At 48.1% G+C, this 71,149-nt stretch overlaps 3 long non-coding RNA genes across 12 annotated transcripts in view; 1 reads left to right on the top strand and 2 right to left on the bottom strand.

Annotated features, from left to right (window-relative positions):
- Positions 1–2,998, bottom strand: part of LOC110139758 (uncharacterized) — a 6,824-nt gene extending 3,826 nt beyond the window's left edge. For both annotated transcript variants that reach the window (XR_002314574.2, XR_002314573.2), the window contains exons 1-2: positions 2,713–2,998; positions 2,198–2,402 (exon numbers count right to left, since the gene is read on the bottom strand). This is a non-coding gene — a long non-coding RNA (uncharacterized lncRNA). The remainder of the gene's footprint in view (positions 1–2,197; positions 2,403–2,712) is intronic.
- Positions 2,999–20,223: 17,225 nt separating this feature from the next.
- LOC139037175 (uncharacterized) lies at positions 20,224–67,694 on the top strand. Of its 9 annotated transcripts, XR_011490017.1 has the most exons (7): positions 20,224–20,324; positions 49,555–49,694; positions 51,472–51,740; positions 53,767–53,827; positions 54,333–54,501; positions 59,562–59,703; positions 60,141–60,688. It is a non-coding gene; the product is annotated as an uncharacterized lncRNA (long non-coding RNA). The 9 variants fall into 9 exon arrangements; XR_011490018.1 differs by lacking the exons at positions 59,562–59,703; positions 60,141–60,688 and adding an exon at positions 66,306–67,694; XR_011490015.1 differs by lacking the exon at positions 59,562–59,703 and having other exon boundaries at positions 60,141–60,686.
- Positions 30,787–35,739, bottom strand: LOC110139769 (uncharacterized). Its single transcript, XR_011489809.1, has 4 exons — positions 35,578–35,739; positions 33,496–33,640; positions 32,857–33,117; positions 30,787–30,914 (listed from the first exon to the last, which is right to left on the bottom strand). It is a non-coding gene; the product is annotated as an uncharacterized lncRNA (long non-coding RNA).
- Positions 67,695–71,149: the final 3,455 nt, after the last annotated feature.

Genomic DNA, 71,149 nt, shown 5'->3' with positions numbered 1-71,149 from the left:
GAAGGTGATGAGAAGAAAGCATCATTAAGAAAGCATTTAGGTAGATATCTGGTCGAACTGCCTATATTAAGGTCCCAAAAGAGACTGAGGAATTATTAAATTAGCCATGACCTTTGGTTTCTTCTTCTGTGAAGTCTGGATAAGATTACCTATCTTGAAGGCATTTGTGAAGATGAGATTTTTCTTTCTTTTTTTATTAAATTTATTCACAAATATGGATCTATATTTGAATTGGCCATTCTAGTCCACTGGTTGTCAGTCATTCCTGTGTCTAAACCATACTACATTATTATAGCTTCCCAGTTTTACTTGTTTATTTACGGCTGTGCTGGGTCTTTGTTGCTGCACGTGGGTTTCCTCTAGTTGTGGCAGTCGGGGGCTACTCTCTAGTTGTGGTGCACAGATTTCTCACTATGGTGGTTTCTTTTGTTGCAGAGCACCAGCTCTAGGTGAGTGGGCTTCAGCAGCTAGGGCACATGGGCTTACTTGCTTCTCGGTATGTGGGATCTTCTTGGACCAGGGATTGAACCTGTGTCATCTGCATTGGTAGGCAGATTCTTAACCCCTGGACTGTCAGGGAAGTCCCCTATGATGATGAGTTTTGTTTTTTAATGAAGGGTTTTTTTAAAAAGATAATGTATGTGAAGGCACCTAACACAGTGGTTGGTACAAAATACAACTAATATTTGTTACTTGAATCTGGATCTGAATCCTAGAGAAAGGAGGAAGGTTTCTCAAAGAAAATGGCCTCTAAGCTGGACCAGGTCAACTGCTAAGAACATTTTGGCCAATAAGATGTTATCTTCCAGTGACCTCCCTCATGGACAGTCTATCTTGCAAATGGTTCTTCTGACATTGACTTTAAAAACAAAATGATTACCCTGAGCTCCTTTTGGAAACATAAAGAACATAGTGCAAAGAGATCACAGCCCTCCTTGGATTCCATGACTTGCCCATGCTCAGAGCCAGGAGGTCTCTGGGACCCTTGGCATTGAGCCCTTGACATAAGCTATGGTTTCTGGGTAGGCAGGAGAAAATAAAAGCCCAGTATTTTGTCAATAAGTGTCTCAACTCTGTATTGCTAAGTGTATTCTTCCCAATTCCCCGTTCCTTTCTTACATTAAAAGGTGAAAGGGCAGAGATTCTCCATCTCCTCTGAGGACAAAATAGCAGAGAATAGGCTAACACTATGAATGTGAGGATATAAGGTAGGCATTGGCAAGAACTTCTAAATAGAAAGGAAAGGATTAAAATTGGCATGGATAGCCAGGACTGGCCCTAGATTGTTTTTCAAGCACCTTTAAGAAAGGGAGGGGCTACCAACTACTGTCTACCTAAGGCATCATAAGATCACCTTGTAAGTTTTCTTCCAGATTCCCCAGAGACTAGCCGCAGGGAAGCAGCTGTCACACGAAGCTTAAGAAGCTGCTGAGTGTGGTCAGGGTCAGAAGCAGTCCCTTAAAAGGGGACGTTTCATCTCTGCTGCCATTGGTAAAGGAAGGCACCGGGCTGGCAGATTCATTTGACAAGCGGGGTCAGGAAAATGGCAGCTGTTGATCCCAGGTGGCCAGAAAGCCTCCCAGCAAAGGTAAACAGAAGTGGAGATAGATCAGGGGTGAGAGGTCACTCCATTAGGAGGTTGATGAGGCCAGTTATCTTCTGGGGTGTCTGGAGGGAGGGATGCTGGTGCGATTGGCCTCAGGGGTGAGGGGGTGAAGGACCAGAGCAGGAGGAGGGAGGAAGGAGACATCAGCAGCCCAGACACTATTTCTGCTCGAAGCACAGATAGTGCTAGCTTTGGGCAGGTATGCCTTGTGCTGCAATTGTGCCAAATGGAGTTGAGTGGTTGGCTAAAAAAAAAAAACTCCACTTACTCATTTGCATGTTGTTTTGCATCTCATTTGCATACTATTCACTTAATGTCATGTGCACACAACTTCCTAGCTCTTGCTTCTTCCCCTCCCCAACCCCTACGAAGTGCCTTCATCTCCTTCCTTTCTGTTTTTCTTTCTTTCTGCTCCTGTTTTTCTTTCCAATTTGTACTCTTCTTCCTTCAGAGTAGTAAATAAAACACAGGCTTTGGAACTAGGTAGACCTAGCCTCTAACACGGCATCCTCAATATAGCTATCTTTTGAGCTTCAGCAAATCTATAGTCTCTCCTATTCTCATCTGTAAAATGGGAACAATAATACTTACATTTCAGAGTTGTTGTGAAGAATGAATTAAAGTCAGCAAAAAAGGACCTGGCCTTATGGCAGAAACTTGATTCTTTCCTGATGCCCTTCACATCGAGTAAGAAAATTTTTGAGTCTCTGGGGTCCCTACTTGGTGTTTTCCTTGGAATTTATGAATAAGCTGGTTCCTTCTTCAGGTTCTCCTCTTTCTTGGTCATGTGTCCAACCTGCATTTAGAGCCAGGCAAGGAGAAGAGAAACAGTGTCAGCACCAGTGCTTCTTCTGATATTTTCCAGCCTCCCCTAACTGAGGACTTTTCTTATTTGTCTTTCCCAACACCCAAAGCCTGAGGATGCCCAGGTTGCTAATCCTGGGGCAGGGTTGCTTCCTCTGCAGCCGCTCTCCAAGCCTCATATCAGCCTGATCCCCAAAGCCGGAGGGCACATCCCCAAATCCCCGGCTCTACTGGTGTCCCTGATTAGGCCACCTGTCCCAGCCTGCCAAAGATGCCTGGGTCAGCTTCTGAGAACCTCTCACCTCTTTATCCAAACAGCATCCTGGCTTCTCTCCAGGCATTAGATTCTGAGTTTATATTTTGAGTGATACATAGTGAAGAGAAAATGATTCAATCTCCCCTCTGCGTCCTGAGGAGTTACTTCTGTGAAACTCCCTCCATCTCCTCATTACTTTCAATTCTGTTTCTCCTTTTTCTCCAAAGAGAGGGTGAAGGGGTCTATTGTAAAATAATAAGAAGAGCTAACACTGGAGCAGCATTTACTATGTGCCCAGTGCTGTTCTAAGCGATGGATATTGTCTCATTTAATCCCCATGACAACCCTACGGAATCACATCATTGTTACCTCCATTCTACAGATGAGATGAAGTTAACTTGTTCTGTAAGGGAGGGTGGAGCCAGGATTCTATTAATAGAATAGCTCCAAAGTCCATTCTCTTGACTATCACAGTGGATCAACATATGGGGGATATGTGTAGGACAGAAAGCAATTCTTGATCCTTCTGCAAAATTTGGAATCAGAAAGAATAGACTTTTGTCATAGTAAGTGGGATTAGGTGAGCCACCAGGTAGAACTACCTATTTCAAAGAATTGACAGTAGGGCCAACAGCATCATATGTGTGGGCTACCTGGTACCAGATGGTGGCTCTCTTGGAGTCTGTGAAAACTTTGTGTCTGTAAGCATGGGGAAGGGCTGGGATCTACTGAGCGAGCTGTTGGGTTTGGGGAGAAGATTAAGGACTGCTGAAAGGTGACCAGAGAGTCAATTGGTCAGCCAATCAATGGGTTAATCAATATCCATTGAGTATTCAGTAGAAGGTGCTTTAGTAAAAACTTGCTTAGAGTCACTTCTGTGCAAGGCCCAGTGCTAGGCACAGAGGGTGGATGGGCCAGGTCACTCAGTGGGTCCTTTCTGGGTTCAAAGGGCTATAAAGCCTCACTGTTTTGGGCACAGAGGGAGGACTCCAGTGCCTTTGACTCCTCATCCTCTGGTTTATGCCATCACGTGGTCCAGATCGGTGTCCACATCTACTCAGGATGGAGAGTCCCTGGGCTGGGCAGCCCACATGCTCTGCACTCACTCCCAATCTGCTCCCAGAACTCCTCCCCAGTGCGTTTGTTCTGAGCCACGTCCCTGATTAGCTGCCCTGGGAAGACTTCTTCCTCTGAGGGCAACTCTGAACCCCATCCAGTCGGTTCCTAGGAGGAGGGAGTGTCAGTTCTTTCTGATCCTATCTTCTGATCATAAGTTTGCAGGGGAGTCACTCATGCACTTGGTCATTGAGTCACATATTCTACAAACAGTTATTAATAGTCTCGTATGTGACAAGCCCTGCGCTGGAGCCCAGGGATGTAGGGATCAAAGAGTTCTGTCTGTTCCTGCTCCCCGGGGCTTACTGTTAGCCAGGGAGACAGACAACTTCAGAACAGGTTGTGCCATATCCCCAGGATCCATCCTGGCTTAGGGGGACAAGTTCAAAAATCTATCCCTTGATCAAGGTCCCTCACCAATCCTGTATTTTTAGTATGGCTGCATTTGCCATCCATCATATCAATTAATTAATTAATTGCATTTTATTTTATATTCTGGGAGTTTGGGTGTTTTGAAGGCAAAAATGCAAATGAATGCAAATCAGCACACAAATTTATGCAAAGACAACATGGAAATGTGTCCCCAGATTTCCTGGGAAAAAAATCTGGAGGCCTCAGCCAGTCCCTCAGCAGGCTGCCTGTCCCCAGGCCTGTCCTATCTTCCCTTTTGTTTGGGTTCTTAATCTGCGCTGGGCTCCCCGCGGCCACTCCGAGGTCAGTAAGGCAGGTGGGCAGGCGGCAGCCGGGCCATCCATTATCCGGAACCTCTCAGCTTCCTGAGCCACCAAGAAACTCCCTTGCTCCCTGTAATCGGCTTTCATTTGAAACAATCAAGAGATTTCCTACCACTTTCCCCTCTGACCAGGTCTCGTAAACCACCCAGATGCCGAATTTCGGGCTTGGAGCTTGGTTTGACTGGGGCACTTAATGGAGGCGGTTGGCAATGCCTGCTTGCTGTTATTGAAAAATAAATCCAAACCATTTTATTGACCACCTTCTGGGTGCAGAGACTGGGCTCCCCGCCCCCGGGAGCCAGAAGACGATGATGGTCGGGGCTGGGGGAAGTGAGGGTTGGGAGGATTGAAGAGATGCTGCGGCTCTGAGAGGGAAGGCTGCCTGGCGGGTGTCACAGTGATAAACAGCCTGTCTCCTGCTCAGGACAGGAAACCTCATGGAAGCAGCATGGGGGGAGGAGGGGCGGTGAGGACAGAGGCTGGTGGGGACAGCACCAGAGGAGGATCGGCCCCGTCAACCGGCAAGTCTCATCGAGTAGTCTGGCTTGCAGAGCCAGATTGCGAGGGGAGCCCGACAGAGCAGCTCGGGGCAGCCAGGGTGGTCGGAAAGGACAGCGAGAAGAAAGCTGGCCGAGAGATGAGCTGGTTACCCCTTCATGAGCCCCCCTCCTACCAGAGAGGGAGGACGCACTACTAGGGACAGGTCTCTGCTTGGGCACAGGTAATCTTGAGTACTATCAATAGATTAAGGGTGGCCAGACCCTTGTGAAAATGTGTAAGCTGAAGGCTGCTGAAGGACTTAGCAGGCGAAGAAATTCCGGAGGGTGGGCGTTCTCAGACGCTTAGAACAGGTGACTAAGAGAGGATGTGAAATCTCTTCTTGGAGAGGTTTTGAAACAAACTCAAATCTCATTGTTGTGTGGGAGAGAAGGCATTGTCCTGACTGGAGGCAGGGGGATGGACTAGAAGACTTCTGGCAGTCCAAGGAGGCTAAGGGTAGGTCTACCCCAGCACATACACGTCCACATCAACTTGCTGCCCAGGTGTGGCCATTGCCAGCGATGCAGAATTTTCTCTCTCCTTCTCTTTCCCTCCCTCCTTCCTACAATTGTCTCGACAGCTCTGTGGGTCCAGCTGTCCCCTCCAGCACAAATTGAAGCTCTGTTTCATCTGCTCACTCCTGCCCTCTCCCTTCCACATGTGCAGAGCTTCTCCTGTCTCTAGGGGAGCTCCCCTCCAGACCAGCCATGCCGGGCAGCCTCGTTGCCATTCCGGCCGGAGCCTGGAGCTCAGCCCTCCGGAGGGGCATAGGGCAGCGTTCTGGCAAGCAAGCATGTCAGAGCGGCTCTGGCGTCTCCCAAGAACAATTCAAATTGCTTTTTTTACACCTCACTGCACTATGCCAACCCTGATTCACATTATTTGTGCACTCGCTAAGTGTACATTATCTGATCCGTCACCCTGTAAAACGCTGCAAGAGGAATCCATGGCTCCTGTCTGCTGCTGACTGTGGGTCGGGCACAGGAGTCTCTGTACACATATTTTTGCAAAAGGGGAAGGAAGGAATAAACCCAGTGCCATCACCAACTGTAGCCCGCCAGAACCGGGGGACCAGGAGAGAAAGTCCACGCCTGCTGCCTTGGTAACTTGGAGGCTCCTGGAAGAGACGGTACAACCCCAAAGCCCCAGCACCTTTCCTTCTCGTGGCCTCCTTTCTGTGTCACATTATTTAACAGGAAGAGACAAGCAGGAGGGGAAATAAAACTTTGAACCCAGCTATGCAGATTTCCTCTGACTGGAGCTGACGGGTCAGGGAGAGCCGGAGGCAAGAGGTGGAGTGAGGGTGGGCATGTGAGGGTGTGTCAGGGGGACCCACTTCCTGTCCACGCTGCCTCAGCTCCCCTCACGGGTGAATAGGACTCCCTGTCCTGCTCAGCCCAAGGGACTCTGGAAATTCATCAAAGACCCCAGAATCCTTTCATTCTGGGTCAGTTAGGAGCTTTGCTAACTGGCTGCCAGGTTCTCCTACCAAGCCTTCAAGATAGCTATCTCTAGGAAGCCCTAGCTTTCTAGTGTTATTTTAAAAAAATGAATGGATTCCCTAGAACACAAATGAACCTATCTACAAAGCAGAAACAGACTTGTGGACACAGAGAACAGACTTGTGGTTGCCCAAATGGGAGGGGTTGGGTTGGGCTTAGGGTGGTGGGAACTTGGGGTTAGCAGATGTAAGCTATTATATGTGGAACAGTAAACAGTGAGGTCCTGTTGTATAGCACAGGGAACTGTATTCAATATCCTGTGATAAACTGTAATGGAAAAGAATATAAAAAGGAATGTCTATATATGTATAACTGAATCACTTTGCTGTACAGCAGACGTTAACACGACATTGTAAATCAGCTATACTTCAATAAACACACACATACGCGGACACAAACAAAATGGATGGATTCCTACTTTTGACCAGGTATCATTGCACTTTTCTGCTCATTTCCCTTACAATCTGGATAAATGGTCACTTTTTGGTTTCTAGAGATCTTACTCTGTCCCAAATGATCACTGGAATGTTGGCAGCCCATCCCATTTAAAGACCAGGTTCTGATTTCTGAATGGGAATGACTAGGATCTTTCATGGGTTGGCTGAGAGTCCCAGTTCACATTTGAACATGGCTCCTCTCAGCAGGGAGAATTTGAGGATCATCTTCACATTCAAGACAGTGACTCTCTCTGCAAGAGTCTGGGTTTCCTGCACCATCTCAGCCCTGAATTTAATTCACTATCTGCCTATGGAGAACACACAGGTACCTGAGTCCATCCCAGGGCCCGTGAGATGGAGGAGGCAGAACAAGAAAGAGACCTGGTTCCTGCCCTGGGGTTGCTTATGATCTGGTTGGATTGACAAATAGCTACCTTCCCCAGCTGTTCCTGATTTGGCTCCAGCCCCAGGGCTCCTGAAGGGCATTTTGCAGCAGTGAAGCCCAGGGGTTGCCCAGCTGAGATCCACATTTTCTTCCTTTTGGCAGGAGCCAGCAGCTTCCACATGGGAGCTCACATCTCAGTGAAAACAAGAAATCTGATGCCTCACTGACAACTCATTTTCTCAACCTTCGTTCTGGGGAGAGGCGACTTTGTGTTCCAGCTGCCATATTGTAGCCGCAACCCCTGATGCACCATCAATTAAAAACGGCAATAATTATGCATGGGAAAAAAGCCACAGATAATAGGTTTCCATTAGATTAAGTAGTTATATGAATAAAAAAAATAAAACCTATACTTCGGCTAATTAAACCCACTCACCATCTGATTAAGATGTGTTGTGAGACCGTGGAAAAGTACCAACCACTAACTGTAAGTAATCCGGCACAGATGGGAATTAATAGTATATTCCCTGGCATGGAGATAATGGATCTCCATGGAGGGTAATCAGAGCCATTAATAAGAATGGACAGTTCCAAACAGCTGGCTACTTATGTTGGGGTCAGGGCAGGCCATGCTCCTGGTAAAAATGGCTTCTCAATTCCCTTCCACCTGCTGAGATCTACCTGCTGAGAAGGGGTAGGCATGCTGACCTCTTGAGATGCCATCACATTGAAAGTTTCACTGCAGTTCTAGACCTGCTGTCTGGACCCAAGTGAGCTGAAGGTCACCCAACTGTGACCCAAGAGTATAGCGTTTGGACCAGCTGTCCTACCTCAGACCAGAGCATCTCAAGGCTAGCTAGAAACCAAAGCAGCAAGTGCCCTGGGAAAATAGATGTCCACTTCAGGGAGCTGCACTCTTCTGGGGGGTGGGGCTTCGGTTACCATGGGAACCAGGCCTAAACCCAGGTACAGGCCCAGAGCGGGCCCTGGTTGACACAGCCCAAGGTTGCTGCTTGGGGACTGAGGATTCAGGGCAAGCCCCAGAAATAACCTGGGAGAAGCGGCTCTGGGGAGAAAGATGAGGGTGTCCTCTGGCTGGGGAGCGAGGCGGGGCTGATGGGCCAGGAGTGGGCTGGTCACAGCTCCTGCAGACAGAATGTGTCCACTGGCCATTTAGCAGCTACTCTGGAGCCGTCTCTGCCCTTCGGAGCAGCTGCGAGGAGCGCGCCCGGGCCTTGCCTTCTAATTACCACTAATTGGGTAAATGCTGAGATGATCTCTCTCTCCCTTCCCCTTCACTCCCTCCCCCTAACAAAGGCAACTGAGAGATACAGAGAGGTCAAAAAGAGACTTTTCCAAATGGAGACGGGCAAGGAAGACATGGCGTGAATACCAAGCAGCCACTGCCCCGGGGAAGGGAAGACGACCGGCTTCTAGGAGGCACTGGGAGAGGAGAGGGGGAGTGGGTTGGGGGCTGGGGTTTGGGTGCTCAAGCCACTTCTCCAGCCTGGCTTCCTCTCTCCTCTCTGGAGCAGCAGGGAGGTCATGCTTTAGGTGGGAGGTGATGCAGTCGGTCTTCTGGGCTTGCTCCCTCTGGATCGTTTAACAGGCTCTGTGCGTAGGGGGTGGGTTCCTCTGGCAATCTGCAGGGGAGCGAAGGGCCCTGGCCTGCTCAGAGGCTGTGTGCAGGGTCAGAGGCACTGTGAACACCAAAGCAGAGCCCCAGTTTAGGAACAATAGTGCATTTTCTTTCCCTCTGGCTCTGGGTGGGAGTTCTGCTTGTATCCGGACAGGCCTAGAAGCTCACAGATTTTTGGCTAGAGGTAATCAATTTCCTTTTGAAAAAGGTTTTGAGCCTGTCTTCATGTTCATTTTCACTTGGGATCATATCTTTATCTTCCCCCTTAGCCTTGGAAAGCTGGGTGATGACAAGGGGATGGCTGTTCCATTTCAGAGATGGAAAAAACTGAGGCCACAAGTGCCTGTTCATTTCTACTTCAGAACCGGGACACGCATTTGCATTGTCTGAAGTTCTAGGCAATCTACTAACCATCCATAATGTCCAGAAAAATATGGCTTTGGTTTTAAGTTAGGTGAGGAAAACGTGCTTGTTTAACAAAAAAAAATGTATTTGAATGGTGCAGAGGGTTTCAAGTAAAATGTAAAAGTCCTCAAGCCCATTCTCACTGCTGAGGTCCCACTAGTTATCCTTTGAGAAATTTCCCATTTCTGTATAAACATGCATGTTTATCTCTGTATTTCCTTTTTTCCCACAAATTAAAAGGGACTTCCCAGGTGGCGCTAGTGGTGAAGAACCCACCTGCCAATGCAGGAGACATAAGAGACTCGGGTTTGATCCTCAGTTGGGAAGATTCTCTGGAAGAGGAAATGGCAACCCACTCCAGGATTCTTGCCTGGGAAAATCCCATGGACAGAAGAGCCTGGCAGGCTACAGTCCATAGTGTCTCAAAGAGTTGGACATGACTGAAGCAACTTAGCACACATACACAAATTAAAAAGATACTTTAACACCGTACTACAACTTTATTTTTATTTGTCTCTTATAATTTTCTTTTTCTTTACAGTTTATAAACTCAAAGTGCTTTCTTTTTCACATTAAGTCATCAAGGTAAGGGGTGAACATTATTGTCCCTGGTTTTCACATAAGGAAATGGATTCAGAGAAGCTGTCATCTGCCTACTGTTAGGGAGCCATTGATTGTTGGAGCCAGAACTCAAACCTGGATTTTCTGAATTCAAGTCCATTGCTCTTGTCCCAAACAACAGTGGCAAAGATGGATACGGGACTTCATAAGCATGATAGCAAATACTCACGGAGCCCTTACTGAAAATGAAGGACTTTTCCACGTGCTCTGTAGCTATTTTCTCACTGAATCTCCAGAACTCTGTGAGATGAGCACCGTTATTACCATCCTCAGCTCACAGACGAGGAAACCAAATCACAGGAGCTTAAATAATGTGTTCACACCCCTAGCAACTAGTGACACTGTAGCTCAAACACAGGGTTTGCTTCCAGAATCCATTCTGCACATTTACACCATCTGGCACTTCCTCTGTGTGGGACACTGCTAGACACTCTTTACACAAGGTAGCTCATTCCATCCTCATCAGGATTCTATATTAGTACTAATTAACGTTGGACCATGGGGCGTCTTCACCAATGTCTTAAGCTCAGAAATATGGAATCTCCCAAAAGTACTGGGAAACTTTTAGGGCTACAAGGCCTACCTGGGTACCATATAAATCAACAGGGGCCATAAAAGAACACCCAAGCAAATTTTAGGGATACCAATAACAAAACCAATTCTCATTCACTGAGTGCTTACTCCTTCCCAGGTCTGAGGCTTTCCATACACATCTATTTCGTAACCTCCTGGGATGGAAGGGTTGTCATCCTCACATTACAGATGGAGAACTTAAGGCTCAAAGAGGTTCAGTAACCTTCCCAAGACCACACAATTAGCAAGTAGAAGAGCCAAGACTGAAGGCAGGTCTACCTGATCCTGAAGACTGGCTTTGTTTCTGCCCAGCCTAAATCTTGTTTTCCAGACTGGTTGGGACATCATTATCTTCTTTCCTTCACATTCCAAGGCTAGGAAAAACCCAGCTACCTGCCTGGGGAGGGGTAGTCAAATAAGGCCTCTTCTATTCCAGAAGAATAATGGATCCTGCCAGTGTCTCAGTGTTCTCCCTGCTCTCCTAGAAAGACAGCCCTTCAGGCTAACTGTATTTATAGGCTGACTTGGCTTGGAGACCTTACCAGGATTTGAGCAACCGACTCCCACTTTGAACCCTTTGAGCCCAGTGTTTGAAATGCATCTCTTGACACTGTAACTGGCCCTTTATTACAACCAGTTGGGTCCTTGGTATCTGCCCTTTTAGACTATTAGGTACACCTCAGTTCAGGACATTGCACATAATAGGTTCTCAATAAACGAGCCCTCCAGTACCACACTGACTTGAGTTTTCAGGATCAGAGTTTTCTGGCAGGAGCTCCATGTGTGACGGGTTCTTCCCAAGCAGTTTGTATTTGAGGTTCCAGCCCTAACTATCCTTCCTCCTCATGGCCTGTGCGGGAGGGGGGAGGCTGCAGGCCAGCCCTCCCCTGCTGCTCCTGAGTAGAAGATCCCATCACATGGGATTGCCTGGATCCCATCACATCGCTGCCAGCACCTGGCCATCCATGGAGGAGGGTTGCAGAGCTGCACATGAGGAAACCCTGGTAAGAGTTCAGGGGTTCAGGCCAAGGACACCACTGTCGTTCGGGTTTTCCGTCATTCTCAAGGCTAAGCGTGTGAGGCCAGCAAAGCAAGAGAGCCCAGAAATGCAGAGCCTGCCAGTTGAGGACCAGCTGTACTTTAGTGCAAATCAAGGAAGAGAAATGGGTGTGTTTATGTCTATCTGCTGAACTCTGGTTTTCAAGGCAGAGGTCAGATGCAGCGTTTCACTGGTTATGCTGAGGAAGGGGAGGGCTAGCGTGGAGCTTAATCCCACAGGGGCATGCTCAATGTTATGGGATGTTCTCTGGTTGTGGAGGAGGGGCAGACTGCTACACTAGCATGGAGGGCTTTGAGGGAATACCCGAAGTCTCCCGTCTAACGTCCTTCCCTCCAGGGAGACTTCCCGACCACTCCACCTGCACCCCCAGCCCCTGGCAGCTGCCATTCTACTGTCTGTCTCTGAATTTGACTACTCCGAGTGCCTCATATAAGTGGGCTCATTTATCAGTAGTATTTGTCTTTTTGTGTCCAGCTTATTTCACTTAGCACAATGTCCTCAAGGTTCATCCAGGCTATAACACAAGTCAGAATTCCCATCATTTTCAAGACTGAGTAATACGCCATTGTATGTATAGATCATATTTTGTTTCAGTTTACCGATCAATGGACATGCGGGTGAAGATTTAAACTCCCTGATGGCATAGTTTCTTCTTGTTCCACATGCATGAAGCCGTGGTCATCCATTCACGTGTGTGTTTCTGTACTCTGTGAGTGCCCATAGAGCATCTCCCGTGTACCAGGTTCTCTGATGAGATTACGAGAGAAATCAAACAGCATCCCTGCTCTCCCAAGTGTTCCCAGACCCAGGCAGGGAGCTAGTTCCCTCACAAGAGCACAGTGAGGGACGCACACACGAGGGGTGGTGGATTTCTCTGGCTGGAGACACGGGGTGTGGATCAGGAAAGGCTTCACAGAGGAGGCAGTCTTTGAGCTGTCTCTTGACAGATGAGCAGGTGATTGGCAGGCAAAGGAGACAGGGAGGGTGTCCAGGCAGGAGGGCTACATAGATGTGAGGGGGTGGCATGGGCTGGAGGGTGGGGCAGCAAGAGGCCCCTGAGAGGCGGCAGGCAGTGCCAGTGACAGGGAAGTTGGGGGGCAGAGGAGAGAGGGGGAGAAAAGCATAGAGAGACAGGGCTTCAGGGACAGCAGGGGCCCAGAATAGTGTGAGGTCCTGTTCACCATACTTCAGGGGGTGTCAAGGGGCCACGCCCGGAAAAGCCTCACTGAGAAGTTCCCACGGAAGAGGAGTTTAACCATGCCAGATGACTGAGCCAATGATTTTCACAGTTATGACACCTCTTGAATTTAGTAATCCAAAGGTGCAGGATCCCTGACCTAAGGTGGATTAACTGGGCTCCTCCCTCAGGCCACGCCAAGAGGAGATCTTCGCAGTACCAGTTGTGTTCATTGGGGCTGGTGTTGGCATCTGATACCTAAGGAAGACCACCCACCCACTGGGAAAACCACAAGCTAAAATATACCCAGACACATGGGGTCAAAGTAACCAAGAAAACCGGCCCTAGCTTGCGACTGAGGAGGAAGTAAAACACCCACTGAATCTGAAATATCGCTGCACTAAACAGCTAGGAGTAACCTGAGACTCTCAGAAACTTACCTAGGAGAAAGGAAGGGGACCTGGACTTGAGTCAGGACGCCTGATTTAGATCCTGGTTTTCTCGATCACCAGGTGTGTGACTTGGGGAAAATTGCTTGACCTCTCTGAACCTGTATCCTCATCCGTCAAAGAGGCCTGACAAGACCCACTTTATTTATTCTTCATTAGAAATTCAGGAATGATCCAAATAAATCAGAGAATGGAGGTGATTACATCTGTGAGGAATTGCCATCTCTCTGAGCCCCCCGCATCTGATGTTGCCATGAGCTGTGCATTGAAAATGACGAGATGGGGTGGCTTGCAAAACAGAAGGGGAGCAGTAGTATGGAGAAGTCGAGCTAGAGCTCCGGGGACACAGACATGGGTAAGAGGTTCCCCAAGACTTGGATGTTAGTCGCAGAAATTTACTCAAGAGCTGCTCTGGGATGTCCGGGTGATGGAATCTGGACCGAGACTGTATAAGAGGCGACCGCCTGGGACCTGTCCTCTGTGGGCAGAGATAGCAGAGGTCATTGAGAGGTAGTGCTGTGCAGGGGTCCCAGAAGCACAGCAAAAGATCTCAGTTCAGGAAGGAAATTTGGAGTCTCTGCAATCTCTCTGCAGGGTTCCTCATCTGTGAATCTGAAATAATACCTGCTTTGCCTGGTGGCATTAAACGTCAAAGTGTTCTTTAAACAATAGAGAGCCAGAGATCAGTTTGTTTCTTATATTGCCCTTCCCCATTTGGGCACTAAAAGATGGTGCTGTCTTCACAAAAAACTTGCAGCTGTTCTCACCAGTGCTGGGCTCATGGGGTCCACTCATCTGCCCAAGACACTTGCTGTTCGCCAGCCTCTGCCGCCCAGTCCGCCTGTAAAAGCTAAGAATATGTCATAAAACTGCTGTAAGGTTTTATGAGCCCTTTTTCCTTTCCAGGGACCGATCTTGGTGCTGTGAATCATACCAGCACCAGTATGTGGGGCTCAGAGTGTGCAGCCAGGAGGAGGAGAGCAGATGGGTTTGAGACAGGGGGCTTCGTGCGGGTGTTTGGAGAAAGAGGATTGTGCTGCTTCAGAAAGGTTTTAATCTGGGTGACCTTGGCTGCCACCTTGGTTGGCCATTTAGTTTGGCCCAACAGACAGGAAGGTAAAGAAAAAAGGGGAAAAAAAAAGATGTTGTAGTGCAATACACAAGCTTGGAGTCAAACAGACCTTGGTACAGGTCTCACCTCTGCCATTTTCTAGCTGTGTAACTAGGCAGGTCGCTTAACCTCTCTGAGCCTTAATTTATCATCTGTTAAATGGGGATAATGATAGTACTAAGCTTATCAGTTCAGTTCAGTTCAGTCGCTCAGTTGTATCTGACTCTTTGCGACCCCATGAATCACAGCACGCCAGGCCTCCCTGTCCATCACCAACTCCCGGAGTTTACTCAAACTCGTGTCCATCGAGTTGGTGATGCCATCCAGCCATCTCATCCTCTGTCATCCCCTTCTCCTCCTGCCCCCAATCCCTCCCAGCATCAGCGTCTGTTCCAATGAGTCAACTCTTCGCATGAGGTGGCCAAAGTACTGGAGTTTCAGCTTCAGCATCAGTCCTTCCAATGAACACCCAGGACTGATCTCCTTTAGGATGGACTGGTTGGATCTCCTTGCAGTTCAAGGGAGTCTCAAGAGTCTTCTCCAACACCACAGTTTAAAAGCATCAATTTTTCGGTGCTCAGCTTTCTTCACAGTTCAACTCTCACATCCATACATGACCACTGGAAAAACCATAGCCTTGACCAGATGAACCTTCATTGGCAAAGTAATGTCTCTGCTTTTTAATATGCTATCTAGGTTGGTCATAACTTTCCTTCCAAGGAGTAAGCATCTTTTAATTTCATGGCTGCAATCACCATCTGCAGTGATTTTGGAGCCCCCTAAAATAAAAACTGACACTGTTTCCACTCTTTCCCCATCTATTTCCCATGAAGTGATGGGACCAGATGCCATGATCTTAGTTTTCTGAATGTTGAACTTTAAGCCAACTTTTTCACTCTCCTCTTTCACTTTCATCAAGAGGCTTTTTAGTCCCCTTCACTTTCTGCCATAAGGGTGGTATCATCTGCATATCTGAGGTTATTGATATTTCTCCTGGCAATCTTGATTCCAGCTTGTGCTTCTTCTAGCCCAGCATTTCACATGATGTACTCTGCATATAATTTAAATAAGCAGGGTGACAATATACAGGCTTGACGTACTCCTTTTCCTATTTGGAACCAGTCTGTTGTTTATAGGCTTGTTCAGATAAGATAAATGGAATAAAGTGATCAATATGTGTCTCACATTACAATTATGTTTTGCACAGTGTTTAGAAAGTAGTAAATGTCCAATGATTATGTATAAATGAAAAAACAAATGCATGGAGTGAACTAGGTGAAGAAACAGAAAAAGAAGAAGGGAAAGAAAGTCCATCTCAAATGTCACCTCCTCCAGGTTGTTGTTGCTCAGCCACTCAGTCGTGTCCGACTCTTTGTGACCCCAGGGACTGCAGCACGCCGGCCTCCCTGTCCTCCACCATCTCCCAGAGCTTGCTCAAACTCATGTCCATTAAGTCAGTGATGCCATCCAACCATCTCATCCTCTGTCACCCCCTTCTCCTCCTGCCCCCAATCGTTCCCAACATCAGGATCCCTTCCAATGTATTGGCTCTCCACCTCAGGTGGCCAAAGTATTGGAAGGTCAGCTTCAGCATTAGTTCTTCCAATGAATATTCAGGGTTGATCTCCTTTAAGATTGACTGGCTTGATCTCTTAGCTGTCCAAGGGACTCTCAAGAGTCTTTTCTCAGCACCACAGTTTGAAGACATCAGTTCTTTGGCACTCAGCCTCTTTTATTGTCCAGCTCTCACATCTGTGCCTGACTGCTGGAAAAACCATAGCTTTGACTATACAGACCTTTGTAGGCAAAGTAATGTCTCTGCTTTTTAATATGCTATCTAGGTCTGTCATTGCTTTTCTTCCAAGGAGCAAGCATCTTATAATTTCATGGCTGCAGTGACCATTCACAGTGATTTTGAGGCCTAAGAAAGTAAAGTCTGTCACTGTTTCCATTGTTTCCCCCATCTACATGCCATAAAGTAATGGGACCAGATGACATGATTTTAGTTTTCTGAATGCTGAGTTTTAAGTCAGCTTTTTCACTCTCCTCTTTCACCTTCATCAGGAGACTCATTAATTCCTCTTCCATTTCTGCCATAAGGGTGGTGTCATCTGAATATCTGAGGTTATTGATATTTCTCCCAGCAATCTTGATTCCAGCTTGTGACTCATCCAGCCTGGCATTTTGCATGATGTACTCGGCATATAAGTTAACTAAGCAGGGTGACAGTATGCAACCTTGACATACTCCTTTCCTCCTTTCCCAATCTGAACCAGTTCATTGTTCCATGTCCAGTTCACTTCCTCCAGGAAGTACCCTCTCCAGCTTCCATTTTCCTCATCCACAATTTGAGGTTTTGAGATTAGCTCATTTTCAAGGTCTCTCCCAGCTCTCATATTTGAAGACTCCTGATTCATTACTTCATTCATTCCTTTATCTTTATTTACTGAGCATCTACTATTTGCTAGGTGTTCTAACTACTGTGAACAAAACACAGGAAGCCCTTGCCCTCTTGACATTTGCTTTCTAGGGGTGGCAGAAGTGGGACATATACAAAACACGACAAATGAATACATTATATAATAAGCTAGAAGTTGTCAAGTGCTATGGAGAACTGGAAAGCAGGGTGAAGATGCTGAACACTGGGAGAAGGGTATTTCAGTTTTAAGTATGGAGGTCAAGGGCGGTCTCTTTCAACATGCTGCCTTTGGGGCAAAGACTTAAAGGAGGTCAAGGAGTGAGTTGCGCTGATAGGTGGGAAAGTCTAGATAGAGGGAACAGCCAGAGCAAAGGCCCTGAGGCTGGAGGCAGGCTGGCATGGCAGAATAGCCAGGAGCTTCCAAGCCCATTCTCGCTGAAAAAGAGAGCACAATACAAAAGTGCATTCCCCTCGGATGACCAGGAGAGGACTCCTGCTGTGGTCCATCACCCCTCTTACGACCTGTGTCTCCCGTCTTCCTGTGTCTTGCCCTGGCCAAGCTCTCCTGCCTGAAACAATAGAGAGTGTTGAGGAAATTTCCTTTTAAATGGAATAATTTAAATGTTATCAAATTCTTTGTTGGGCAGGAAGGATTGAGGAGCAACTGCTAATTATTTGTCTTCACCCAGGAGAAAGCAGCAGGTAAGGAAAGTGGCTGCTGCTACTGCTAAGTCACTTCGGTCGTGTCCAACTCTGCGACCCCATAGACGGCAGCCCACCAGGCTCCCCCGTCCCTGGGATTCTCCAGGCAAGAACACTGGAGTGGGTTGCCATTTCCTTCTCCAATGCATGAAAGTAAAAAGTGAAAGTGAAGTCACTCAGTCGTGTCCGACTCTTAGCGACCCCATGGACTACAGCCTACCAGGCTCCTCCGTCCATGGGATTTTCCAGGCAAGAGGACTGGAGTGGGGTGCCATTGCCTTCTCCGAAAGTGGCAGGAGCGGCCAAAAGCAAGGACAGTGAGCTGCTCCGACAGCGGCTAAGCGCAGTACCGCCTCCCACTCGGCTCCGCCTTATGGTGGGAGGAGGACTGTACAGGGACTCAGGACACCTGGTTCTCACCGAGACCCAGCTGCCATCTGGGAAACCTGGCTCAAAGCATTTCACTCCCAACCTCTGTTTCCTCCTCTCAATGACTTGAGATATCTGATATCTTCCAAGTCTAGCAGCCATGTGTCTGCCTTTCCCACAAGACTCTAGACTCTTAAGCAGGGCAAGTCTAATTCATCTTTAATCCTCAGCATCTATATCGTGGGGACGTTTAATACATAGATGGAGGGCTTGGTCTTAGAGGAAAGGGCCTGTCTAGAGCCTGGGGACTTTGTCAAGCAGGCCTTTATTGGGAAAGAGGCCCAGGCCCAAGCCCCTCTGACTGCTCTGGCCTTAGACAGCCTGCCTGACTGCCCATTGACCCCTTCTGCCACAGAACCTTCTAGCCAAGGGTAGTTGATGGGAAAAATCAGTTTGTTTACTTTTCATTAACTTCTCTCCAGTGGTCTGTGTGTAAGGGGAGAGGATGCTGGGAGCTGGTTAGACAGGGAGAGGGGGTGCGACGGGGGTAGACAAGCCTGGGGTCAGCCTCTTCCTCTGAGAGGCCCTCTTAGGCCAGTTCACCCCCTCATCTTCCTCACTCCTCCTGGGTTCAAAGCTCTTCCTGGGAAGATGCCTCCCAGCCCCCAGTCGTGGGTGTCTTCAGTCTTGCTCTGGTATCACTCGGAGACTGGCCGCCCTAATGAAGGGAACCTCCATTCCTGCATGCACCCCACGCTCCTCCGGAGGGAGGCCAGCTGGCTGCATGCAAGGCCTGTAATTGCCCTGCTATTGATCTGTGGATGGTGATTCTGAAGCCGCCATGGCTGCTCCATAGGGAGGCGGGTGGTGGCATGTGGTGCTTCTGGAGGCGTGGCCTTGACTGCCAAGGAGCCTCTGGGAAGCTGCAGTGGCTCTCGGGTCTGCAATGCTCTGACAGGGCTCTTGGGGCTGAAGCCTGTTCCCCTGCTGCTCCCCAGCCAAGAGGGTGGGGAACTGGGGGAAGGGTCTCATTCCTCATTCTGACTGGCTGGCAAAACCGGAGGGGGTGAACAGGAAGCAAACTCTTCAACCAGGACCTGCTCCGCCTTTTCTCATCAAAGAGCTGAGGCATCGTTGGTGACCCGAAAGTGACATTTCAGGCTGGTGTGTCAACTGAAGTCCTTTCCCATGGGAAAAAAGGCTCCAGATGATTGGGCCACATCCAACTGGAGATCCAAGCAGAGAGTGCCTGGGCCACTGACTTAAAAAAAATAATGAAGGTAAAGAAGATAATAAAGCCTAATTTCAGCACCTTATTTACGCAGCCTCAGTCCCACACAGAGAAATCCTCTTAAGCCCTCACTTGTCTCCCCAAGACAAGGCTCTGAGATTCTGGGTAAAAATGCGGGGCCTGGAGCTTTAGGTGTTCCAATGACAACTCATGAGACCTCTGGGGAGTTCTTCACATCATCTGAGTCTCTGTTAGCACGTTTGAAAATGGGGATTCCGACGGAACAGGGTAGGTGAGAGAATTATGTGAGAAAGCAGATGGGAAAATGCTTTATAAGCCATAGAGCCTGAACAAAAGTTGGCCATTACTATTTTGTTTGTTTTTAGTAGCTCCCAATAAGCAGCCTTTCAAATCAGGATTTGTAATATGAATAAGGTTTTTGTACCCGGGTTGCAGAAGCCCACCATAATAATCTCTGCCCCCAAAAGGCAATGAGAGTTTAGAAGGCTTCAACAGCTTCCTCAACTCTCCACCCAACACCGGCCCACACTCAGGTCCCCATGCCTTGCAGAGAGCTCCAAAGAAAGTGAGCTAGTGACCTGACCTCCATGGGTCTCACCAATTTGAAGCCCTGTGACCTGTTTCTATTATCTTTGCCACTTCTCTTCCCCTGCTCCAACTCTTCCCCAATTCCGAAACTTTCCTTCTCCTCTCTGGAGATCTATCCTGGCCCGGCTGAAGCTTCCCTTTGCTACACTCACCCACAAGCCCCATTTCCGCGTATTCTTTGGTGTTTGGGCCAAAGAGATTGGTGTCCTTTCCCCAGAGATGTCCCTGAGACTTCTTAAAGTGGCTGGGAGGGGGAAAAAGATCTCATGTATTTTTGGTACCAGAGATAATCGGATAATTGTGCAATTAGCAGTAATTTGATCTCTCCTGTAATTTCCTTTTAACAAGAGACCCCTTTAAAAAAAAAATAAGAGGGATTACTTCTTTTTTCCTTGTTGTTGTTTTGTCTGGAGTGTCTGTCATCAGGAATTTGGTCTGACTCCCACGCACTCCGCGAGGCAGCGAGGGGGAAGGGAAAGATGCGGGATGCAGAACTCCTCAGGGAGATGATGTGCCTGGCGGCCCCGGCTCCCCGCCGAGCGCAGGCGGCGGGAGGGACCGCCGGAGGAGGCTACTCAGGTATCCAGAGATTGACTCCGGCTGCCTGCCACCCCACCCCTTCCACCCGTGCCCCTAGGTCGCTGGGAAGGGACCCTCAGGAAAGACACCATAGGTTGGGAGGGTGCAGCCGGGCTCACGCGGGCTTGGTGAGGAGGCTTTTCTGTTCTACGTCGCGGCCAGGGTGCAGGGGCCAGCGCTCCAGGGTCCATCGGGCGCAGGCCAGAGCTCCGCACCACTCACCCCTCACTCCGTCTCCAACCCTGCCCCGTGGGCTGTGGCACAGAGGTGACAAACACCCCCAAGGCCTTGTGCCCGGTAATTACCAAGCAAATTCCCGGCGACTTCCTCTTCCCACCCCCGGCAGCGCCCGCTGCGTGTTCCCTGATTCGGGTCCCGGCGGTACGGTCATCTGCGGGGGCCCGTAATTGCTCTGGAGTTGCCCGGGACTTCGCAAGGTAAGCACGCGCCGTGCTGCTCCCCGGCCTGGGGCGAGCCGATCGCCTGGCGTCCGCCCTCCCTCCCCGGGAGGATGCGGGGACCGGAGGCTGCGGGGGCTGCGGGGGCTGCGCGGAGCCAGGTGGGCGAGCTCCGCTTCCGCCAAGCAGAGCCGGCTGTCCCGCGCTAATGGGGCCGGGATGCGGGACGCCGGTGGGGACGGGGTGCCCTGCGGCGGGAGAGGGGCCACCTGGTCACGTCCCCTGGGGAAGACGGTCTTGGGGGACCTGGGCTCCTCCTTGTCCCTTTCCTCCGGTGGAGAGGCGCCTCATTGATGAGGCTTGTCATCATCCTTCAAGTGTAATTTTTTTAAATTGCAAAAATCTTACAGAGCTATTAACCTCAAAAGAGTTTAACATATGGCAGACCGAGTCTCCCTCTTACCCTAATTATAAGGCTTGCAGTAATGGGGCTGTCTTTTAAGTTACAGCTGCTGCGCTTTTGGCTTTTGCTAACATTACATCCTATTAAAGAGCTACATTAAATGCATGCAAATTGCCAGAGCGACCGCGCTCTCTCGACCAATGAGGGGGACGGATTGCAGCCGAAGTGGCGATATCGAGGGTCAGACTCACCCTGCTGCGAGCGCCATATGATCTATCAATCAAACTCCTCTCATTAATTAACTAATTCATTAAATATCTTTATATATGAAGGCCCGGCCAGGCGGAACATTGTGTTGACAGAGACGTCCCGTCAGCACTTAGCCCTGCGCGCTTCCCTCCCCTCCCGCACAAATCACCCCATGACTAGGAGAGGTCAACTTCCCAGTGTCTGCGGGGACAGACGCAACCGCTGTGCCCGGGCCCACCCCTGGGGGAGCCCTCTTTGGCCCAGCCTGCCACTGGCCCAGCGATATGAGCCCGCCCTGCCCTCTCGCTGCAGGGTTGTGATGAGCTGTATTGATGTGTCTGCTGTTTTGGCTTCCCTGGCACCCTGGAGGGCTGGGAGTGGACCAGATGTGGTTCATCTTGAAGCTCCAGTGCCTAGCAGCGGACCTAACATCTGGAAGATGCTCTAAATATTTGTGGAGGGAAGCCGTGCTGTATCGGAGCACTTTCCTCTCTCCAATAGTGCTGGAGAGGTACTATTGGAGCACTAAGGAGGCTGACAAGCTCTTTGACCAGTTCAGAGCTGGTCATTCACCTAGTCACAATCTCAGACACTTAGGCAAACTCTTGTAAGAAGAATGAAGCAATGTCATTCTGTAAACAAGAGAGAGGGTGGGCTTCCTTAGTTGCTCATGTATGTACATACATACATATTTTGGAGCAAACTATTATATAATCACTCCTTTCCTATATTATCTCACTTAATATTGACATCCACTTTGCCGGGTGTTTATTTTTTACTTCCCAGGCTAGGGAAGAAGAAACAGAGACCCAGAAAGAGTAAGTAACTTGTTCAAGGTCAAGCGGCAGAGCCAGAATTCATACTCGGGCTCGCCGGATCCAAGACCAGCGCCTACTGCTCTGTCACCGGCATGTGAAAAATAATGCTTGAGAGATCAGTGGACGTGCTGCTCTCCTCGGTCGCCCGCTGGTCCCCCTTTGTTCCCACAGTTGTCTTTCTCTCCTTGCTTTGCAGCAGTCGCTGTCACTGCTGCCTTCTCCGCTGAACTGGTGGCTCTTTGCTCTATGTTTGGGAAGATGGAGGTCACAGCACACCCCATGATCAAGGCAGCTGGCTCTTGACTGTGCTTAGAATGGCTTAGAGTGGTTTTCCATATACAGCACCAGGGCAGACAAAGCCTTAGAGCTGTGTTATCTGGCAAAGACCTGGGCCCTGAGCAGCTGGGTGCAAGGAATGGGGGTGGATGGGCACCTCCAAACCAGTTCCTGGAGAACATTTCCCTCTGAGGCGCTGACCCTCATTAGAGAGCGGAGTCACAGGTGAGAACTGCAGATTGAAATCCAGAGGATCTCTGCAGATTTTAGCCTTGGTTCCTGCTCTTCCACTCATGTAAGTTCCCAAGCCACCCAAATGAAGTGAGGCTGTGCCAGGAAACTTCCAAAGCCTAGGAATTCCTGGGAAAACTCATGCCCAGATTCTTCTCTGCTCCCTCTCACCCGCCTCTCTCCATCTCATGCACTCTCTTGCCCTCCTGAGGATGGGGCTAATGGACTTTGACTGTTAGCACCTGGGATGTTGGGCACCAACCTTGCTGTGGGTCTCTCGAGCTTCCTCTGGCCCCCTTGGTTCCCAAGAATAGTTTTGGAATGGGGCGTGCTGTGCTAATGGGGTTAATGGTAACCTCAGAATCAATTTTCCCTCCCAGAAGAAAATTCTCCGGGCTTAGGCGGCTCAGACTGTAATAGTGAAAATGGCTCTAGATTTGAAAAATTGGCACGTTGTAGTCCAACAAGGCAATTTTTGAATTGTTCCGTGCAGCTGTGTGCCTCTGGATGCTACGCTGCTTGCGTCCTAAAGCTACGGGATAGAGAGCAACTTTCCAGCCAAAAACAGCTCTGATGCAGTTTTTTTCTTTTCTCACCCCAGCCTGAACTCACTGTTTTGTTCACCTGCCCTCAGTCCTTGGAACTTTGGTGTCTGCCTTAGCGGCTGTCAGGGCTATTGGGTGAGAGAGAGAGACACGGCCTTCTGTTGAACCTCATCCCTCAGGGCAATGGCCTTGGGGAGAGAGTTTCCTGAAGACCAGGGAATTGTGCATAGGCTGTGAGAAGAAGCCTCGACATTCAGAACCACAGCTCCCAAGCAGCCTTTCCCAGACCTTGTCAATGCTGGGTCTCTTGGACCCAGAAGAGGAAATGTCTGCTGTACATGATACTTGATCTTGATGTACTGTGTCTCCTGTATTATAGCATGCAAACCATTCTGTCTTGTTTTTATAAACATTAAAATGCAAAGCAAGCCTCCTTAGAATAAAAATATATGATCTATATTTTGAGTAATAGAACAACAGAATGGGAGAACTGCAAGGCAGCTTACCACTTACTTAGTGAATGTCCTCATTGTACAGATGGGGAAATGGAGGTGGCCCAAGGTCACATATTTGGTTGGTGGGGAAGAACTTGCTCTCACTGTTGGACGCTCTAGGCTTTGGATCATGGTCCGAGTGGCCAGGGAAACCTGTTGTTGTTTGATTTCTCTCTTCCTGTGGCCAGAGCTGTTTACTTTCAGCTTACTCTCCCTCCCATAAGTTCTCCTAATGGTGGACCTTGTTTGGTGACTCAAGATTAGAACCACATAATGCTTGAAGGGCTTCCCAGGTGGCACTAGTGGTGAAGAACCTGTCTGCCAATGCAGAAGACATATGAGACACGGGTTTCATCCATGGGTTGGGAAGATCCCCCAGAGGAGGGAATGGCAACCCACTCCAGTATTCTTGCCTGGAGAATCCTGTGGACAGAGGAGCCTGGTGGGTTATAGTCCATGGGGTCTCAAAGAGTCGGACATGACTGAAGTGACTTAGCATGCTTGCAGGCATGCAGTGGGTTGAAATGAAACTTGGAACAAGTGCTAAACTGGGCCTTGACCTGCTAAGTGGCTCCCAGCTCTGCTCCACCCATACCCACCCACCACCACCCCCAAGCCCATTTCCCCTGTCACCTCTGCATGCCCATGGATCCTGTCATCCCTGACTCCTCCAGCCCAGGCTCCTCCCTGTGGCTCCTCATGTGATCGTGAGATGACTTGTGCCTGCGTCTCCAGTCTCACGTCTCACAGCCATTGGCCTCCCTCCCTGTACCACCCTGTCTTCACCCCATCTGTTGCAGGAAGGGGGACCCCTTCCAGGGCCTGAGAGTGAGCTCTTGTCTGACATTTGGAAATGAATTTTCCAAGGAGACACACGTGCAGACAAAGAGGCTCTATTGGGAAGGGGCACCTGGGTGGGGAGCAGCAGGGTAGGGAAACCCAGGAGAACTACTCTGCCATGTGGCACTTAGTCTCAGGTTTTATGTTGATGGGATTAGTTTCCGGGTTTTCTTTGGCCAATTACTCTGACCCAGGGTCTTTCCCAGTGGTGAACGTGTTGCTCAGTCAAGATGGATGCCAGCAAGAAGGATTCTGGGAGGTGGTAGGACACGTGGCTTCTCCTTTTGACCTTTCCTGAATTTTTCCAGTTGGTGGTGGCTTATTAGTTCTGTGTTCCTTACTGGCACATCCTGTCATAAAATAACTCAAGCAAACGGTTACTATGGTTGGCTGGCCAGGGTGCGCAATTTCAGCCGGTGTGCTTCCCCTAATACATCCAAGTCAGTTATCCTGTCGTATCTTGCCCTCATGCACCTTTACATTCCTTATTTGCCTTTGCACGTTCAGCCCCATCTCAATTATACCCTCCTCCGAGAAGTCTCTGTTTTCTCCAACCTGTTTCTCTCCTTCCCACCTCCCTTCACCTGGCCAGATCCAACTCCTCCTTCCCTCTCAGCCAAGACACCAGATTCTCTTCCCAAGCCTGCGTGGGGAGTTCTCGCTGCGCACCCCGAAGGCATCCTTTACTTCCTCTGTCTGTCGCTCTCCACTGTACACCACTAGACACTATAATTGTCTGAGTCTTTTCAATTTGAATCTTCCATGAGAGTGGAAGCTCCAGAAGGGCAGGGCTGTGTCCTGTTTACTGTCTGTGCTCAGCACCCTAAGACTGTCTGGCTCATGATAAGCCCTCCTTGAGTAGTTGAAGGACGGGTAAAAATGCTGCTACTTCTACAACGAATAACACCCAATGTTTGTTGAGCACTTTTTCCTGTGCCGGAAACTATGCAAAGCGCCTTATGTGCATCGCCTAATTTATATTAGTTCTTGTATGAATTGGTCGAGGCGAGAAACAAGAGATTCTAATCCTGGCTTTGTCTCCAGCTGCCTATGTGATTTTCAACAATCCCCATGGTTTCCTCCTCTTCAGAATGAAGGCGAGAGAAGGGGGCAAGCAGGCTTCATTTCTCAGTTCTTTTTCCTAGGCAAAAAGGGAATCAAGAGTCAGTCTACGCAGGCCTGGGGGAATCAACACTCAGGATTCAGAGAACCGGCAGACACAGAGGGTCAACTTTCTAGTGCGGGAGCAGGAGAGGGATCTGGCCGCGAGGCTGGGAAGGGCAGCGGGTTGCTCTGCCATGCTGTGGTAGAGCTTCCACATAGAGAAGCCCGCTGCTAGCTGAGTCATTAACGCTGGTCTCCTCGCCGTCACCTCGGGCATTGTCTGATTTAAGTGTAATAGCTTGTTTGGTGGATTTCGCCTTCTATAGAAATCCCCCCAAGAGTGAAGTGCGCATTCAGCCGGGAGAGCACAGGCCTTTGTGCGCTGATGGCCCGGCCTCGACTCAATGTGTTTGGAGTTGGTTATCAAAGGGGAGGATAAATTAGAGCACAGGGCTGAGGAGAGAGGAAGAGGGGGCCCTTTCATGAGCAGGGCTGGCACTTAGGCAGCTGACTTGGGGCTGGGCAGCCCCTGAGGCCGGCTCTCTGCCTTTTGGCAGTGGCGGTGCTACAAGCAGGCCTGGTCGTACCCCGGAGGAGCCTAAATTCTGATATCCCACCAAGCCTTGGGCGGTGGGGGTGGGAGCCGGGCAGGAGCCGGGGCTGAGAGTGACGCTGTTAACAGAATAGGCTCCAGCGCTCGGAGGAGGGTTTCTGGGGGGCTGGTGAGCCCCGCACCTTCCCTCCTTGCCCCACTTCCTGCCCCCTGCCCCCCCTCCTCCCTGGATGTACTGGAATCATGTTCTGACGGTGCTGAAAACCCCAAGGCGCCTCTTAGTCTTGCGGGTGCTGCTTAGGGAATCCAGCACCATCTGCCTCCCTCCGGTCCGCAACGCGCGCTTGCTCGCTGGCTGTCAGGGCAGTTTCATGGAGTGCAGTGGCCAGCCAGAGCTATGGAGCTCCCAAAATAGGAGGTCCCGGGCACTCGACCCTCTCTCTGGTCTTGGCTTCTGATGTCCAGATTTGGAGGCCGAGCTGGGCACAGCTGTCAGCTGAGCCACAGGCAGGGATGCCGAAATAGTCAATTACACCGGGGCCCAGTTTTTGCCTGCGAGAATGCTTCCCTCTGTACTCCAGTGGGTCTTCCCCCATCAGTGTCCCTGGGCTCCTCACTGACAGCTTGTTGCCATGTGGGATCTTGATCAACAAGCTCACCGCTCAAGGAACCAGAGCACTTTTGTTCGCCCCTTAGCTCCTAACCCTCAGCAGCATCTTAGGTACACATCATTTTCCAGTTGGGAGGAACCCACGACATAAGGTGTAGACATATTACGAGAACCTGTTTAGAGTTGCAGATATTTTAAAGAATTGTCTGAAACTGACCCCTCCGGCTTCTCTGGTGGCTCAGCTGGTAAAGAATCTGCCTACAGTATGGGAGACCTGGGTTTCATCCCTGGGTTGGGAAGATTCCCCTGGAGAAGGGAACAGCTACCCACTCCAGTATTCTGGCTTGGAGAATTCCGTGGACCGTATAGTCCATGGGGTCGCAAAAAGTCAGACACAACTGAGTGACTTTCACTATGACGTTTTACCCTAGAAACACACACCTATTCTCACGCATATACAAGTTTAGCTGCCATTTCTGGGGGTTACACCTTCCGAATCAATGTGTACCCTCCACCCTGGCTGCACATTTGAATCCTCTGGGAGCTTTTATAAAATTCTGAGGCCTGGGCCTTACACCCAGACACTCTGATTTACATGGTCCAGGGTGGGATCTGGGCATCTGTTTTTTTCTATAACATGTTAGGAGATTCTTATGCAGTCAGGATTGAGAATCATTGCCCCAGGGCCTCTTAGACTGTCCTCCTCCCTCTGATTAAGAGCCCTAACTGTGGACAGTCAGAGTCTGTACAGAGAGACACGTCGGAAGACACATGCTGGGTCGCTTGTAGGGATGGGTTAGATGCCATGAACGGATTTATTATTTTGCCCACTGCGTTTAAAATCCTTCCTTCTTTCCTCGCCCCTTGAGGGGTGCTTCCTTGGTGTTCATTTAAAATAATTTTAGCACACCACAGTGGGAAGGGAGCCTGGTTGCCTTGATGTGCTTCTGTCATTTCAAGGAGCTCAATAAAAATTTCGTTTCGGTGTTCATTCAAGGCAACTTCCACATAGAGGTCTTATGTTGCAAACCAGAGTTCTCTTTTCATCTGGTCACCCCTGGGGGAAATTGTGTATTTGAAATTCAAACAATATTTGGGCAAAAAGCAGTTCTCATTATATGTGGTGGAGAAGGCCAATGAGAGGAAAGCATGGGGAAATGATTGAGTGACATTTCTATTTGCTGGTTTGACTTTTCCGCCAGGGGCCGCCGTGCTTTGTGCCGCCGGAGAACCTCAGCTTCCTGGGATGGACTGGAAATGCCAGACCCCTGAAAAAAAAGAATTTGGAGGAGAAAAAGTATGAGTGGGCTGGAAATGGATTTGAGGAGTCAATGTGACCTCATGCTGATGTCTTGATGAGATAGGGAGAGAATTCTATGTTTTGCACAAATTCTCATTAGAAAGAGATTGTTGAAGAGAGCTCAAAGATCATCTGGATCTATCTCCTTTGGTAGGTGGGTCCTCTTTCTAACATTTAAATTGACCCTGGTCAAGCAGTTACATGAATTCGTACCTTTATTCATTCATTGATGGAGCACCAGCAATGTTGGGCACTTGGCAAGTAGTGCAGAAGAATGCAGAGACCGATGGGTTATCCTTTCCCTTAGATAACTTACAGTTTCCTGAGGATTTGAACAGCTGAAATGCCAGGGAGACATGATGAAAACTGTGAGGGCGAGAAGCTGGGAGGGTGGGGGTGGATGTTAACCTTGACTGAGGGTCTACTAGGAGCCAGACACTTTCCCCAAATCACCTCCTTTAGCCATTGCAACTCTGGAAAATAAAGTACTCTTATCATCACTCCCATTTTATAGACAAGGAAACTGACACTCGGGTGAATCTGCTTTCTTAAGGTGACAAAACCATTAAGGAGATTTAAGTATTTTAACCTGGTAGGTCCCAGGCCAATCCTCTTACCACTGTAACAATCTAAGAAGAGTTCAAAAAGGGCAAAGACTGACTTTTGGCTGGGCTGGAGGATGAGAAGGGAGGGATTTGGGCAAGCAGAAACTGAGTGATAGAAGGTACACTGAGAACATGGTTTCTTAGGCTCAACAGTACCTGGGGGAAGATGTAGCAGCTTGGGCTGGAATGTGGGGGTTGAGAATGAGAGTAGGAAGGTAGGTTAGGACAGGGTTTTGAAGGCATAGAAGCTAAGGAGATGGATTTGGGGTGGGAGAGAGAGAAAACCCTGAAAGTTTGCTGAGTGAAAAAGGAGTGTAATGTGACCATTGCTACTCTTAGGAGAAAGAGTGGAGATTTTGATTCCTGGCTGTATTGTTGCTTAGCTATGCACCTTTGGGCAGGTTATTTAATCTCTCTGTGTTTCAGTTCCTTCATCTGTAAAAAGAGAATGATAAACAGTACTTACCTCCATGAAGTTGTTGTAATGATCAAATAAATCATGTCTGTGGAGTGCTTAGAATAATGCCTGGCACATAGTCAGCTCTTTGTAAATGGTGAACATATAATAACTTTACCCTTTGTGAATTTAATTCTGATAATGGTATAGATAGAAGGGGGTGAAGTGGGAGAGAGATAGAAGTCCCAGAGGTGAGCAAGGGGTCTTTGTGACAGTCACTGGTACCCATGGAGTGTAGGGAGACGTGGGGAAGGGGAATCAGTGCTACTCAGCTTCCGATTGGCTGCGGGGGTGCATCAGGAGTCTCTCAGCTGGAACGGCAGTGTCAGTCCTAGACCTCAGGGCACCAGGAGAAGCTACAGGTGAGCAGAGAAAGATGGGAATGTTGATTTAAACCCGTATAAACCTAGAGTGAAAAGCAACCCCAGAGCCAATAGAGGAGCCGGAGTTGGGGGTGGGTAGCCCTGCCCCTGCCTTATTTCACATGGCTGCTCTGCCCCTTTGTCCCCCACCTGGGTCCTAGGAAGCTCTGCCTTCATGCCACCTTTGATTCTGGTGTTCCTGTCTCCTCTGGGCCCTTCCTGAGCCCCTCACATGAACCTCTCCAGCTACTTCTCCAAATGGTCAGGCATGGTGATCCCAAGATCACTTGTTAAGCAGACCGTGTTTCCTGCTGTTGCCTTGGGAGACTGAGTCTGAGGGTTGGGTGGGCAGAATGCCCAGACTGTGCAGACCAGGAGGAAGAAGGGAGGATTTGGGGGATGGTGGTAAGTAGCAGCCGAAAATAAGTGTTCAACCCCAGGAGGAGGACACTGATGAGTGACCAGCTCTGGGGGCTTTCGAGGGCTTCCTGCTGCTGCAAGAAGCCCTTGATGGGAACCCAGTGCCCTTCTGAATCCCCCACACCCGACTTGCTGCTGGGAGGGGTGTGGGTACCAGCTCAACCTGGAAAGGATGCTGGAGGAGGCTGGAGGGCCTCTGGTGGGTATGGGGGCTCAGCCTGGACTCCTCACCCCTGAGCCCTCCATCCACCATTCAGTCCCATCCTGCCTGTGGGCACAAGAATTCAGACAAAAGGAGGCTTACAAACGGAAGGGGGGAGTCTTATAACAAAATTACCAGCCTGCTGTCAGCCAGGCGCTCCGCCTCGCAGAACAGACTCCAGACAGGCTGCAGCGTATCAGGCCCGGGCCTGCCTGGCCTAGCAGGGGGTCCTATGGGCAGACAGAGTCAATTACCCAGAAAGGTTCCACTTAACTTCCCCTGCTGTTTGCATGCCCTGCCCCGGCCTCTGTGGCCTCACTGGCCTCGGCCAAAGCCCCATCAGCCTGTGCTGGAGCCGGCCACCCCCCAGCTCTGTCCTCGTTCGTGTTGGGGGGGCCACCCATCCAGGAGCCCAGGCTCCTGCCCTCTTTGGCCCTAGGGCTGCCTGCTCTGGCCCTGGGCCAGTGGATTTCCTTTCGTCCCTCTGCAGACCCTGCAGGAGCCTCAGGTGGGAGGGACATCGAGGAGCTGCCCCCTCTCCCGCCCCTCTGCTGAGGCTCAGCAGCCCACCTGTCCGCCCCCTCAGTCACCTGTCCAAGTTCAGTGGGTGGTGACCATCTGCCTTCTGGAGGTGGACTGACATGGGTTTGAGGCTGGGATCAGCACCCTCTTCTGTGGGACCTGGCACGTTGATTTAACTTCTTTAAACTACAGTTCCACCATCTGTGAAATGAAAATAATAATAATAATCTATATCTCGTAGGATTACTGTGAGGATCAAAGAAGAGAGTGGGTATCAAATGCCTGAAATGCCTGCCCAGGATAAATGCTCACTGATTTTCTTTCCTTCCCCGCCCCACCCCCCACCTCTTCATCCTCCTCTCCCTTTTCCTTTCCTCCTCCTCTCTCTCTTCTTCCTACTTTTCACTGAAGAGTCTCACTTAACAGGAAGTTTGTTATTTTGGTTCCTCCTTTCTGCTACAGAATCCTGAACTGGGAGAAAAATCCAGCTTTTAGTCCAGGCTTATGTATCAATTTTCGTCATACAGAATCAAGTCTATAACACCAAAATATATCATGAAATTAGAGTATGTTTTTTTTTTCCCAATGCCATTTAACCAAGGTCAAGGACTTTGGGTTAAATCCTAACCATCCCTGGCTTCTGCCCGAAGTTTTAGATTTCACAGACATTTCCTCTCTGTGCAACCCCTCAACCAACCCAATCATCTTCCACATGTTTACCATTAGTTAGAAATGCCCACACAATGCAGTTTAGAGCGCCTGCAGGTATGGGATTTCAGCTTCCGACATGTGCCCAATGGATGGAAGGCAGAACACTGTCATTTGGTCATTAAGTCATTCAACAAATATTCCCAGACAGCCTACTGTGTGCCCGGGGACCGAGGGCAAAGAGACAAGGGAAAAGCAAACAGACATTCCAGCCCTTTAACCAGCGAGCAGAGGCTGGGGAGGGGGATGAGAAACAGGTAATTACAATCAGATGTACTGGATGCGGAGACAGGAGTAGGGCAGTGTGACGGAAGATGGGTTGGAGGGGTTTCTGGGAGGAAACGGGAGCTACTTTCTGCAGCACAGCTAGGACTGATATGGAAATGTGGACACCTATACTGGTCCCTCCAGCTTTCAGGAGGAGAGTGGTGTTTCAGGATGCAAGCGACCACTTCTCGTGGGCTCCTCTCCAGCTGCCAGCCCTCTTTCTCGAGTTGGACTCTTGTGTTTCAATCCACTCACAAGGTCCTCTGTCTTGAGGGGCCACAGCTGGAACTTCTGAGGTCTGGGGCAGTGCCCCCCCATCCATCCCCTCTGCCACACAGGTGGGTGGGTGAGGTGGGCCTGACGGATTCTGTGAGCAGTGACTGCACCCTGGCACTGCCATAATTGTGCTAGACAGGACTGTTTAAATACCACCAGACAGAATATTACTCAAATTAAAAATGAGGCCTTAAATGTCATTATTTGTGTCATTATTAATAGCCCTTAATTGTGTTCTCTAATCATCATGAAATTATGTTAGTATTAATATTCACGTCAAAGCTGCCTAGGGAACTCGGAAGATTTAAAAAAAAATTATACCATATGTCAGTTCCCATGAATGTGAAGCAGAGGCTGGTTTTAGTGCTTTAGTTCCAACTGGAGTGGAGATAGTGGTCAGGGGACAGGGGTATCCCTTGACTGTAAGGGCCTCCTTAATTTCCACCCCCTGAGTCACTGACTACTGGACTCCTCCGCCTGGCAAGACCCTTAGAGGCATGAGTAGGACCTGTCTTCATGGAACACTCTGCGGGTCTCCTGCCAGCTGCCCTTGCTGGTGAGGGGATTGGAGTCTGTTCAGACTGGAAAGTGTTCGGTGCTCTGGAAAGTGTTTGACACCTCTGGTCTCCTGCAGCCTCGAGACCCGCCTGTGTCTAGACACCATAATAAGAAACACGTGGCGGGCCTGCCTGTCCTCACTCTCCATCTACTTGGAGACGCCACCTCCGTGCATTTGGGATTCCGCCCAAACTGCCCTTCCTGGCGCAGGGAAGTGATGCCAAATAAAACCCCCAAAACCCAAAGTTGCAGTCTCCCAGAGAAATGTGTTGTATAACGTAAGACACAAAGAACTTTTGGAAAATATACTTAGAGATTCAGAATTTAAAAGTACCTTCAGGGTGTCCATACAATCTGGAAACAGGTGAATCTAGGTCTTCAGGAATATCTTTGTCTTGGAAAGAAGCTATGTTTCTACAGTTTTTGGACTGCCCTGGATTTTACCTCGTGGTGGTGGCGCCAGTGGTAAGGAACCCGCCAGCCAATGCAGGAGACGTAAGAGATGCAGGTTTGATCCCTGGGTCAGGAAGATCCCTGGAGGATGGCAACCTCCACTCCAGGATTCTTGCCTGGGGAATCCCACGGACATAGGAGCCTGACGGGCAAAGACAATAGGGTCACACAGAGTTGGACATGACTGAAGTGACTGAGCACACACACACGCAGCCTTGCTGGGGCTTCTTTGGGGGGAAGCCCTGACCCCCCAGGATGAGGATGGGTTCCCTCTGCATGTTCCCTTTTCTTATCAGAGGCATCGGGAATGAGAGCCTCTGTGGCTGATGAGCTGAGCGTGCTGCTCACGTCACCTGGGACTTGATTCTGCCTCCCCCTCAGACTGACATCAGCTGTAAGAGGTGGGGTGGTTGACAAGGCGGGCGCTATTGCCAATTAAGAGATTCCCTCCCTGTGGGGATGTGTGGGGCGAGTGCCCTGGGACCCCCAGAGGCATCAGCCTCCTGCTGACATCACTCACCGACTCCTCTCATCGTTTCTACAACATTCCTTTAGGCTGCCTGCTCACGGCCTCAGTCATCCGCTAATGGAGTCCACGTGACCGCGATGTGTCAGACAAATCTGGGGCAGCCGCCTCACTCTCTTCCTGGAGCCCTTCGAATTCTCTGGAACCGAGAATATTCAAATGCCTTTCTTGGTGAAACAGCAGGCTTCCAACCGTACCATCCCCCCCCCCACCTCCAAATATTATGACTTGAGTTAAATATAACCCAGAGCATGAAAATAACGGCACAACACGGGGATGGGAGAAGCTGTGGAGTGAGCATCTCAGTCACACTCTCTGTCACTCTGGGGGTGGCGGGGCATCTGCAGACCCCACGGCCACTCAGGCTGAAAGCCCACAGAGCCACGCAGGGGTCTGGTCCCTCTTGGGCCGGTAAGTAGCTATGTTGGCCTGGGTGGGCCTTCACGCTGCTGGTTTCTGCACACATTCTCCTTTTCCTAATCAGATGTGGTGTGACTTCAAGGGTTGGGGAGGATCTCTCTTAACTGATGTGTGGAAAGGGAGACTCGCCTGCTTTTTCAGATGTGAAGGGAGGATCAAGGTGGGAGGGGGACCCTCAGGCAGCGGCAGTTGTGGTTGGCATGCTGATGTGGATATCCAAGGGGACACACACGCACCCCTAGTCACGGTGCGTGCATGCTCCTTCGTGTCCAACTTTGAGACCCCATGGATTGCACCCCTCTGGGCTCCTCCGTGCATGGGATTTTCTAGGCAGGAATACTGGAGTGGGGTGCCGTTTCCTTCTCCAGGGAATCTTCCCAGCCCAGGGATCAAACCCGTGTCTCCTGCATTGCAGGCGGATCCTTTATCACTAAGCCACCTGGGAAGTGACTGGACCACCTTTTACAATAATCGAGAAGGAGAAGCTTGATCTGCGGAGGGGAAGGGAGGGTTAGATGCACATTTGGGCCCATGAACCAGGTTCTCCAGACTCCCTCATAACCTCATGCATGAGTGTATGGTGAAAATTCAGTGGGTAGTAGATAAGCCAAATGGCTTCTGAAATTCAGACTCTCTGAATTCCAAACCCAATGATTACCATAGTGGTTGGGCTAGGGCTGGATTCAAACCAGTGAACCTAGAGCAGAATAGTTGAATAGGCCTCCTCTCAGAGCCCTTCTGCTGCCGAGTTACCCAGCAACCACCATGTGGCTGCCCCTCTCTTGTCTGCTTTGGGCCAAACAGCAAATAGCTCAGGTCAGACCAAAAAAGCAGATACATGGGCATCTTTGAATTACAAATGCTTTATGCAGGTAGGAGAACTTATAGTGTTTGTGACATGCTTCTGCTTAAACTGCCTTTGGGATTTGCTAATTTGGGAAGGGTCTGGGAGAATGAGGAGGAGGAAGAGGTGGCGTTCTTTGATTCCCATAAGGTAAGTAGGACAGCTGTAATTACCCCCCACTTTACAGATGAGAAAATTGAGCCTCAGGGCGGGTATTGGCCAAAAGCTACACAGCTTACAAGTGATGGTGGGGTTGACTCCAAGTCTTCTGGTTGTCAGGGCTACAAAAGAATAGGCCCCTCCCCTCAAATACACGACTCTCTGCACCCCCTCTCTCAGGCAGCTTAGAAATTGTGAGAAAAATCAAAGGACTAGCTAGACCATGAATTCTATAAAGACAGCAGCAACAATATTATTAAGTTCTCTGCCCTTCCCCAAATCTTTTCTTTTTTTCAGCCGTTATCTCATGTGTGTGAGATGGGGTCCAGAGAGGTGCGTGGGAAGGTGTGAAAGGAAGGTGGTGAGAAAGATTTTACCCTCAGAGTCTTTGCTTCTTCTCTGTGGTCCTTCCTCCAAGATGAGTCAGCAGAAAGAGCCCCCAATCCTCCCGGATCTGAAACCGAAACCACAGAATGCCTCCCCCTCCTCATTCTCCCAGACCTTCCCCAAATTAGCAAATCCCAAGATGCCTTTTTTGAGAGCTTGGGTTGAGGAAGGGGGTTCCAGCTTCACTTGGTGCTTCATGTGAGGGTCTTAGGAAGATATAAGAGCCATACTGACACCTACTCTGGACTCCCACCCCAGCTGCCTACCTGAGTCTGCTTGAAGAAAAGAGGCATAAAGCCTTGTTGGCGGGACTCTCGATTCTGCACCCTCTTCCGTCTTGAGAGCCACTGTCCAGCTTTCCACTTCTGTGCCCCCTGATCCTTCCTCCACCCCCACCTTCCGCTCTACAAAGCCCCTGCTAGAAGTTGACAAAGCTGACTGGCTGCTTAATGTGCTACAGGTGTTGTTGCTAGGCAACCACCCCACTCTGCGGCTCAGGCTCTGTCAGCCCAGCTCAAACCCCCGGTAGCACTTAACCCTATAGCTGCTTGCCACAAACGCTAATTACCCAGGCCCACCGAACAGCACATTTATACCCCGTGATCAAGGAGTGGAAGGACTGATTCTCAGCACCTTCAGGCCTTCAACCAACACGGCTCACCAGGTCAGGCTGCCCCAAACATGATGTGGAGGTCTTTTGTCTGTAAGCATCCATTCCTCCTCTCTGGTCACATGCAGTGGATGCTGAATGTAGTGTTGGCCATCTCCCTTCATTGGATGGGCTTCTCCCAAAGTCAGCCAAACACCTTGACTGCTCTCAGTCTCCAGGAAAGAGGTGGCAGACTTGTTTCTGCACTTTAAGCTATGTTCAGGTTGACATTTTTGACCCCGAACCTCACAGTGATGAATGATATTCATTCTTTGATGTCTGTACCCAGTTGAACTGGGGGTGATGAAAAGTTTTGGACAATTCTTCCAACTCTTGGGTGTTGCATTCCTGTTCTTGGCCTTTGCCTCCCCAAATGGACGGACTCATAGTCCTTTAGGTTGATCAGGAGTTACAGGAAGCTTTAAACATGCGTAGATGCATACGTATATTAGCGCATTAACTATACTCCAGAATTGATCTGTTCCTGAGTTGGCCTTCCCCATTCCCACGTGATCATACTGCTTGACTCAAGCCAGGTCCTCAACAACTAGCGGAGAACGTATGAACACACCATGTTTCTACGTCTCTTTTCTAAACCACAGGATGGGGTTGACAGTGATGGAGAGACCACTAAGTACCAAAGCAAATTCTCCCTTCCTTTTTAGGAAATTCGAACAAATTTCTAGCAAATTCTCCCTCCCTCCCTTTTTTTCTCATGAGACTAAACTCGGCCTATGAGCCAGATTATAGGAGATTTCCATATGGGGTTGAATCGCCTTTCTGCTGGTGAGGTGCCTGATTGTGAGGGGCAGGTCTAGGCTTGCTGGGTGATGACAGTGGAGATTCTCACCCATTCTTGAAAGCCAACTCCTCCCGGGCACCACCCCGCGATGCCAGATCCCTGGAAGGAGTTTCTAGGGGTTACTTCTGCTTTCTGTTCTAGGTGGGAAAAGCCCTTAACCCTTCCGCTCCTGGCAGTTATGTACTTATTCACAGGTGTAGGAGCTGAGAGACCTTACTGCCATTGATCATTTACATTCATTGTGTATTTCGAAGCAAGTATTTCAGACCCAGGGCTCCACTGCAGATTGAGTATACTGCTCCCTGAGGATGGGATGCGTCAGGTGCTGGGCCAGTGCTTCTGTGCACATTCTCATCTAACCTTCATCATAGCTTCAGCATATGGACAGAACTATTTCTATCCTATGTGCGAAAAGCTGAGGTTCAGAGAGGTGGAATAACTTTCTCAAGTTTGCACAATTAGTAAGTGGTCCAGCTGGCATTCTAAGCTATGCTGTATCCTGGGAGATTTGAGAACCATGGCTCCGAGAGGTTCGATGACTCGCCTGAGATCCCACTGCCAGTTGTGGGGTTGGAATTCTCATTGAGCTTTCTCTTAAGTCCTTTTCATGTTTGGTCCTCTACATCACACTGTTTTTTAAGAGTCATCCCTTCAGTTTCTGTGTTGATGGTGCCTCCACAATGGTGAGAAATCTGTGTCCAGCATGGAGAAGAAGTGGGTTCTAGGGAACAGAAAAGATAGCATCCTGAACAGGCAGTATTTTGAAATGAGAGTCCCCATGTCTATTTTTTGTTCCTTTGAAAGGACAACATTGGAGAGAGAGAGAGTGAGAGAAGGAGGAGGAGGATGGAGGAAAGGAGGAAGAGAGAGAGAGGAAGATAGAAAGACACACAGAGACAGAGACAGAGAGAGGGAGATGGATAAAGAGAGAGAGAGACAGACACAAAGACAAAGAGAAAGGTGTGTACGCACAGACACATACACACACTCATAGCCATCTTGTTCCTTCAGCCCCATGGCCCTCAGCTTCCCCCCCTCATCCCGAGACAGTGATGGCTTGGCTTCAGGTTAAGCCACTTGTTGCCAGCTGGTGGCATTAAGAGTTGGGAGTGCTAGTCTGGTCACAGGTGACAGGATTTGGAACATCACTGTGGCCCTGGCTCCTTCCCAGTAGACCCAGTGGGTCATGGAAATGGGATTCCCCAGTTGGAGAATTCAATGGGGGTGAAAAGAGATGGCAGATGGTGGGTCCTAGTGGGGAGGGGAGGGGTGAAGGGCTCGCCCCATGAGTTTAACACTTTCATGCAAGTGGTTTCTCCATAAAGTATTAATAATGTTCCTATAATTGATACTTCAGGGCAATAACCTCTGACAAAATGGCCTTGATTAGCAGATAATTGAGTGTGTTGGATTGTGTCCTGAGAGAACTGAACGCCAGGCAAGGCCCATTAGCCCATCATAATGACCCCTTTTGTCAGGTATTAGTATCATTAAGAGCCTGCTCTCTGAAATCAGTCCCTTTATTTAACTCTTTTCCCTAATTATATGGATCATTTTACAAATCAAAGCAAATGTTTGCATACAGCCCCATCACGCAGTGGAGTGAGGAGCTCTAGGAGCAGGCTGGAGAGTTCTGAGTGGAGAGTCCTTGGTAAGGAAGGCACTTGTGGTCTCTGAGAGATGGGTCCCTTGGAAAGTGCCGGGTGAGAATGTGGTGCGCCCAGGTACCTGCCAGGGGGAGCATCTTGATGCCTCATCGTGAGAGCCCGCAGGCCACACACAGGTCACCACTTGTGCCCCTGAATCCATCTCGGCGAAACATCTGGCCTCCTGGTCTCAGAGTAGTTGGATCGGTGACACGGAGGATGCCAGCATGGAGCAGGTCAGCACCTGAGCCCCGCCGCAGAGCCCCAGAAGACACAGAACGCCTGAGCTCATCATCTGGGTTTTGCCCAGAGCCGACTCACATTTCTGTCAGGACGCAGGGGCCTCGGGGAGTGGCTGCCGAGGCTAAGTAGGGCCCAGATCCCCCAGATCTGGGAAAAGGTAACCACCGTGGCCGCACATCCATACTTAGGGCTGGCGGCTAGGTAAGCAGCCAGGGCTGCTGGGACTCCAGGGGACTTGGAGCCTGATCAGCCCCCAGGCCACACACACAGAAGTTGACACAACAGGAAGCTCAAGGGACAGAAGGCTGCTTCTGTCCTGTTCTCCCAAGCACCTTCTCACTCATTAAAAAGTAGACGCAGTTTCCCATTTCTTGGAATCCACTCGCTGCCTGACACCTTTTCCACTCTCCCAGCTCTGTACAAAACCTTTTATTCCAGGGCAGGTTCAGTGTGGGTGAATCAGAAGGAGGCCTCAGTCTCTTAAATGAATTGCTTAGAGATGAGGGACTGATAGCTTGTTGGCAGCTACGAAGGGTATATTTTTATAGATACCAAAGATGAAGCTGAAAGGATATCATCTATTACAAGAAAGGCCCAGAGGTTGCTGAGCTGGGGATAATTTATTTATTTGGCAAAGTGATGGGTGAATTTCCCAAGAAGAGTTAGGACCTGCGCTGGGTCCTGGGGTGGAGTGGCTGGACCGTACCTCCTGTTCCTGCCCCGTTTCTGCAAAGGGAATGAGGCCTTTTGACTCTGCTTTCCCTTGTTTGAATCACAGAGGAGTTGTGCTCCCGTGATTTGCGCTGGGCCTGGTGAATTTCCCAGCATTGGCCTTGGGTGGAGAGCTGCCAGCCGTGCAGAGAAACTGCCAGGGTTTCTGCCGAGGAAGCAGAATTTTGGTGGTAGAGTGTGACATTCTCTTCTCAAAAATAATACCTTTCATTTAAGGTAGGAGAGGAGGTTTGACATCCCGTGAAAATATGATTTTCAGCCCTGTTCTGCTCGGGGCAGACTTTTTCTGCAGGGCGTAGTTGCTGAAGCAGGCAAGCCCCAAAGCTGCAGGTAGGAGCGATGGTCAGGGATGCTGTGCCCCGGAGGGTTCCTCTCAGAGTGGGGCCAGACGGGCCGGAACCCTCCTTTCTGGCTGCAGTTCCCTCGGGGGTCCAGTTCTGTTCACATGCCAAGGAGTGCTGCTCCCAGGGAATGAAGTGTGCCCCTCACCTACTGGAATATGAGTAGAGTAATATTATGTATGTTTAGGGGTTTCCCAAGTGGCCCTAGTGGTAGAGAACCCGCCTACCAATTCAGGAGACGAAGGAATATGGGTTCCAACCTTGGGTCAGGAAGATCCCCTGGAGGAGGGCATGGCAACCCACTCCAGTATTCTTGCCTGGAAAATCCCATGACAGAGGAGCCTGGTGGGCTATAGTCCATGGGGTCACAAAGAGTTGGACATGACTGAAGAGACCTAACACACACACACGTATGTTTAGACACGTAAATTAGCAAGCATTTTATGTTATGGCAGTTTCTAATCAGTAACCTAGAATTTTGTTTGTTCAGTCAATAGACATCCCTTTTTAATATTTGTATGTGTTTATCTATTATTTGGCCATGCTGGGTCTTGGTTGCAGCATGTGGGATCTTAGACCTTTGTTGTGGCATGAGGGATCTTTAGTTGGAGCATGTGGGACATTTTTAGCTGTGGCATGTGGATTCTAGTTCCCTGACCAGAGATCGAACCTGGAACCCCTGCATGGGGAGCACAGAGTCTTAGCCACTGGACCACCAGTATTGCCGAGGGCCTGAAGTGGGCACCGCCTATATGCTGATGAATGGGGCCTGGAATCTACTTTCAAGTAGCTCAGCCTCCTGCACTCGTGGTGGTGGTGGAGTGGGGTGTACACAGACACTAAATCAATCTAGTATACTGATGCTGTAATAGACACGTGGGCTGGGTGTTGCAGGAATACACAGGGGAAATAACTAACTACCTCTGGCTGGGAGAGACAGAGAAGGCTTTCCTGAAGATGTAATACTTAAGCTGAGATTTGAGAGTTTGTTAGATAAAGGAATGAAATAAAGTGCCATCACAACAAAGAACGGCTACAATTTATTAGGGATTCTGGTGTAATAATCATAATACCCAATCTTATAGAGCAATTACTATATGCCAAAACACTTTGCATAATTTATCTCATTTGATCCTCACTGCACCCTCTAAGATAGGTATTATTGATACCCTGTCTTTACAATTAAGGAAATAGAGGTTTCAAGGGAATTTACAGAGATTAAATACTCTGTTGGGGTCACATAAGTCTTAAGTGTTAGAAAGCAAAATTGTAACCCAGACTTCTGAAGTCAGAACATAAGCTTTTTTTTTTTTTAATTCACTGTCCTGACTTCCTAGGTAGTGTATAAATGTTAATGCATTTAATCCTCACATGACCCAGAGAAGCAGGCATCTTTCTCCTTATTTTCAGGTGAGAAAATTTGAAGTGGGAGATGATGACCCACAGTAGGAAGAGGTAAAAGAAGCATAGGATATTAGAGAAATCTTCAGAGATAACTTGTGTGGTTTTCTGTAGATCCTCATTCCTGAAACCCTGGCTCTTCAGAACAATGGCTCCAAGTCTCGAATTCTTTGTGGTTAAAATGTAGAGAGGACCTTCTCTGTGCTCTGTGGTGACCTAGATGGGAAGGAAATAAAAAAAGGGGATTCCATGTATAAATATAACTGATTTACTTTGCTATACAGTGGAAACTAACCCAACATTGTAAAACAACTGTAGTCCAATAAAAAAAAATGTTTTTTAAATGTTGAGGTCAGAATAAGAGGTAGAGAGAAGTGAGATTGATGGTAGGCAGAATAGTGGTTCTCCAAGGGTATCAGTGTCCTAGTCCCTAGAACCTATGGATAAACTGGGTTATGTGGCTAAGGGGTTGCAGATGGAGTTAAGGTAGCTAATCGGTTGACCTTGGGGTTGGAGATTATCCTGGCTTGTCTAGCTGGACCCAATGGAATCACAAGGGTACCTAAAAGTGGAAAGAGGAGACAGGCGAGAGAGAAGCAGAGAGAAGGTAGTATGAGAGGGACTCGACCACCAGGCTTTGACATGACCACATCGTCATATCGTCCTGGCTTTGATGGAAGAATGGGGCTTGACACAAAATATGTGAGTGGCCTCTAACAGCTGGAAAAGGCAAGGAGATAGAGTCTTCCTTTGAGACTCCAGAAGGGAATGTGGCCCTGCCAACATCTTGATTTTAGCCCAGTAAGATCCATTTTGGACTTCTGAACTCTGGAAACTCTGTGCTGTGCTTAGTCACTCAGTTGTGTCTGACTCTTTACGACCCCGTGGACTGTAGCCCGCCAGGCTCCTGTCCATGGGGATTCTCCAGGCAAGAATACTGGAGTGGGTTGCCATGCCCTCCTCCCTCATTGCATGTGGATTCTTTACTGTTTGAACCACCAGAGAAGCCCAAGAATACTGGAGTGGGTAGCCTATCTCTTACCCAGGGGTTCTTCCTGAGCCAGGAATCAAACCAGGGTCTCGCATTGCAGACAGATTCTTTACCATCTGAGCTACCAGGGAAGCCCAATGTTTCTCTATAAGACAATCAATTTGTGTTGTTCTAAGTCACTACATTTGTAGCAACTATTTATAGGAGCAGTGGAGTTGGAAAGCAGAATGGGTCAGCTTGTGAAAGACTTTACATATTTGACTGAATTCGCTTATTAATCAATTAAAAAAATTAATAAAAAGACTGCAGCCCTGCTAAGTCTGTCTGTGGCCCGGAGCAGGTCAGCCTTAGAGATGCTACCCAAACTCCCCTGGGAGCCAGGCTCAGACAGCCCATTCTAGGTGGTCAAGATTTGCAAGTTCTTCTGAGAGTTCAGAAACAAAAGATCATTGTTACGTGGTCATAACCACATCAAATAGGAATGAGGGGATAGGGAAATGGTAAGCCAGTTTGCTGCAGGCTGCATCTGCTGATCATTGACATTATATTCTGGGGAAAGTGGTTATTTTTTCATTGGATAGTTCATTTAACGATTATCCACAGTTGATGTATTAAAGGCCAGATGCTGTGTGCAGGAGATACAATGGCGAGTGGTGGTGTACTCCTCCATGGCTGTCATAGAGCTTATGGTTCTGTGGGAGTGAGATATTAAACAGAAGTCAAAGGAGATGTATATTTACAAACTGTCGGAAGTGCTACAAAACAAAATAACAGAGTGTCATAAGACAATACAACAGGAGGACCTCAATTACATTGAGGGCTTTCATGGAAGGTCCCTTGGGACCTACACATTTAGGCTTGGACCCATGTGTAGGAAAGACTTTGCAGAGTAAAGAGTGTGGAAAGAACATTCCAAGTAATGGGAACATCACGTCGGAAGGCCTGCATCTGGTAAGAGCGTGGCGCAGTCCGGGACCTCCGAGAAGACCTGTGGGGCTGGGAAGCGGCGCGTGAGCAGCAGAGAGGCACGGGATGCTGCCGGGGAGGTTGGCAAGGGCCGGCCTGTAGGGGGCGCTGTACACACCCTGAGCTCTATGGGCGTCTTCAGGGAGGGAGCGGAGTGGCATGTCCGAATGGGCCTTTGTAAAGATGTTCCGGAAGAAGATAAGGAAGGAAATAATGAGAACAGAAAGGAGGCTATGGTAGAAGTCTAGGCAAGAGATGACAGTGGCTTAGAGAAAAGTGACAGCATTGGTGATAACCGAGTAGATTTAACATTATCTTGAAAACAGACTCATCCAGACTTGACCATAGGTTGGATATGGGAAGCAAGGGAGAGAGCGGGAGTAATTTCTAGATTCCTGACAGAAGTGACAACATGGATGAAATGAGACAGGTTGGGGGAGGAGAGATATTGTGGTGGGGGAAGAGCTCCAGGGGGTTTGTTTTGAGTATATTAAATTGAAGAAGCTTTAAAAATATATTTAAAAATTTTTTCAGTATATTTTTTCTTAAGAATGTATGTGTGTATATATATATATATATATACATATATATAAAACTGCATCACTTTGCTGTACAGCAAAAATTCATACAATTTTGTAAGTCAGCTACATTTCAATAAAATAAAATTTAAAAACATTTTTTCTGTTGAATGAAAGATTCTTTAAATTCTACAGGGCTTCATATACACATGATTTCATATAATCCCATAATAACCCCTTTTTAAAGTCCTCTATCCCGATTTTGCCCCTCCCCCTCCCCTCTCCCCCCTGGTAATCACTAGTTTGCTCTCTGTATCTGTGATATCTGTGATTCTGCTTCTTTTTTGTTTTACTCACTAATTTGTTTTATTTTTTAGATACCACCTGTAAATGCTACCATACAGTGTTTGTCTTTCTCTGCTTGGCTTATTTCACTTCATATAATGCCCTCCAAGTCCATCTATATTCTACAAATGGCAAAATTTCCCTCTTTTAATGGCTGAGTAGTGTTGTACTGTATATATATGTGTGTGTATAGTATATATACATATATATGCAGTATGTATATATGTATATATATAGCATATATATGTACAGTATAGTACAGTATATATACAATATATGTGTGTATATATATATACAGTATGTATATATATACAGTACAATACTACTCAGCCATAAAAAGAGTGAAATTTTGACACTTGTAGCAACATATATATAGTAGAATATATACATACATATATATACCATATACATATATATACACACCATCTCTTCTTTATCCATTCATCCATTGATGGACATTTTGGTTGCTTCCATACCTTGGCTATTGTAAATTACACTACTGTGAACAATGGGGTGTGTGAACAAATGTGAACACATTTTGAATTTGTGTTGTGGGTTTTTTTTGGTATATATATATATCCAAAAATGGAATTGCTGGGTCATATGGTACTTCTATTTTTAGTTTTTTGAGAAATCTCCATACCATTTTCCATAGTGGCTGCACCAATTTACATTCCCACCAATAGTGCAGGAGAATTCTCTTTTCTCCACATCCTTGACAACATGTGTTATTTGTGGTCTTTTTGATGATAGCCATTCTGACAGGTGTGAGGTGATATTTCATTGTGATTAATTTGTATTTCCTTAATGATTAGTTGGCCATCTGCATTTCCTCTTTTTGAAGAAGATTTTGAGGTACAGTTTTAAACAATGTCGAGTAAGCAGATAGATAAGTTTGCAGCTCAGAAATGAGGCTGGGGTCTGGGCTGAAACATCCATTTGGGAAGTCTCAGTATGGAGATAACCAAAGCCATGGGAACAGGTGAGTAGAGTGAAGAAAGATTAGGCCCTAAGACGGAAGCTGGAGAAACTCCAACATTTAAAGTTTATGATTGCAAGTAGAGCTACCTCGGTAAATATGCCATTTGCTCCCCAATATTTCCCATTCCCTCACAGTTAAGTGGGACCCTGTGACTGGTTCTATTCAAGGCAATATGAGTAGAAATTATGTAGAAAACCCCAAATACGATTCCCCAGTCTTTTCCTTTCCTTCCTGCAGTTATAAGATGGCGGGACTTTTATCACCTGCTCCCTATGCCTGTGTGGAGCAGATCCTTCACAGATATCTTGGATAAATACCATGAGATGGAAATAAACCCTTGTTCCTTTAAGCTACCGAGATCTTGAGTTGGTTTATTGTTGCAGCCTATTCTACCTGTCCTTATTAATATCATCAGTTAAACAGACAGCATGATGTAGAGACCAATAACATAAATCAGATCCTAACTGTTCAAACCTTGTCTTTTGCAATTCTAGCTAAGCTAGGGGAAAGTTTCTCTGTATGTCTTGGTTTTCTCATCTAGAAAAAAGGGGAAAAACTATCCGTCTCATAGTATTGTTGGGAGGATTAAAGAAGTTAAAATATGTTTGGAATTAAGTTAAAAAAATGTTTGGAATTGTGTAAATAATAGGGAGTCATGTTTGTTCAAGAAAAGGAAGGCTGCAAAAAGCAATAGCACTAGGAGGAAATCCAGGGGAATGAATGTGACATCATAGGAACTGAAAGCAGAGTGTTTCTAGAAGGAGGGAGGGATTCATGGGTTAGATGTTATTGCAGAGTCAAGAGGATGCAGATACCAGAAACTGCCTGGGATTTACCCACCTGGAGGTCACTAGTGGCACTGGTGGTAAAGAACCTGCCTGCCAATGCAGGAGACATAAGAGACGTGGGTTTGATCCCTGGGTTGGGAAGATTCTCTGGAGCAGAGCACAGCAATCTGCTTGATATCCTTGCCTGGAGAATCCCATGGACACAGGAGGCTGGCTGGCAACAGTCCATGGAGTCGCAAGGAGTCGGACATGACTGAAGCTTGCAGCTTGCAAAATGCAGCTTGCAGGTCACTGGTTCAGTTCAGTTCAGTTCAGTTGCTCAATCGTGTCCGACTCTCTGCAACCTCATGAATCGCAGCATGCCAGGCCTCACTGTCCATCACCAACTCCCAGAGTTTACTCAAACTCATGTCCATCGAGTCGGTGATGCCATCTAGCCATCTCATCCTCCGTCGTCCCCTTCTCCTCCTGCCCCCAACCCCTCCCAGCATCAGGGTCTTTTCCAATGAGTCAGTTCTTCGCATGAGGTGGCAGAAGGTCACTGATAGTCCTAGCGAAAGCAGTTTCTGAGTCATGTGTGTTGTGTGGCGTGTGTGGGAGGGAGTGTGGAGGACACAGTGGGAGGGAGGGTGAAGTGAGACAATGGGAGAAGCATCTGGATCTGAGCCTTTGGGGGCAGTTTGGCTGTGAAGGGAGTAAATACAGAGATAGGACAATAGCGGTGGATGTAGTGTCAATGAAGGATTTGATTTAAAAATGGGGGATTCTAGAGCATATTTGAATAGTGAAGGGAAAGTTTGAGTAGGGAAGGGAAATTGACAATTCGAGGGTGAGAAAGCGTAATCAGAGCAACAGATCCCTCATTCAAAATCAGTGTTTTGAGTGGGACCTGAAACAGAGAGGGCTGGACTCTACCTCCACTGGGAGGGGAGGGAGGCAGGAAGGGTGCAGATGCCAGGGAGCTGCCGGGCTGCGGGCAGGAAGAAGAGGCAGGGCTCTGCTGGAAGTGTGGAAGTGTGGTGAATGGGAAAGCTTGCTCCTGCCATCCTTAGATGCTGGGCATGCAGCTCCAGGCAAGGAGGAGGCTGGGAGATGGCCTCAAGGGGAGGCTGAACAGAGCCCTGCGGCCCATGGGTGGGCAGCCACCTGGGGGGATCTGCCACTAATGCCCATCTGAGCCTCATCCGGTAACTCAAACCCAAGGTCCCTTTGTCATTACTAGGAAGGTCTAGGAAGTGGGTTTCTAATAGGACAGAGTTCAGCCTGGGGCTCTGTAGTGGTGTTTGGCCCTCAGTTTACATTTGCAAACAGGTTTCACCTAAGGTCTTCTTTCCAGCCAAATGGTTCTTTTCAGTGGCTCTTGAACTCTTTCTGGGTTTTTCTGACCAGATCTCCTGTCTTAGGGGATTTTACTCACTGCAATATCTTCGGCACCCATCTCCTACCAACATCATCCCAAATCAACTTTCTAAGCTACACTCAAGCCCCATGGCTTTGGTGAAAGCTTTCCATCTCTTCACCCCACAGTCACCCCCTCCTATTCTTACGGCTCTTGGTGGCTTCTCCTGTTGTGAGTAACACTGTCAGGGGGTCATGGGCATGGCCATCACCCCCAGAACAGCTGTGCTGTGCTCCATGTGGATGGATCCCCCAGTTTGTACCTGAGTAGCCACCAGTGTCGGAGAAGGCAATGGCACCCCACTCCAGTACTCTCGCCTGGAAAATCCCATGGACGGAGGAGCCTGGTGGGCTGCAGTCTATGGGGTCGCTATGAGTCGGACATGACTGAGCGACTTCACTTTCACTTTTCACTTTCACGCATTACAGAAGGCAATGGCAACCCACTCCAGTGTTCTTGCCTGGAGAATCTCAGGGACGGGGGAGCCTGGTGGGCTGCCGTCTATGGGGTCGCACAGAGCCGGACATGACTGAAGCGACTTAGCAGCAGCAGCAGCCACCAGTGTGCCCTGGTTCTATCTCCTCAAAAAAAGTGTAAATTTCTTTAAGTGAGAAGGGGTGTCTCACCTTAGACATCTGTGAGTCTCTGGTGATGCCTCATTCATTTGTAATAGGTGGTCATTAAATACTAGTTGATGGATTTGCTGCAATCAGTAGGTGTGAGAAAAGCTCAAAGATGAGGATGGCAAGACTCCACTTGGATTTATTCTCTCACTGGCAGCATTTTCCTTAAGCTCTGAGCCCTGGTTGCAACATCTTCTATTTGGGAGAGGAGCAACTCCATTCATACCTGCCCCACCCAGAGGAGAGGGGCAGAAGAGGATCTTGCCTATGGGGCATATGGTGATCTTGGGCAGAAAGCCTGGGATGATGGAAGATGTTATCAGTCCTAATAAAGTTCTTGTGTGTTGGTCAGGGCTTGCTAATTGCCAGCAAAGCATGGTAATGGGAAGACAGTTCCAGGCAGGAAAAGAAACATGTTCGTTCAGGGTCAGGGGCAAGATGTGGGTCTCTCTGGCTGTCAGGCTGAAATCTTCGTCTCTCTGCCAGTCTTCCTGCCAAGATGCTCCTAGGAGCACTGTGTAGGCGTGCAGTTTAAAATAACAGTGTGTTTGGCTTTGAAAGCAGTACCCTGGAGATGTGTGGCAAGCATGCCCACCTGGAGCTGGTCTGGAGCCTGGTGTCATCGGTGGTTGACTGAGGACATGCAAGTGAGCTGGGGGAGGCCATCGAGGTCTTTCAGAGTTTAGCCTTCACCTTCAGGGATGCTCAAGGTCACCCAAGACAGAAGAACCCTCGGAGACAGGCTAATGCTGGGGACAAAACTGATTCAGGCAAGAATCTGAACACCAGTTAAGACATGGTGTCCATCACTCCTCTTCTTTGCTTTCATTTCTGCTCTTCCCTTTGCTTCCCCACCCACAGCCCCACTCCCACTTCACTCTCCAGAGCCATTTTTCCCCAAGAGTGGAATCCTATTGTGTGTATGTTAGTTACTAAGTTGTATGTGACCCCATGGACTGTAGCCTCCTCCTCTGTCCACGGAATTCTCCAGGCAAAAATACTAGAGTAGGTTGCCATGCCCTCCTCCAGGGAATCTTCCTGACCCAGGGATTGAACCTGGGTCTCCTGCATCACAGGTAGATTCTTTACCATCTGAGCCACCAGGGAAGCCCAGAATCGTATTAAAAAAGAAAGAGACATTGTTCTATCAAGGGAAGAGGTCCTTGGTTGTGGGAAAGAAGAAGAAAGCCAAGAGCAGTTGCCCCATGACTTTATTGAAATGAATTGAAAAAAGGCAGGAGCGCTGGGCCCCGGCAAGAGAGGGGCACTGGCTGGTTCCTTTAGCGGATACTCTGCTCTCAGAAAGGAGTTCCTTAAGACAGAGATAAAAGGAATTGCTGATTGGGAGTTGTAAAACCTCTCTGTCAGTTCTTTTAAGAAGAAAATTTCTTTCTTCTACGGAGTGAGAAGGGCCAGTGTGCAAGGCTCCGGGCTGTCTGTCCCTGGCCCTTGCCTTGCTGATGAATTCACAGCCTGCCCCGCCACACGCCACCTTCTCACGGTGCACGCGCCTCTCTAGCCTTGTGCTCCAGGAGGTCAGCAGGTTGTCTCTTACATTCTTGTCCATTTCTGCTGACAGGTTTCTGACAGGCAGGGTCCTTCCTTTCCAGGAAGACTGCTGTGTCCACAGCGAGGCTGCCTCGGTTCTGCTTAGAGAGTCCTGAACTCACGAATTGGAGTCAGGTCTAAGGATAATGTGACCACACCCCAGGGTTTAGCTGCTAGGGGGCCTGCTCAGACTTGGAAGGAACAGTTTGGATCACAGATGGAAACTGCTTAACTTTCTGTCCGTCTTCATCCCTTGTGTGCGTGCTCAGTTGCTTGTCATGTCTAATTCTTCGCAACCATATGGACCACAGCCCGCCGGGTTCCTCTGTCCATGGGATTCTCCAGGCAAGAATACTGGAGTAGGAGCCATACCCTCCTCCAGGGGATCTCCCTGATGCAGGGATGGAAGGTGAGTCTAGGTGAGTCTTCTGCATCGAAGGTGGAATCTTTACCACTGAGCCACCGGGGAAGCCCTCTTGATCCCTCACTTAGAGGAAAGAAACAGCGAATTTGGAACTGATCTTTCCTAAGAAGTGAACTGGCTCCCAGAGTGAGAACCAGAGTTCATTTGAAGCTTAGAATTCAATTGCCCCAACAGTGAGGGGCCTTGGGGAAGGCTGGGGGAATTCTCTGGGGATTTGTAGCCAATGCTTTTCCCTGACTTGTGGTCGCTGCCAATCTGGGAGGCTGAAATGTGTTTTGACAGCAGACATCCTTTGTGTCCTGACTATAAGGAGTGATTTGTGGGTCCTCTGACTTTGTCTCTTCCACTGGCAGCTCGAAGAGTGAAGCAGACAGCAGAGGAGACACGAGGGAAGGGAAGAAGGGGTTGATGCGTGTGTCAGAGAGAGGCCTGAAGTCCCTTTTTTCTCTGTTCCTCCTGTGATGACCTCATTTATTATGGAAAAGGTTTAACTGATATTGAGTCATAACTTGCAAGGAGGAGAAACAGCCCAATCGATACCTCTCAGAGCACCTGGGGAGGCGGATCACTGGAGGTAGGGCTAGGAGTAAGCAGAGAGGGAGGAGAGGAGAGTAGTTAGAAGATGATCTGGCTTAAGAAGTGGCTTTGGACCATCTGCGCTTTTGCTAACCATGGAACATGCGCATCTAATCCCAATTAACTTCTGCCACCATCTCCAATTTCAGCTTCTCTGTTCACACCAGTGACAAGAATTTAGCTGTGGGTTGAGAGTCTAGAAAGACCTCACATTACCTAGATAGGAAGAACCAGATGGGCCCTGCCTGCTGGGGCACTGGTGGTGATGGAGACCGGGCAGAAGCAATCACTGGGTTCTTGCCAGTTCAACCCAAAATCTTGCCCTGTTCTCTGGCAGGTTTATCCGGGGAACTAAAGAGAATCTTTTCGGCAGTGGTCCTTAGGTCTTGCAAAGGGACTCTATCAATGTTCCTAGGAGTGAAACCCCCTGATAGGCATTCTGTTTATGTATCCAGAAATCTATATAGGATGGAGTCTTTTTTTTTTTTTTTTTTTTGCCATAGCACTAGGCATGTGGGATCTTAGTTCCCCAACCAGGGATGGAACCCACGCTCCTGCATTGGAAGTGTGGAGTCTTAACCATTGTCAGGGAAGTCCCAGAATGGAGTTTTAACGCGCTGCCTGTGAAGGCCATTGCATGAGCTTGGGTGACGTCCAAGGGCTACTTCTCTGGTCCTCAGTTTCCTCTGCTGGACCAAGAGAGAATTTGATTAGGTGATCTACAACTGCACTGACCAGTATGGCAGCCACTGGCAACGTGTGGCTATTTGAATTGAAATGAATTGATATTAAATACAAAATTCAGGTGCTTAGTCACTCAAGTCTTTTCAAATGCTTAATAGTAAGATGTGGCCACTGACTAGTGTATCAGACAGTATAGATATGGAACATCTCTATCACTGCTAAAAGTTCTATTTGGGTCTCTGGCTATCCTGTTATTCTAGAATTATCTGCTATCAAGAGTCCTGCAACATTAGTTCCACTGGCCCCTTGGCCAGCTGCTGTCATCTGTCACCACTTACACTGCACACAACTCATAGCAATGTGCACACGGACATGCACACACCAGGCGCACACCCAGGGCACACGGTACTTTCTTCCATGAAGCAGCGTTGAGAAATTTGATATCCTGACTTGAGAATAACTGATTAATCAGGTGTACTCCTGACTTCTCCTTACATTTCAGAGACTTTCTTTGTCATGTAATTGCTCACTGCACATCATTTCCTGGATGCCTACTACATGCTGGGGACTGTTCAAGAGTAGCAGTGGAAGGTGGAGCCTGGGGATGATCCTTTATGACGCCGGATTCCTTTGCGGTGGAGGAGGCATGACCACCGTGAGCACCAGCTCCTCTCTGTGTCCGCTCGTGGTTTTGTCCCTGAAGGGCTTGCATCGCACAAACAGCCCTTGCTTTGTAGACACTTGATATACGCAGGTGGGGGCTGGGAGGAGGTAAGCAACATGCTTGTGATCAGTACTTGATCAGAGGCCTGGACAGTACGTTATAGGGACAGAGGAGAGACAGTCACATCCACCCCGTCCCTGGGGCCTCGATTTCCCCAGTTGAACAGAGAGCAGGCCTGGCCCTCTCCGAGGTCTCCTCGGAACCGATACCCTATCTGCGGGAGTTGAGATCTCTGAGCGCTCTTTGAAGGAAAAGCCTCACTGGGTGCCAAATTCAGGTAGCACAGGTTTTTCTCGATTTCCCATCAGTGCTGCCCTTTATTCTTTTAAATCCTGAGGATGACTGAGGCGCCTTCCCTCTCCCCACAGCCCTCCCTCCTTCCAGGCTGCACAACCCCAGCCCAGTTCTTGTCATATTTCCTACTGGATCGGGTGTTTAATTAAAATCATAATTAAAATTGATCTCCTCATTAGCATGCACCTGCTCTGCCTCTCACATCCTTGCGTTCCATTATCCACTGAAGATGTCAGGGCTGACAGGCGAGAGCCAGACCCCAGGCCGGCCCCGCCTGATGGGGTTGACCGACGACAACATCTGGACAGAGAGGACTTTGGGGGAGAAGCTGCCTTGGCTGCAGAACAACAAGCAATTAGCGGCAGGTGGGCTCTCTGGGGAGTGGCCAGGCTGCTGGAGGCCTGCGGGCAGCTGGCTGTATCTGTGGTCCTGCTGGAAGGACCCCTCCCTCTTCCACCTTTCCACCCCTACCCTGTGTGTGTGCACACACACACACACCCCTCGAGTGCTTGTGACGAGCCAACAGACTCCTGGTCCCAAGAGTCTGGAGGGGTGAGAACAAGAAGGTTTCCAGAGGTGAACTCGAGCTGTGCCTTTAAGGCTCCTCCAGCAGGGCTGTGACGACCACTATCCTGCAGGATAGTGGAGGTGATAACTGGCTGTGATAACTCTCCTCCAGGGGTCGCCAGTGAGGGTGAGCAAACAACAGGGGGTCAGGAGAGGAGCTGGCCTGGCCCTCCAGTCTGTTGAGACCTGGTGGCGCTAGTGGTAAAGAACTCGCCTGCCAACGCAGGAGATTTAAGAGACAGACGAGGGTTGGATCCCTGGGTTGGGAAGATCTCCTGGAGGAGGGCATGGCAACCTGCTCCAGAATTCTTGCCGTGAGAATCCCATGGACAGAGGAGCCTGGTGAGCTACAATCCTTAGGATGGCAAAGAGTCGGACACGACTGAAGTGACTTAGCACACATGAACACAAAGAATGCGGGGGTATCAAGTGTGAGTGTGCAGGGCAGGGCTATGAACCCTGATGGCTGCTTAACTTCCTGCCTGGCCTCTGCCACTCACGGACGGGGAATGGAAGGGGGAGGTCTGGGAGGAGAAAGCCAGCAGGGCATGCACTCAGTGCAGAAATGGAAGCTCCATGAGAGCAGGGGATTTCTTTAAAATTAAAAAAAAAAAGTTCTTTTTTTTTTTTTTTCAGCTCAGAGTTTTGATGAATTTATTGTTCCTAAAGTGTAGCCAGGTAAAAAGTAAATGATATACACCAATGAAGTACATTGTCCTGTTGACTTTTATATAAAAAGATGGCCTGCTGTTTTTGGAGTGATGAAAGAGCACTGTTGGACAAACCAGGAAACATCACAGAAGGTCTTTTTAACTGTGTAAAGGACACATAAAATTTACAATCGTTACTGTCCCTAAGTGTACAGTTTGCTAAGTCACTTCAGTCATGTCCGACTCTGTGCCACCCCATCCCTGGGATTCTCCAGGCAAGAACACTGGAGTGGGTTGCCATTTCCTTCTTCAATGCATGAAAGTGAAAAGTGAAAGTGAAGCCGCTCAGTCATGTCCGACTCTTTGCAACCCCATGGACTGCAGACTACCAGGCTCTTCTGTCCATGGGATTTTCCAGGCGAGAGTACTGGAGTGGGGTGCCAGTTTAGTAGTGTCAAATATATTCACGCTGTGGTACAACCAATCTTTAAAAGTTTTTCATCTGGTAAACCTGATGTTCCATATTCATTAAGCAATAACTCTGCATCCCTTCCTCCCCCAGCCCCAGGCATTCATCACTCTACTTTCTGTCTCTATGAAGTTGACTACTCTAGGTGCCTCATGTAAGTATAATCATATAGTATTTGACTTTTTGTGACTTGCTTATTTCACTTAGCATAATATCCTCAAAAGTCATCCATATTGTAGCATGAATCATACTTTCCTTCCTTTTTAGGACTGAATGATATTCCATTGCATGTAAATTCCACATTTTGTTTATTTACAGATGGATGACACTTGGGTTGCTTCTACCTCTTGGCTCTTGTGAATAATACTGCTGTGAGCATGCGTATACAGATATCTCCTCAAGATTGTGCTTTCAGTTCTTTTGGATAAATACCCAGAAGTGGAATTGATGGATCATGTGATAATTCTGTAATAGAGAACAAACCTGACTCCATGTTGGATTTATTGCTTTAGCTCTAACCCTTGTGCTTTGTTGCATGTTCTTAGTCATGCTGGCTCTGCACCTTTGTAAAAGAATGCTGCCTATAGCCTGAAATATACACGGTAGCCTATTCTCAGGGCTCTGACCTTGAAAGGTATAACCCTTTCTCATTCATACAGAGACAAGAAATTGCAGAAAAGAGAATAACAATTGTCTTGATTGAGGAACCTTATGACCAGATCTATGTGGATCACTGCAAGAACAAAGGATTCTGGCACCAAGAAATTGTCACCCACCAGCCACACCCCCTACCCTCGTGGTATAAAAGAAGCCTGAACTCTGACTCAGGTGAGATGGTGTTTGGGGGGTGCTAGTCCATCATCTTCTCTGTCTGCTGGGTTTCCAAATAAAGTCATTATTCCTTGCCCCCCAAATTTATCTCTCAATTTATTGGCCTGGCCTGTGGCAAGTAGTACAGGCTTGGACTCAGTAACAATTCTATTTTTAATTTTTGAGGAACTGCCACACTGTGTTCTGTAGGGGTTGTACCATTTTACATTCCCACCAGCAGGACACAAGTGTTCTAATTTCTCCACATCCTCATCTGTTTTTGTTTTTTTGTTGGTTGGTTTATTTAGTAATAGCCATCCTAATGGGCGTAAAGTGATTTCTCATTGTGGTTTTGATTTGCATTTCCCTAATGATTAGTGATGTTGAGCATCTTTTCATGTGCTTATTGGCCATTTGTATTTCCTCCTTGAAGAAATATCTATTCAAGTTCTTTGCCCATTTTTTAATCAGGTTATTTGTTTTGTTGTTGTTGAGAGAGTAGGGCATTTTATCTGTCTTGTTCACTACTATATTCCTGGCACCTACAGCAGAACCTGGCGTATTGTATGCACTCAGTTTACTTACTGAACATTTGTTGAATTACCTTTCACTTTCAGAAATCACTAAGTGAAATGGGATTCTTCCAAAGGGGTGGTGAGGCTATGGATGTGATATGAAATGTGATATCTCACTTGTTTCACCTTTTTGTAAATCCTGTGCAAGTTCTATAACAGGAGGCTAGGTCAAGTCAGGGCTTTCTGGGTGGCTCAGTGGTAAAGAATCTGCCTGATGCAGGAGACTCCAGCTCGATCCTTGGGTCGGGAAGATCCCCTGGAGAAGGAAATGGCAACCCACTCCAGTATCCTTGCCTGGGAAATCTCATGGTCAGAGCAGCCTAGTGGGCTATAGACCATGGGGTTGCAAAGTCAAGCACAACTTAGTGACTAAACAACAAGAAGGTCAAGTTAACCTCACATCTAAGGGAGTTTGGACTAAGGTGGACATCCCATAGTGAAGAAAATTTTGGGTTAGGCCTCAATTCATATCCCAGAACTCTGTTACTTACTACTGGCTATGTGACCCTGGGAATATTACCTCTGTAAGCCTCAGTTTGCAAATACATCAAAGTGAAATTGAAAGTTGTTCAGTTGAGTCAGACTTTTTGCAACTCCATGGACTATACAGTCCAGGGAATTCTCCAGGCCAGGATATTGGGGTGAGTAGCTTTTCCCTTCTCCACGGGATCTTCCCAACCCAGGGATCTAATCCAGGTCTCCTGCATTGCAGGTGGATTCTTTACCAGCTGAGACACAAGGGAAGCTCAAGAATACTGGAGTGGGTAGCCTACCCCTTCTCCAGCAGATCTCCCCAACACGGGAATCAAACTGGGGTCTCCTGCATTGCAGGTGGATTCTTTACCAACTGAGCTATCAGGGAAGCCCATCAATGGGAATAATAATGCCTACCCAATAGGGTGCTCACAAGGAAGATGTGAGGTAATAAAGTCCTGTCACTGGTCATTCTTTTTCTTGCTCTCCTTCCATGTGATTCTAAAACTCCAGAACATCCTACAAATGACCAGAACACCAGGACTCACACGCACCCTCGCATTAAGCACATGGTGTCTATTGATCATGTTCCCTGTGTGAGATACTGCTCTTAGGAGGGAGGAGGCTCAGAGATGTGTGAGGCATGGGTCCTACCCTGGGAACAAGCCTGGGGGGCAGATGAACTTGAGGCCAGAAGAATGCTGGAGTGATCCTGAGCGGTCTCTGCAGGAAGGGTGGGCATTAGATCGGCCAAAAGAGTGCCCTGAAGGGACAGTGGCAAGGGCATGGCTACATAGATTTAAGTTGCTGCCTTTGGACTTCCTCTCACCCACTGGAGGCCACCCAGGAGGTCCAAGCAGGGGAAAAGCCAGGTGAAAACTGGTGAGGGCTCGCTGGGCTGCAGAAGGAGGCACAGAAATTATCTAGGGATGCAAATCCTCCTCACAATGAGGAAGTCATTCCCCTGGGTTACTTAAATTCCTTCTGCTGGAACTGAAGTTTGTTTTTCTCTTCTGCAGTCTTTGGGGGAAGGAGAGAATTGCTAATAACCTTCCTCCATTACCCAACATTGATCTGTGGGAGGGGAGCTTGGCCGTCGCCTGGTCTTCCTGCCTTTCCCTCTGTGTATCCCTCTGGATGTACTAACAAGGGCTTAACCAGAGATGAATAAGTGCCAAGGCATTTTCAGCTTACAGCACTTCTCCAAAACCCCTCCTCCCTCTCCTTCCTCCCTTCCCTTTCCTCCCCAACCCCTCTGTGTCCCCAGCCCCGGTCCTTGGGGGCTCCGGGCAAAGGTCATCCTCCTGAAGGAGATGATCCTGCAGTCCTGCCCAGGTGGGCTCACCTCTGCCTCTCCCTGGGAGCTGCCAGCAGGCAGCCTGGGAGCCCAGGGATGTCAGGTCAAACGCAGACGATGTAGGAGCAGGAGCCGGGGGGAGGCGGGGTGTCCACCAGGGAGGTGATTAGCTTTGTGGCGCCTCTAATAATAATCTGTGAGGCTAACAAACAGCACAGCGGAGGCGGCGAGGGCAAGGCTGCGTGCTGGCTGTCTCTGTCCTTCTTAAGGTTAGACCAGGAGGGAGACCTTGTTAATTGCAGACTTATCCTGATTACTACCAGCTCTCAGCCAATGAGCCACAGGAGGCAAAGCCAAGGCTTAGTGGAGAGATTTGGAGCAGCTGGAGTCTGCTGGGGTAGGGTTTCCTCCCAACCCTGGGGACCCAACTTGCGAGAAAGCCCTGGGATTCAAAAACTCAGTTCATCTATCGGTCAGTATTGGCTGGCTGCAGTGCATTCTACAGAACATTCAAAGGAGTCCTGAATTTCATTTTTTGAAAGATATGATTTGAACCAACAAAGGTAAGTCTCCATCTATCCCCTCAGAGAATCCCTCAACACACACACACACACACACACACACTCACTCACTTACAGATTCTGAGCCTTCTGGTGTTAGATGCTCTATAAATATCCATTGCATTGAATTAAACTTGAAATTGGACGCAGAGACTAGGGGCGTGGCTGATCTCCCTCTGGTTTCCCTGGCTTCTTTGCTGCTTGACCTTGTAGCTGCTTGGGAAAAAGGACAACGCAGAGTGAGGTGGGAACACCTGCCACGGCTAGGAGGTGGCTGAGGCCATGAGGGGGCAGCAGCAAAGGCAAGATAGGGGCCGGGCTGGCATCAGGGGCTGCGAAAGCAGAGGACACTAAACCTAGTTGTCCAGCAAATGCAGGGTGGGATCGTGGCCACAGCAGGAAAGTGAAAGTGAAGTCACTCTTTGCGACCCCGTGGACTGTAGCCTCCCAGGCTCCTCCGTCCATGGGATTCTCTAGGCAAGAATACTGGAGTGGGTTGCCATTTCCTTCTCCAGGGAATCTTCCCGACCCAGGGATCGAACCCAGGTCTCCCGCATCGCAGGCAGATGCTTTAACCTCTGAGCCAACAGGGAAGCACCCTGGTTAGCAGAACATGCCCGGGCTGAGCCCCGTGAACTGAAGCCAAGAGGACAGAGAAGGGAGATGAGCCATGGGCAGGCGGTTTGCCAAAGGTCAATACCAGAAAATCTTTAAAAATGCAGTTTTCTGAGGCTAGCCTCTGTTAGAGAACAAGTGGCTCTTACCCCAAGACCACAAAGGAGCTCCTGGAAATAAGCTTTATGGAGGATGCTGGGCTTCTCTGGTGGCTCAGCTGGTAAAGAATCCGCCTGCAGTGCAGGATACCTGGGTTCCATCCCTGGGTTGGGAAGATCCCCTGGAGAAGGGCATGGCAAGTCACTCCAGTATTCTTGCCTGGAGCATCCCCTGGACAGAGGAGCCTGGCAGGCTACAGTCCATAGAGTTGCAAAGAGTCATACATGACTGAGTGACTAAGCACAGCACATGGAGGATGCTGGAAAGAAGAGGGTAGAATTTCCTCCCTATTGGGTGGAAGCTTGCCATCTGCAGAGAGGTCCCAGTCCGTCTCTCCTATCTGGGCAATGCATGAGGACAGCAGCCCTGGCTCTGAACTGCCCCATCTTCCACAACTGTTAGAATTTTCATTACTCCTATCACCTCTGAAGACCTCATGGCTATGTGCAGTGGCCTGGAACCCACCCCTTCCCAAGGCACCTGCTCCTGATACCCCTCTAAGATCTGATCTATGGAGGCAGGACTAGTCATGGCACCATGAAATAATAACGATAGTAATAATGAAGGAATGGATGACCATGTGTTAGGTTCTTTGATGCACTAGGGCCCTGAGGTCAGTGAATTATTTCATGGAATACTTTTGTCAATCTCATGAAAGATTAATTATCTTATAAGAGCTGATTTATAAAAGAAGAAACTGAGGCTGAGAGAGGTCACATGGCTTGCCCTGGGTCACTCAGATAGCAAGTTGCTGTGGTGGGATTCAAACTCTGGAGGGGTTGCTCTTTCTCCTCCAGGGAGGACTGGGGAGTGGGGGAGCAAAGCCCCTGACTCCTCCTCCTCCTGCTGTCACAAGGGCTCAGGGTGTCCAGGCCCATCTGGTACTCTCTCCCCCACCTCCATCCCATCTGAGATGGCCAGAAACAGGGTTTCATCCCAAAGACCCACTGTTAGTGCTTAGACCTGGTCTTTGTCTGTTTTATATGAAACAAATGAATAGAGACATTGGAGGAAGTCACTTTAATCCCTTGATCCCCTGTGTTGATGGGAAAAAAAGAAGGATCAACTCGAAAAGTGTTTCTTTCCTTCAAGGATGTCAGAGCGGGGCCCTGTGCTCTTTCCTGGTTTCTCTGGAGCATCCGGTCAGCAGGAGGTCCCTCCCACAGGGCGCCATGGCACTGCCCCTGGGGACCAGAGTCCCATTCTGACCTTTCTCACCTTTTCCCAGCCTCCCGCCCTGAGTCCTCATCAGCTCAGAGCTGGTGGGGGTGGAAGGGGCGCTTTCCCACAGCCCTTCTTCTCTGGGTTGGCTTCTGTAGTTCCTGCTTATTAGCCCTTGGTGCTGTTCTGAATGCCTTATGGCTGCCAATTCATTTAATCCTCCCAGCATTCTGGCAGAGTGTGCGCCATTCCCATTTCACTGATGAGCAAACAGAGGCCAGACAAGATGAGTGACTTGTTGAGGGGCGCAGCCTGGAAGTGCTGGAGAGAGATGTGAACCTCCACAACCTGAGTCCATGGCTCAAACTCCTCCTTCTTGGTACGGGATGCTGGGGACATGTAAAGTGATTTTTTTTTTGGTGGGGAGGCTGGAGTAGGATACTTTCTAGTGTGCATAACACTGCTCTACATGCCAAGTTCCAAGCAGCTGACGTATTAATGAGCATAGCTGTGGCTTGCCTGCTCTTTCGTGTCCCCCTCAGAACTTGAACAAAAGGCACGCTCGCCAGGCACTGGGTGGGTGGTTGATTGATTGGAGTTGTAGCGGCAGGAAGCTCCATTGGCTTTCACAGATGCTGGGGTTGGAGAAGGAAAGCGGGGAGGGGGAGTGGTGGTCCAAGGGAATGGGTCCCCCCGTGAGCTACTCAGTCCTGGGGTGCTTGCTATGCCTCTTCCTTGGGTAGAGTACCAAGCAGACACGGTGGGTCCCCGTGAAGGTGGCAAAGCAGATGTTTTCCCATCTCCCTCTCCTCCTAGGGGACTCTTCACTCCTCTTCTTCAGCCTGAGAAGTGGGGCGCCCCAGGAGCCTGCAGCATGAGCTGAACTGGACTTTGCTTACAGGAGGATAATCAGGAGGGCCAGCTGTGCTTGCTTTTCTCAGGCTGCCTTGGGATGAGAGCATGGATCTCCCAGAGGAGGCTTGACTCTTGCCCCCAAACCTGGGAGGGAGGTTGGGCTGTACGTGGAGACACACAGGTTAGTTCTAGAAGGCATCAGCTTTTCGCCTCCAGCTCAGGGTGCCCACATCTGCTGCTGCGTGTCCAGGTACCCCACCTGCTTGATTCCCAGTGGGGGAGGCTTGGGGCAAGAAGACCTGGGGAGAGCTGGGAGGAGGGGAAGAAGATGTAACGTACTGAGCTGAGAGTACTCGGGGAAATAAAGGATCTATTTTTTTTCCATTTGTTCTCAGCAAACATTTGTCATTTAATTTCTTTCTAATTACACAATTACGTAATTATGTAGTATTAGTAAAATAAAGCCTAAAGACGTTTGAGTAAAGAATTACTTAAGTAAATAATGTCTGACTAAAGTAATTATTTCCCGGGTTTTCTTTTTTAAAGTAGAATTGGATGAAATTAGTTCAGGCATTGTTGCGGAGCTGAGTGGGGGGAGGGGGGCTGCACAGGCAAGGGCAGAGATAAGGGCCCCCTGGTCCCCCTGGGGTTCAGCTCCCAACATCTTGGAACTTTCCTGTCCCTGTGGATGAGTCTCTGATGGCAAATTCCAGCCCTGCTACTGGCTAGTGGCTTGGGAACTGGCTTCTGTTTTGAGCTTCACTGGGTCCCTCAGAAGGGCTAATTCTTACTTCAGTGGGCGGGGAGGAAGTCCAGCGCAGAGGAGTACTTAGTTACTGAGGGCTGTGCCTCGGGTCTCTCCAGGTTTGCAAAGAGGCAGCCAATCCTGAGACCACCAGGTCCATAAAGAAAGCAGTCCTGTGGGCTTCCCTGGTGGCGCTGTGGTAGGGAGTCTGCCTGCCAAGTGCAGATCCGTGGAGATCCTACATGCCAGGGAGCCGCTGAGCCCGTGTGTCGCAACTGCTGAGCCTGTGCTCTAGGCCTCCGGAGCAGCAACTACGGAGGCCAGAGTGCCCAGAGCCCACGCTCCGCAACAAGAGAATCCACCACAATGAGAAGCCCACACGCGGCAGCTAGAGAGTAGCCCCCACTAGCTGCAACTAGAGAAAAGCCCCATGCAGCAGTGCAGACCCAGCATAGCCAAAAAATAATTAAAAAAAAAAGAAAGAAAGAAACCACTCCCCCGCCCCAGCTGCAGGATGAGGGACTAGGTCCTCTGAGAGGCTGGGTGGTGATGGGGTGGCAGAGGTGGAGCGTGGATCTCGGGGCTGCGGAGCTACCAGGAGACCTAGTGTGGCAGGCCCCTGGGGTCAGGTGCAGCTCACTCTGGGGGTTCCCCTCCCAGAACCTGAAAGGTTGCAGAGAAAGCAGGCTCCTTCAAGGCTGGCAGTCAGCTCCCCAAAGTCCTGGTGGACTTGGACTTGGCCGTGTGCTTGAGCGGGGAGGAAGTTGCCCTCCCAGAGGGGGCTGGCAGACCTGGGAGGAAGGGAACCCCGGGTGGGGTGGAGGTGATGCTGCTGGCGTGCCTCCTGGCTGCCTGAGCCCGTCGGCCCTTGATAAGACCAGAGGTCAGTTCTCCAGACACGAGCCCCTTTCCCGGTGCTTCAGGGTTTAGGGAGGGACTGACCCAGCCACTTAGTACAGAAGGTGATTCCTGGGGAGCAGGCTGCCCTGTGCTCCCTCCATCTCCCTTCTACTCCCATCCCCACAGTGCTCATCCATCCTTCAGGAGAGAGTCACTTGTTCCTTTGCTCTGGAGGGCTTGTCACCCTCTGAGATCCCCCTACCACAACGAGGCCCCAGACAAGTTGAGTCCTTAAGACTTTTCCACTCTCCTTAGGATAATAGAAGCAGTATATTCCTCCCCTGGAGCTATTTTCAGCCCCTGCTGAGGCCCCAGGGAAGCTGAGGTGCACGTCGCTGATCTGTGGTCCTGGTGGTGGTGGGTGTCAGGCCGAGTTGCTTATGACGCCCCCCTGCCTGCTGCACATCGCCGAGAGCTCAAAAGTGATCTGCTTGAACATGAAGCGGGTAAGACTTCTTCGCCTTCTCATTGGGACCTGGCTTTGGGCCTTTGATTGATGGCTCACTGACACCAGCACTCTTTGAGAAAGGAAACAAAAGAGGTTTCTGGAAAGTTACCGGAGCCACAGGAGAGTGTTGGAAAGGAATGCTGACACAGTCCTTCAGGCCAAAAACAATAAGGTGGGTTAAAAACATTAGTTTTTCTTGAGTGGATTATCTGTTGCCATTGAGCTACAAATGTTTGGAAGCATTTAGTAAAGTTGCCCTACAGTTGGGCAACGGTACTCTAGGCATACGCTGTAGAGAAACATACAGGTGCATAAAGAGACATATACCAGAGAAATCATAGCACTATTGTTTGTAATAGCAAAACAGGCAAACAGAAAACACAAGAGATGGAGCAACCAAAATTTCTAACAACAGGAGAATGAAATGAATAAGTTGAGTAAGTTGTGAAGCACTCATCAATGAAGTTCTTTTCAGCAGTAAAAATGAATGAAGTGGAGTTACATGTACCAACATGGATGATTCTATGAAACATCACAGAGCTAAAGAAGCATGCTGTAGAAGAGTATATGCACTGTGATACCACTTATAAACGCTGAAAGCTATGCAGAACCAAGCCAGGTACTGTTTATGAATAATGCATAGGCATACAGACACCAAATTCAAAGATGGCTAAGCTCAAGAGCCTGGAAATAGGGAGTGAGAGGGAGGGTGGGCAGGAATGGGAGGCAGTACAAGGGCACCCAGCCTTATTGGTCATGTTTTATTAACGACACTGAGATGTGGGCATAAGGGTGCTTATCATATTATTCCTTAATTTTTTTTTTGAGTGGTTGAAATAGTTTAAGAAATGTTTTATTAAGAAAGAAAAATGTAGAAATCCAAACAAAAATTGAAGGCCCCCTTGGTTTTTCATAGAAGTGCCAGAACATGGAATGCATGTGTGTGTGTGGGTGGGTGTGTGTCCATGCATGTGTGTGAGTCTCAGATGGTGGAGGCAGGTGGTGAATAGTTGAGAGCGGTGGAGAAGACCTCAGATAGACTAGGTCATATAGCTGGCTCCTGGGAAGTTTTCTGGGTTGAATACTTATTCCGGAAAGTTCCCCTCGTCACATAATATTTGCCTATGTAAGAAGCTAAATATTCATTGAGTAATTAGCCAGTTCAAATGTGTGGTATGAAAAGACAATTCCTTCTAATTATAGGGATGTCAGTTAAAAGATGTCACGCCAGGATGCCATTCACTGCCAAGACAGCTTTAATAAAATTCTCGCTGTGATTTAGATTCAAAAAGGTAAAAAAAAAAAAAAAGACACTATTATTTTTGATAATTAAATATTTACCAGAGTTGAGAAAATAAGTCACACTAATGCTTCAGGCTAATCAAAAGCTCTTTTTAAAGATTCCAATAAAGATACTGTTGCTCTCACAGCTCCACTGCCGGGTTCAAAGGTTCTCTGGACTGACTCTCCTGGAGGGTCCCCAGGCCAGCTCTGACTATTCCTAACTTCACATGTGGGCATCCATTCCTCCTGGAGACATTATTTAACTCGTTGTCCAGTCGCTCAGTCATGCTGGACTCTTTGCGACCCCGTGGACGGCAGCACGCCTGGCTTCTCTGTCCTTCACTCATCTCCTGGAGTTTGCTTTAACTCATGTCCATTGAGTCAGTGGTGCCATCCAACCATTTCATCCTCTGTTACTGCCTCTCCTGCCCTCAGTATTTCCCAGCCTCAGGGTCTTTTCCAATGAGTCGGCTCTTCACATCAGGAGGCCAAAGTATTGTTGTCTGCTCCCTCCCTGCCAGTTCGATTCTAAGTGTCATGACTACAGAGCTGTGTCTTTTTTATGGGGTGGAGGTAGGGATGGGAGAGAAGATATGTCATCTCTAATTCAGTTTTCTCTATAATAAGGGAAGCTCAATAATGAATTGAGCTTGACAAAAAGTTAATGCAATAAAAATTGCACCCTGACTCGAAATTTAGGTCTGATACTGCCTGGGTATATGCTATTGGGGAAGTGATTAATCTCTCTGTTTCAGTTTTGCTTCTGTAAAATGGGGATATTACATAAATACCTTATAGGACTCTTTGTTGTTGTTGTTGCAGTATAATTGACTTACAATGTTCTGTTCATTTCTGCGATACAGCAAAGTGATTCAGTTATTTGTGTGTGTGTGTGTGTGTGCATACATTTCTTTTTTAACATTCTTTTCCATTATAGTTTACCTTAGGATATTGAATATAGTTCTCTGTGCTATACAGTAGGACTGTGTTGTTTATCCATTCTATATATAAAAGTTTACATCTGCTAACCCCAACTTCCCATTCCATCCCTCCCCCAGTCCCTTCCCCTCTTAGCAACCACAAGTCTGTTCTCTGTCCTTGAATCTGTTCCTGTTTCATAGACAGGTTCCTTTGTGTCATATTTTAGATTCTTATAAGTGATTTCATATAGTATTTGTCTTCCTCCTACTCATTTACTTCACTTAGTATGATTATCTCTAGGTCCATCCAAGATTAAGGTAATTTAAACCCATGTCTTCTTATAGTAGACTTGCGGACATTGTCTACTCATTTCTGTCTTTACCTCTACGACCTGCTGGCCCTCCCTCTGTGGGCAGAGGTCAGCATGGGACCCATCTTGTCTCCCCCCAGCTCCTGTTTTTCTCAGAATATGCTCCCATGACCACAACTGCTAGGTACAGGGATGGTATCTGACCCAGGTTGGACTGATCTGAGGACTTTACCAGGATTTTCAATGAAGAGCTGAAAAGCTAGTCAGATCATCTCTGCTTAAAGTGAAAAGTGAAAGCAAAGTCGCTCAGTTGTGTCCAACTCTTTGTGACCCCATGGACTGTAGCCTACCAGGCTCCTCTGTCCATGGGCTTTTCCAGGCAAAAGTACTGGAGTGGGTTGCCATTTCCTTCTCCAGAGGATCTTCCCAACCCAGGGATTGAACCCAGGTTTCCTGCATTGTAGGCAGATGCTTTACCATTTGAGCCACCAGGGAAGATATCTCTGCTTAAAGATACTGTAAATAGGAAACACCCTAATTGTGGTATAACAGTTAAGATTGGATTTTGCTGCATTTAAAACCTCCACCACCCATGCCACACACACGCACACACACACACACAACTAAACAAAAATAGTAATTAAATAAAATAGACATATATATTGTTCTTCTGCGAAAGCAGTCCAGAAATAGATTGTGCATGACCAACTGAGAGCTCCCAGGTCAGGCTCTGATCTTTCTGCTTCTCCATCCTCAGAATAATTTCCAGCCTCCAAGTTATCTCCTGTTCCATTAAGGGTGCAGGAACTTCACCAACTTTATTTCAATTCCATGCAGTTGGAAGGACAAAAGGGAGAAAAAGGCCTTCCTTTTTTAGAAGGCCTAACCCTTCTGCTTACATCTCATTGGCCTGAACCTAGTCACATGGCCAAACCTAGCTGCAAAGATAGTTGGGAAATGTAGTCTTTTGGCTGGTAACCATGGCTGCCCAATGAAACCAGGATTCTGTCACTAAGGAGGAAAGGAAAAAATGCACGTAGGACTAGGCTATCAGTAATCTCTGCTCCGAGGAGTAATTCTGTCACATGGAGAAATCTGGTCTGCTATCACACCTCTATATTTCCCATGGCTTGGTTATTTAATCTTAGCTCTGATTATGGGAGATTCTTTTAATAAACTCCTTCTTTTCTTCCTTTCATTAGAAAAAGTGTCAGTCACAGCCATGAGGGTCCTAATATTCCTCTCCTTTACGATCCTTTTACAACTCCGTGTGACACTGGAGGGACTCTAATAGTTGATTACTTTAACTAGAGGCTCCCATGTGCATTCATTTGTGAAAATGTTGTGGTGCTTTGCCTTCTCAGTTACTCTCTGCCTCTTTGGTCCTAAATCCGAGATTCTCTGGCTCTCTCCTGGGTTCTGGCTCCCAGAACATTACAGGGAACTTAGAGCTGGTTTCTGCTTTCTTGTTTCTTCCAGTGTTGTCTGAAATTACTTTTATTTCTCTTCTCCACTCAGAAGTACTGGAAGAGAATTTGAGCTCCAGTGACTCAAGCTATAAAACCGCTTCCTCTCCTCCTGCCTGGCAGGACCCCAGAAGAGACCTCCAAGACATTTGTCTGTCTGCCTGGCTTGTGCCAGGACTCAGCACACCCTCTTAGTTTGGCAGAGAGCAAGTAGGAATAAGGAGGAGAGTCTATCCTCGGCCCTTCTCTGGAGAGTCACTTGTGCCATAATTCTGGTGACATCCAACCATGGGGTTCAGTTGACCTTGGGAGACCCTGGAAATATATTTTAAGAGGAAGGCTAGGCATCCTGAAGATTCTTTTTTGACAAACTCAGTAATTGCATAGAAACAGGAACCATTTCACCCCACCCCCACACCCTATCCCAGAGAGGCTGGAGGTGGAGCTCAGAGCTGATCATGGGATTTGCAAGGGCAGGTCATTGTGGTTAGTTGATGGGCATTTGAGAATGCATTTTGTGCTGAGTCTATGGGTAAAAAAATACTTCTCTATGAGCTGATGTTATTGCTGCAATGAACCTCATCTCTGTGAGTCAGAAGGTCGTCCTCTGCAGTAACCATGTGACTGGGAGTCAGAGAAAAGGAATCAAAGGGCCTCCAGATGTATTTTATACACCTCTTGCCTCTATTACATTAAATCCAGTTGCCTAATAGCTAACAATGATTGAGCACTCATTATTGGTAAGTACCACGCTAAGAGTATGTATAAGCTTATGTAGTTGCCCCATAACCCTCTGAATTCAGTAATGTTAACACTCCAGTTTAGCAGATGGGAAAACTGAGGCTCAGAGTCATTCATAAAGTTGTCAGAGCTCGGATTCAAATTCAGGGATAGTTGGATTCCCAAGCTTATCCTCCTACACACCACACTTTACCACCTTCTGAAACATTTACTGAAGGTCTCCACTGTGCCTAAGCTGGTTTCTAGATGCCACAGGCAGGACAAGATCAAGATGGAGGCTCCTATTACCATCTCCTATTTCCTGCTTCCCTTACCATTAAGTGCCCACCTGTATCATCATGCAGAGCTACTGCTAAACAATTCAGTGGAAATATAATGTGAGCCACATATGTATTTTACATGTTTTATGAGGTATATTAAATGAGATAAAAAGAAACAGGAATCACTGAAACTCATGCCATCTGTAAAAAACAGTTTAAAAAAATCACATTACAGTGGTATATCAGTGCATAGAAAACAAAATCATTCCAAGTAAATCATCCATTGACACTGACAGCGTTGTTTTTCTTTATGTTTATCTTTATCTTCATTTTCAATTGAAGTATAGTTGATCTACAATACTGTGTTAATTTCAAGCATACAGCAAAGTGATTCAGTTATACACACATATGTATGTGTATAATATCTTATAAAAACCTATAATGGAAAAGAATGTGAAAAAGAATATGTATATGTATATATAGATATATCTATTTATAGGTATATAGAGATATGCATATACATATATCTATATATATAGAAAATGATGTATATATACATACAAATTATGTATATATATACATAATTTGAAAAAGAATATGTATATATATATACATATATATATATATATACATATACACATATTCTTTTTCAAATTATTTTCCAATATAGGTTATTATAAGATATTGAGTGTACTTCCCTGTGCTATACAGGAAGTCCCTGCTGTGTATCTAATTTATATATAATAGTTTGTACATGTTAATCCCAAACTCTTAATTTATCCCTTCCCCTTTTGTGTTGTGTTTTTAATACTAGAAATGATACATGTTGCTGATCCATGTGCTACAGTACAACAATAATATGTTATGGAATATAATGGTTAAAGTGAAATGTGCTTCTACTAAACTTTACAATAAAAGTGTGTCTAATGTCAAAATATTTTATACTAATGCTTCTGCCTTTTAATTTAATCTAAATTAAATTAAAAATTCAGTTTCTCAGTGGCATTTGCCATATTTCAATTGTTCAATAGCCATGTGTGGCTAGTGGCTACCATTTCAGGCAGTTTAGGTCTAACATCTAATTGAAGTTTTTCATGAAGCAAGTGCAGTTAAAGCATCCTGGACAGAAAGAAGACAAATCAGGCTGGAGCAGGGCACCTGTAAGAGAAGCAGAGAATGAGGCTGGGATGCCATGTGGGTCCACGGGAAACAGAAACCACCATCAGTTTTTGAAACAGGATAATACAATGGGAATGGTGCTTTAAAAAGATTAATCTGGATGCGCTGGACAGAATGGGGTGTGAGGACACAGATTAGAGGCAGGCAGATCACATTATGGGGAGGGGAGATGGTGGAGCTGTGAACCACAGTGAAAGTTGCCAGAAAAGGAAAAAATATCTCTGAGAAACATTATGAAGAGTTACTATGAAAAGACAGCCTCTTCAATAAATAGTGCTGAGAAAACTGGGCAGCTACATGCAAAAGAGTCAAACTGGATTGCTTTCTCATAACATATATAAAAATAAACTCAAAATGGAATAAAAACGTAAATGTAAGACTTGAAAACATAAAAGTTCTAGAAGAAAACACAAGCAATATGCTCATTGACAGTGATTTTAGCTGTTTTTCTTTTTTTTTCCTGATTTATCTCCTTAGGCAAGGAAAACAAAAGAAACAAATGGGATTATATCAAACCAAAAGGCTTTTGCACAGTAGTGGAAACTGTCAACAAAATGAAAAACAGCCTGCTGAATGGGAAAAGATATTTGCAAACAATACATTTGATAAGGGGTTAATATCCAAAATATACAAAGAACCCATAGAACACAACATCGAAAAAACAAATAACCTGATTAAAAAATTGTCAGAGGAACTGAATAGAAAGTTTTCCAAAGATGACATACAGATGACCAACAGGCATCTGAAAAAAATGTTTAACATCACAAATTATCAGCAAATGTAAATCAAAATAACACTGAGATACCAATTGGCATCTGTCAGAATGGCTATTATAAAAAATACAACACCTAACAAAGGTTGGCAAGGATGTCTTCCCAGAAGAGAACCCTTGTGCACTATTGGTAGGATTGTAAATCGGTGTAGCCACTATGGGAAACAGTATGGAGTTTCCTAAAAACAGAAAACATTAAAAATGGAATTACCCTCCTCTGTCCATGCACAAGCAGCAAAGAAGGATCTCGACAGCACACAGCAAGAAGACAGCTAGCTGTTTGCAAGCCAGGAGGAGGGCCTTCAGCAGAAACCCAAACTGCCCACACCTTGCTCTTGGACTTTCCAGCCTCCAGAACAGTGAGAAATTAGTGTCTGTTTAAGGCACCCAGACCATGGGATTTTGTTACAGCAGCCTGAGCTGACTAAGACATCCTATCACAGGGGTGCCTTGGCTCTCTAACTCTTTCTGAAGGATTGGCTCTTCACAAAGTGGGTGGCTCCCGTGAAGCCTCTGGGAGGTTTTTCCTTCCACAAATGGGGCAGGGGACCAGCGAGGGGCTGACTGCCTTCCTCCTCCCGGCCGGCTGAGTGAGGGGCCAGATGGAGGGTGCTCTCCTCCCGCACTTCTCATTGTTAATTGAGCGACTGCTCCCAGGGATCTGTTTTTCTGCTCTAAATGCTGTGTTTTGATGGTGTTGTTCTAATATAGTTACCCACCTGCAAGAACATACCAGAAAAAAAAAAGAGTTGGGGGGGGGGGGCTTTCAAATGGAATAGGAGCCGGAGGAGGCCATGGAGGGGGAGGAGATGGGAAATATTGCCCTGCTCCTGTATAGCAGCTCAAGGGATTTACTCTAGGCTTTCAGAGCCAAGTGAATATTGCTTATTCATGTGCAATCTAATCCTCTACGCGGCCTGGGGCTGAGGGCAGCAGGGATGACCTGGTTACAGAGGGGCAAGGGGGGGGCTGGAGCGCCCGTCCCTGGGCGTTGTGGGATGGACCAGGCATCCAGTGCTCTGGGAGGGCTGGCATCGGAAGTAGGTCCTTGAATGGCTCTGATACAGTGGCAATGACTGGGAGGGAGTGAGTACGGGCTGGATGTGGGATTGGTGATCAGACTCAGGATTCCTTGGTGGATCCAAGGTACAGAGTATGCGGCACAAACATCCAGGGAGAGGAAATGCCTGGCACCCTCCGCCATGCCCCCTGGAAAGGACAGCTGAGCGGCAGATTGATGCACACTCCCGGGCAGAGGATATCTTAATCACCCACTCGGTGGCTGATGGATCATCAGAGGAGGAGAAGCAGAGCCGGGCCACCCCGAAGCTCTGACTTGATAACAAGTGATAATTCACTTCGGGGCACAGGGAAGGAAAAGCTTTCCCAACTGTGGCTCACCAGCACTGAAGACCTGAAAACAGCCACTCGGGATGGCTTTTATGTTCAACTGTCAGCTTAGAAGCAGATGTCTAAGCGAACCTGGACACGGATCAAACAAATATGCTGGGAACCGCATGCAATGCACAGATCTGCTCTTATATCCTGCTGAGGGCCTGTGTGCCCAGCCTGCACCCCTCCAGCCACACAGAAGGACAGACACAGGAGAAGGCAAGACCTCTCAGTGACATCTGATGAGGTGTGGGGGGTGATTCTAGTACAGAGCCATCATGAAGCAGCAGGCAGTCGCCTCTGCAGGGCACAGGGTTGGAGTGGGGAAGATAAAGTGGTCCTCTTTTGATCAGTGGAAGCTAAGGGGCTGGTGACCAGAGACCTGCTCTCTGGCCATGGGGGCTTATAACAGTTCAGAGTCTGGCTACAGGAGAGTCCTGTTTTCCAAAGGGAAGGAAAACATTCCCTGGGAGCCACTGCGTGGAGGACAAAGACAGCTTCTCGACTTACCCATCTGTTCTAACTCTCTCTCCACTTCCTGCCAAAGAAACA

Source organism: Odocoileus virginianus, chromosome 10 (assembly GCF_023699985.2).
Source record: "Odocoileus virginianus isolate 20LAN1187 ecotype Illinois chromosome 10, Ovbor_1.2, whole genome shotgun sequence".
NCBI classification, from domain to species: Eukaryota; Metazoa; Chordata; class Mammalia; order Artiodactyla; family Cervidae; genus Odocoileus; species Odocoileus virginianus.
The sequence above is the reverse complement of the archived record's forward strand: the minus strand, read 5'-3'. Positions and strand labels throughout refer to the sequence as shown.